Here is a 70,218-nt window from a genome sequence, read left to right as displayed (position 1 = left end):
GAAGCTTCCCTCACTGTCCAGCCTCTTCCAAGTGCTTGCACCTAATTCTGTATTTGTAATTTTGAGTTCCCTAAGAAGCCCCCATCACCCCACAAATTGCTAACGCCTCCGGTCCTCCTAAACCAATGTCCATTCTGGATGATTGCACAAAGTTCTTCATTTGCACTAGAGAAAGTCAACTCCACAAGCTTTACTGGAATTTTCCCACAAAACGGGTAGACCCGATGACTTCATATTGTGGGCCCCACGAATGCCTTTGCTCGGGTGTTATCCTTTTTATTATCCCCTTTCTCTTTCATATTCTAGGCCACTCTATTTGGAGACAGAGGTCTTCACCTACCCACATTAAAGATGAATAGGTCCCAGTGTAGTGGTGCAGGCTTATAATTTCAGCTAATTGAGAGGCTGAGACAGGAGGACTGGAAGTTAGAGGCCAGCCAGGGCAACTTAGGGCAACCCTGTCTCAAAATAAGATTTAAAAAGAGTGGGGAGAGCTGAGGATGTAGCTTAGTAGTAGAGCATGCTTGAGTGTGAGGCCCTGGGTTCAATCCCCAATACTGTAAACAAAACAAAACAAAAAATAGGGCTCTTGGGTTTTGCTTGCTTGTTTGCTTGCTTGCTTGCCTGACTCTTGGGATCCACGCTCAGTCAATACTCATTTGTGTCCATTTTTGACTGAAGGCAGTTGGTAGGAAAGGCTTTCTAAACCAGCCTAATTCACAGGTCTGCCCAGCATTCCAATGTTTAATTACTTAATGCATCTCAAGCACACATTCTGGAAACTCAAATGACCCTATTAAAGAATGGTACATCATCTTGGGGGAGGGGATAAATTGTAACTCCTAGAATTATTATTATTTAATAACACATGGGCTTGGGCATGCTCCCACACACACCTAATCACAGTGTCAGCCTAGAATGAGGTGAGTAAAGTGTTGGCCTGTACAAGGCCCTGGGCTGGGGTGGGGGCTGGCTTTGTTGGAGACTCTTGACAGTCTCAGCAAATTTTCACACTTTTCCCCCTTTGCCCTTGCAACTGGAATTCATCTTTATTCATAATGTGGTCCTTTTGAAACAGCACATCTCAGCTGTGTGTGTCTCCCCGGCCAGGGTTGAGCAGATAAAATTCAGGTCTTTCCTGAATAGGGCGTTGCCATGCAGGGCGACAGGCCCAGAACGTTCTCAGCAGGATCCCCCAGCCCCTCTAACCCAAGCACCCAAGCTCTCTTCGTATGGGAAGGCAGCGTGGGTGGGAGCATTTGGGTGGCATACCCCAAAAACCACAGTAATTGGAAGGGAAAGGAGGCAAATATCAATTAGGGATTCCTCAGCCAGCTACCAATCTTGGTTTCCAAGCGACTCCACCTTAGTCTCTTCAGAAGTAGCGACTTCCCGGGGACGTCCGACAGTAATGACACGAATCCACATACATCTTGTCCTAGTGAACATATCCCCGGGAAACCTCTGGTTCTGTGCCCGGCTTCCCCGGCTCCCTGTGGGCCTGTCAACTAGAAGGCTCCCAGCTTCTCCGCGCTTCCGTGGGAATGCGCGCAGGCAAGGGCTTTGCGAATGGAGCCCATGAAGGCTGGTGTTCTCCTGCAGTCCTCTGGGCGCCCCCCACTTCCCGGCCTGCTGGGGTTGCTGAGCTGAGCTTCCACGCTCCCCCAGCACCTCCTCCCCGCCGGGGTCCCGGCGAGACAATCGAATGTTAGCAAATAATGTGGCGGCGAGGGGCGCAAGGTGGGGAAGGCGAGGGAGACCCCCAGCCCACGGGCCCCCGCAGGCCCGGCCGCGAGGGGCGGGAGGGGGCGGCCGGGGCTCGCCGGAGCTCGCGGGCCGGGCGCCTCCCAGGAAGGCGGGGAGGGGAGCGCCTGTTTACCCAGGAGGGCTGTGCTGATAGCACGTTCCTCGAGTTTACTTTGCTTTCCTTGAGTTTATTGTAAAGGGGTAAAGTTTTCGGATCCGTCACGTGACCCTGACAGGTCCTGCCTATGGCGCGGCAGACCACCCACGCCGAGGGCCATGGAACTGCTTAATAGAAACAGGCTTGTAATTGTGAGTCCGCGCTGCACTCCGCCGAGAGCCTCCGGCGGCCCAGCGCGCCGGGGATTTTACACTTTCCGTTCCTTTTGTAAAGACGGAGGAGGAGGAGGAGGAGAAGACGAAGACCACGAAGAAGAAACCGACGACGACAGGGGAGACAAAGAGACCCGCGGCGACAAGGCCAGGGGGAAACGGAGGAAGACGGGGAGAAGACGGAGACGCGGAGGACGAGGAAAGCGGGGCCCGGAAAAAAGGAATTGATGTGAAATCCAAGCCCAGGTCCGCGCCACCGGCACCCGCGCTCCGGGCAGGGTTGACGGCCGGCTATGGTGAGTGCAGCCGGCGCGGCGACCGCCGCCGCCACCCCGCCCGCGCCCTCGCGCGTCCTGTGCCCCGGGCGGCGCGGGGACGCGGCGACGCGATGCGGGGCGTCCCGCGCAGCGGACAGCGGAGCGAGCCCCGAGCGCCGGGCGGGAGGGGCGGGCCGCTCGCGGCGCCGCGGATGTGGGGCTGGGTGGGCTGCGCCGCCGGGGCGCGGGAGCGCCTGTCCCGCGTCCACGCTCGCTCGCGCTCCGGGCGCCCGCCCCCGAGGCCGGCCCTGCGGGGCGGGAGGGGGCTGGCTGCCGAGGGCCCGGCCGGGGAACGGCTCCGGGGGGAATTCCCACGGAGGGGGTCGCCCGGGATCCCATTTTCACGCTTGAAAGGGTCGCCACCTTGGCTTCCGCTCATCAGTCTGGTGGTGGCTACTGACTCGCAAGTGGAGGCAGAGCTGGTGATGGAAGGGCCGGTGCGGAGAGTGACAGCGCCGGGGGGAGGGCCGGGGCGCAGAGGGAGCGCGCGCGGAAGCCACTTCTCTCCGCTCGGTGGAGCTTTGCCGAGAGCAGCTGGAGGGACGGCGCACGCTCTCGCACCCACACCCGGGGCTTTCGGCGCCCCGCACGGACCCCTGGTTAAGTGGCACACTTAACCAAGGCTGGACAGAAGCACCCTACCTAAATTCTGGGGTTCCAACACCCACCTCCCTGCCGCCGTCGGTGGGAAAAGGGTCCAAAAAGGCGCTTTGAGTTCACAAGGGGCCACGGGTGGAGAAGAGGTAGTGTTGACTCCTGCGCCCACGGATTCGGGCTATCCGGTGCTTGCCACCCATTAAAGAGGTGGGCGGGTATCCCAGAACTGAGTGCGGCCTCAGGGGAGCCCAAGTCCTCCCAGACCTGGTCCGAACACCAGGACCACCAGAGCCCCAGAGGCTGTGCCTCTGGGTGACATGTGCCATATCTCAACGCGTTTAAGTTCACGTTTAAAATGACGTGTAGTGTGTGGATGAACGTTAAGTCCAAAGTTTTCTGATTTCATTTTCTGTCACCCAAGAAGAACCATATGGAAGATGATATGGAACAGAGACCTCTGTTTTTCTGGACCTGGAAGAGACGACCATCTTCCTCTTTTTCTCCTTCCTTCCTCCCTGGGGAGGAGAAATACAAAAGAACTAGCCATAAATAATAAAGTCCCACAATGGGCAGCTCTAAACATTTAATAATTGGATCGTTGAGGTCTTGAACTACTACAATAGTCTTTTTTCAGCATTCTGTGTGTTCGGATGTTTTTTTTTCTTTACTAGTTCAACATGCAATTAATTGCCTCCACAAAGAAAGACAATGCTTTTTGGTGTCATCTTTTGTTACTATAACTTATTATTTCTGGGTGGTACCTCAGGATAAATTGTTGCCTCAGGTGATCCTGTCCCTATGTTGGAAAACCAGGGGCTTTCAATTGTGTTTGTGTCTTCCAGTTGTCACCCATTGTCCTTGCACCAGGCTATAAAATATCTTTGAGTCCATGACTTTTAAAATTAAAATGTTGAATTAAGGTGGACACCCAACAGGCCCCACCATCTCAATCTGCCCATTTTCAGTTTGGGCTATTAGCTTCATTTCAAACTCACTGTGAGAGGTGTATTTAATTTCTGGTTATAATCTAGTCATAATCTGACAAGCTATTTGAACAGGGGTTAGCATTATTTGAAATTATTTTTATGAAAAAGACTGTTTTACAAATTATCTTCAATTTTCTATAGATAGAAAAATTGAAGAGGTAAATATGGATTAAAACATCTTCCCTGTTTTTATGTTCATATCTCTCTCTTACACACACACACACACACACACACACACACCTTTTATTTTCTCCAGCCTCTGCCACAGTGTATAATGCCCTATTGAGACATGTAGGCGTGATGTGTAAACCGGATTAGCAGTATGAAAGAAAGACACACAATAAGCTGGAATTGTTTTACTTCCCTTTCATTTCTCATGCCTATATCTCTAATAAATTTGTTGCTCCAGAAGTGGGTCAAAGGGATCATGTTGCTCAGCTTCTTTTTCATGCAAGACCCAATGGTAGAGATCACTGAAATGAATGGTGTGCCTTCTGCCAAACGCAAAGCTTGATACAGATATAGAGAAAAACAGAGATGAGGCGGGGGATGGGGAAAATGTTCATAGTCTGGTCCTTTCAAGACTACATCTTTATCCATTAGAGTAAGGCTACGTAGCTAAGAAGATATTTGGGGGGCGGGAATCAATAGGAGCATCAATGTTATGTTTTCTTTCAAGTTTATTGAAAGCTTTGAATATTCTCTGTGCAATTGGTGACATTCTTAGCAAGAGAATACCAGTCGCTTCTGGCATTGAGTAAAGTCTAATTCCCTTTTCAGGCTAGTATTTAAACCGGGAGTAATGAGCATAGATATTTCTGAGACCTTCTCAGGATATCTTCCCTCTGCTGCCCTCCCTACCCCCCAGCTCACTGTAAGCTCAAAAAATGCCAGTGCTCCTGGTTTGTGTTGTAGACCTCTCATTTACTCCTTTGTGGAGTTGGGAGCAGCTTCCCATTAAAGGAGATCAGGGGTAATTAGCAGCATTATTTTGACAAGTTGGCTAGGGCTGCTCCCCTTCCTCCAGCCTGGGGAGGGGAGAGGAATAAGAGCAGGAAGCTGGAGGTGGAAGGGAGGAGGGAGGGGAGGCCAGCCAGTAGTTTTACATTTTGTGGCCGCTGGATTTCTTTCCTCCTCCTCCCTGAAATCTTTTAGACTCATTTTTTTAACCAGCCCCTTTTAAGTAAATACAAAAGCTGCCAGTGAAAACATAACAAGGCATTCTTAGGGAGCCAAGAAAGTGTGGTGGATGGTGGCATATTGGCTTGAATTGAGTCAAGACTCAACTCTTACCCCAGGTACCTGCTTTAAACTGCTCAGGCCCTGGCCCATCACTCACATCCCATATCCTGGGCTCCCCATGCATAGATAGAATAGTACATCAAGTCCCTAATTCCTCTCTCCATCCTACCCTCTCAAGAATACTGTAGAGTGTAATGTCATGTTGTGATTCTTTAGATTTCTGGAATAGAGTTTTCAACTCAGTGGACAAAATTATAAATGGCCTTTGAGTATAAAGAGATGAATATAAATTACTGGAATAATTTACCTCTTCATTCATTTATATTCTGTAGAAATTAGCTAAATTACATTGGATTTTAAAGACTCATTTGGTTTGATCTGAGAAACCAGTGGGAAGTTAAATCTCACTGTGGCTTCTCAACTCCACCAAGTCTGGCTCTCATGATGCTTATCGTCGGAACATCCCCATACAAAGGGCAGATGTTTTATTTCATCTTCTCATTTGGATGATCTGATATCATTTTTGAGATGTGTGTGGCATGGCCATGGCTATTGGAAGCATTGGAAGAGAGAAGGGTGGGGACTTGAGAATTCAGAGAGTTGAAGGAATCTGTTTTGAAATCTACAGACACCAATGAGAAATCGTGGGCCCTGATGGGGAGAAAAAAAATGTCAGTTTATTCATTGACATGAACTTTACTTGAAAAGGGAGCTGAAACACTTGGCTCTTGCTTCTCAGAGGCTGGCAACCCTGCTGCTTGATAAGGCCCTAAGCTCTCACTTATTTGGTAACTCTCACAAGGGGAGCCTCCAGGCAGAAGGGCCATTAAAGGGACTGTACTCCCAGCAGACACCTTAGCAGGCCTGGCTCCTCCAATCAGCCTCATCTCAGGTCTGTGGAATCCTTGTGGTTAGTTGGAAGTTAACAAACCCGGTGTGGCGCAGCAGTCCCCTGCACAGGGCATGCATATTAAAGCCGACAATGCTTACAAATGTAAATAAGGGCAGATTGATTAGGAACAACATTATCGCTGGGAATGTGGCACTCGCATGCATCAGCAATGAGGCAAATTGGGGGCAGCCTCAGCCCTGACCACCCAAGTCGAGCAGGCTTTTACACTGGCTCCTCTTCCCTTTCTTAAAACGTTACAGAAACAAGGCCAATTAGATCCTCAAAGTAATTCATCTCTGTGTATGAAAAAAGCAGACCACAGGGGAAGCGGCGGGTGGGGGGTGGGGAGATTAAGATAGCGCTTGTTAGAGCGAGGCTGGGGATTGCGTCCTGGAACCAATGGGTAGAGTTTACAGGCCGAGACCATTGTCTGAGATGCTGAAAAGTTAACCTATCAAACAGCAGGCGAGGGGCTCAGGGCGCTGAAAACCTCGGGGATCAATGTTCAAAACATTTAGGAATTAAGTCAAACTGAGGGAAATGAGCCCGAGTGGAAGAGCCTTTGCCATTGAAATGGTGCACAGGCGGTCAGATCCAGAGGCTCTGCAGCTGCGTGCACAGTGATACGGAGCCATTACGTGTACATAGCCTATAATTTTACTCCAGAATTCCATAATCCAAGCAGTTATCGTGAAACTCCTGTAAGTAAATGATTGAGTGGAGAGGAGCTAATACTGAAACTTAAAAAAGAACCAGAACAACGTGTTTATGGTCAGCAAGCCTCAAAAAATAAAAACAGGCTGACAAGTAAAACTAGGGATAACCGCTCCCCCCCCAGTCTAAACAACTTCCAGCAGCAAGCACGAAATGGTTTGACTTGAAATGTCTGCTCAGCAAAAGCTAACAAACCACTTTTCCTGTTTTATGCTATTTAGCAAACATAATAAAGACCAGGGTTTTACTCCAAGATTAAACTAGCTATGTCTCGAGCCCAGTTTTCCTGCGCTATTATTTATTAAAGTAGTGCCATTTTCCTTGCACCGTGCTTGTCTTTTCTTATGGATTTTTTAGCAGCTCTTACCAGAGCCGCTCACAAAAATCACGTGCTGCTTGGGAGTTGTGAGTTTTGAATTTCCGCGCTGGCCGGGTACTAGGGTCCTCCTCCTGATCCCGTAAACACCCCCAAATGCTTCTGCCCTCTTTGTCCCTCTTCTCCCGGTACCACACACGTTTTGCCGGCTCAGAATTCGGGGAGCAGGGCCTCCCAATAAAACCAGAAAGAGGGAAAAGCCAAAGGGAAAGTGGCGAGGCTAGGCAGGGAGGGAAGAGGTGGAGGAGGAAGAGAAAGCAGTGGAAAGCGAGCAGCAGGAGCGAGGGGAAGGAAGCAGGGATCCGGGAACCGCCGGGGAGGAAGGAGGCCGCGGGGAGGGCTGGCGGACCGGCCCCCTGCGGCAGCCGCGTGCACCGCCCCGGTGGCCGGCGCGCCCAGCCTCAGCCCCTAGCGGGCCGCAGCGGCGACGCGGGCCGGCTGAATGGGAAGGCCCCGTGCGCGCAGTCATTGGCCGGCGGCGGGAGGCCGCGCGGGCATTGGGCAACGTAAGGGGGCCGGTCCGCCTTCAGGAATGTACTACGGCGCGTCCGGCACGTCCGTCCGCGCCGGCAGGGCGCGCGCCTCGCTGGGGCTCCCGGAGGCCACGCAGAAAGCTAGGAGCCCTCCCGCGGCGGGCCCAGCGCACCGACCTTCCTACCTGCTTGGCCCGGGCCGCGCGGGCGCAGCGAGTCCCCGAACCCGGCGCGCGCATGCGGACGCACCCGAACACGCGCGCGCGCACGGGCAGCTTGGCCCGAGGTCACGTGGCCGCCTGGGCTCCGCCTTCTCCCCGCTCCTCCCCCTTTCCCTCCATCTGGGTTTCTTTCTTTCCTTTCTTTCTTCTTTTTTTTTCAATGAACACAGACCGTGTGCATCTTAAAGCCACACTGCCCCATTTCACGGCTTCAGGCGGCTTCTCGCTACCGCGATTCCCTCTACAGTTCAACTCCGTGAAGGAAAAAAAAAAAAAAAGAAAGAAAGAAAAATACTAAAATGAGACAGAATCCTGGGCTTGTGAATCTGGTGCCTACTTCAGGGAGGAACTTAATTTGGAAACGTAAGAAAACACGTTCCACTATAATTTTTTTCCCCTAAAATAAAGAGCGTAGCTGTGTAGACAGTTTAATTTGTCTTTGACCCCAGGACCCAATCCAAGAGGCCGCGCGAGTTTTTTTCCTCAACGGAAAACGAGTCCCCGGGATATCTTGGTGACAGTAGACGCGGTTTCTGGACAAATTCTTGCTATCTGCGCACAGTTTGTTTCGAATGAATCTGACATCAAAGCCTTTATTCTCTCCTACGTCACGCTACTATTAAATGTAACAGGATGCATACCGATTTTTTTTAAAAAAGCTTAAAACTGACTTTTTGTAAGGACGCAGTTAGTATAATGGGCTCAGATTTATCCAAAATAATCAGGACTTTTTGTTGTTGTTGTTGTTTGTCAAGGAAACATTCCATTTATCAGGGTTGTTAAAAAAAGTTTCTGTTGTTTCTTTTACTAATATCACATTAAAGATTCAAATTAAAACTCTTCTGCTTCCCTAAGACTTCCAGTGTCTGGATTCCACGTTTATAGAACACTGACTTCTTCAAACCAGCACTGTGTTGTCGTGGGGGTTTTTCTGGGGGGCTGGGGGGGGGGCGGTGAAACGGATTTTTTTTTAAAGGGTGGCTTTTCTCAAAGTTCTTACTTTCCTCTTTAACTTTCCATTTTGTTTATCTTAATGCGAGGCGTTGTTCCCTGCGAGAGCCTAAGTCTTGTCTTTAGTTATAAAAGAGAGGAGAGAGGGAAAAAAAAAAAATCTGGCACACACTGGCGCACTATCCACCACCCTGTCATTATTGGTGCAGGCCTGGGAATTCAAGCCGGACCTCCCAGTATTTTCTACAGCTTGAGGCCAAGGTGCCTCTGAAAGGGTTTTCTTTGAGGAATTTCAGAAATTGTTTAAGCGCTTAAAAAAATATTACATATCCCCCCGTGTCTATCGCGAGGCAAATGCTCGTGTGTGTGCGCGCGCGCGTGTGTGTGCGCGCAAAAGGCGACTCACAAAAAGAAGACACTGTTGAAAAGAAAAGGAATAAGAAAGAAAGGAGGGGGGAGCATTCCTTAATGGAAGTATTGCATGCGAGAAGGTTGGCGCTCTCGGAGGCTCCCCCCGAAGCCGGGGATGCACACACTGGGGTTGCCTACCTGGGTGGTCTCTCTACTTTGGTGAGCTGTTGCTAAGCAGCTAATAATAGTCATGTTTGCTGAGTAATTTCTGCCCTCCGCTAGCCAATCGCGTCGCAGAAACCCAAGCCATCTGACAGCCCCGGGGGCGGGAGCTCCAGCCTTTTTCTCTTTCGCTCGCTCTCTCCCCCTCCACCCCCTCCCCTCCTCCTCCTCTTTCTCCAAATGGAGAGAGTTCTTTTTTTTCTTCTTCCATCTCATCTATTGAATCAAGGAGCTGCTGCGGCCGCTGCCCGCTGCACACACACAGAGCGGAGTCCCCAGGTCCCGGGAGTGAGAGAGGCGCGCTGCGCGGGGGCAGAATGGTCCAGCGGGTCGGCGTGGAGCACAAGAAAGCAAAGTCCGGGACCGAGCAGCCACCGCGAACCCAGCAGCCAGAGCCCGAGCAGCAGCTTCAGGAGCCGCCACCGCCAGCAGCAGCAGCCGCGGGAGCAGCGGCAACGGCGGCTGCCCGGGCCCGGCAGCGCTGAGACCCGCCGGGCACCCTCCGACCCCGCGGCGGCGGCGGCTCTGCGCTTGCCCTCCGCGGCCGCTCGGGCGACTCGCGAGGCGCCGAGGGAGCCAGCGCAGCCGGCGGGAGCTGCAGGGATTTGCTGGCGCTTTCTGCAGTGAAGGGGTCGCGGCGCGGGGCGGGGGGCGGGTAAGGGGAGTTGGGGACCGCGAAGAGCGCGGTGGAGGCGTCCGAAGGACAGGCTCGCTCCGCGCGCCGGCTCTCGCCCTCCCGCGAACTGGATGTGGGCAGCAGCGGCCGCAGAGACCTCGGGACCCCCGCGCAATGTGGCAATGGAAGGCGCAGGGTCTGACTCCCCGGCAGCGGCCGCGGCCGCAGCGCCTGCAGCGCCCGCCGTGTGAGCAGGAGCAGCGGCAGCAGCAGCAGCAGGTCTGTCAACCGGAGCCCGAGCCCGAGCAGCCGGCGGCCAGCAGCGTCCTCGCGAGCCGAGCGCCCAGGCGCGCCGGGAGTTCGCAGCGGCGGCAGCAGCAGCGTGCCGGCCCGCCCGGGAAGCCTCGGTCCCCGTGGCGGCGGCGGCGGCAACGGCAACATGGCCTCGGCTGGTAACACCGCCGAGCCCCAGGACGGCGGCGGCGGCTGCAGCGGGGCCCTGGGCCGGACGGCCGGCGGCGGGAGGCGCAGACGGACCGGGGGGCTGCGCCGCGCGGCCGCGCCGGACCGGGACTATCTGCACCGGCCCAGCTACTGCGACGCCGCCTTCGCTCTGGAGCAGATTTCCAAGGTGCATTTCAGACTCTTTCCTCTCTTCTCCTCCCACTCTTTCCTCCCTCCTCTTCCTCTTTGGGATAGCCCCACCACACACACACACACATACACACACCCACACACCCCTCCAGGAAAAGAGGCAGACAAGTGGGGATTGAAAAATTCAAACCCTCCCTCCGGTCCTGGGAGGAAAGGGCTGTCTGAGGTCCGCAGGGGGTGGAGGTGTGTGTGTGTGTGTGTGTGTGTGTGTGTGCACGCCCTCCCTGGCGTGCCTTTTCCGGAGCATTGGAAAGCTGTCCACAGTGGACCACCTCGAGGGCGGCCGCAGCACTGCCCTGCCCCGTGCCCCTTGCTAGGAGCTCCCTCCTTCTGCGCCCCTGCCCCTATTTGCAGCTAAACCCCTGTAACGCTGCCACATTTCTTAACATCTTGGAGGGGGAGGCGGAGTGGAGAGAGGCGGAGAGAGGAAGGGGGGAGGGAGCCGAAATAAAGGTGGTTTCCTTTTTTGGCAGCCGGTTTTACTTTTGTTGAGCATGAAATCTCTGCTCCCTTAAAAATTATCCTCGGAAGAGGACATCCCCCCTCTTCTTTCACATTTTTTGAGCCGCTTCTTCTCAGAACCTGATGGGGAGAGGGAAAGTTGTAAACAAATTGCCACCTTAAATCCGCGGTGCGGGTCTGCCGAGCGGTCGGGTTCATTGTGTTTACGAGGCTTGCTGAAATGTGTGGAATCCGGGGAAGGCGAGCACCCAGACGGGGGCCCACCGGGGCCGCGGCCAGCACCGGGGCAGCGCCGCCGCCGGGAGCAGCCTGTGCCCAGCCAGGACCCCCGCCTGCGCCGGCCTGGGCCCTTCCCCCGTGCAGTCGGCTGTTTTGTTACGTTTAACCCGAAGGGAAGGGAGAGGAGGGAAAGATCCATGTGGCTGCCCTCTTCCGATCACAAATATTGTCGTAAGTTGCAGATGGCTGCCCCACTTCCTAATTCGGCTCACACGGCGTCTTCCAAAGCTATGGAAGCGTTGGGAGTGAGCACCCGCGGCCGCGCTCACCACGTGGATGCCCACTAAATGCCACTCCAGACGGGGAAACTCGAAATATATTGTTCCAAAAGAGCGTTCGGCCCCTGCACCGGTCCTCTCCGGAGCACCCTGAGAAGGGTGATGGGTGGTGCAGGATTTATGGGAAAGCGGGACGTGGTTTGCTGCTTAAGTGCTGGGCTCGGTCGCTGGGATTACGCAGCCCCTCCCTTCCCGGGTCCGGGGTGAAAATCGCCGGTGCAGAGTGGTCGTCTCTCTGCTTTGGCTTGCCCTTCTGTGTCGCCCGCCCTATCCCCAGCTCCCCAAGTCACACTCAAGGATGCTGTGCAGGCCACGCGTGGGGGCGCCCCTGCAGTCCCCAAGGTGCATCTCCCACGCTGCAGCCTGACTTTGATTTATGACCCGCCCCCCCCCCCAACACACACACACACACACACGCCTCTCGCGTTCCCTCTAGCCTGGGTTCCAGCCCGTAGGGCGAGTCCCTGCGCCCCATCTGCGCGGGGCCCCCCACGGCTGTCGGGGGATTCTCAGGCGGGTACGCGCGAGCGGGCGTGGGCGCGCGGACCGTGACTACCCGGCCTTCACTCCTCCCTTCTGCTTCATTCCCAGGGGAAGGCTACTGGCCGGAAAGCGCCGCTGTGGCTGAGAGCGAAGTTTCAGAGACTCTTATTTAAACTGGGTTGTTACATTCAAAAAAACTGCGGCAAGTTCTTGGTTGTGGGCCTCCTCATATTTGGGGCCTTCGCTGTGGGATTAAAGGCAGCTAATCTCGAGACCAACGTGGAGGAGCTGTGGGTGGAAGGTAAGAGAGCAGCGCGCGCCGCGGCGCCCGTCGCGCCCTCCCCGGGCCCCGTCCCTTCCTTTCCCTTCCCTCCAACTGATGAAGATATTTGCCAGCACACACCTAGAGCCTGGCTGTGGCCAGCGAAAACCCCCTGCCCGCACCAGGGGGAATTGTTTATTGTTTGGGCGCCTGGCCAGGAGCCAGGCCCGCCGACAAAGGCCGCGCTGTAATCTACTCGGGGCGCTGCGCTCTGCTAGGTGTTGTGGGAGACAGTGGCGAGGGCGGGCCGGCGGGGGCGCGGGCCCCTCCGCGGGGCGGACCACTCGGCACGGCCGGGGGTCCGGGGCTGGCCACCGCGGCCGCCCGCCGCCGCCTCGCCCCGAGACGCGGCCAGGGGCAGGCCTCCGCGGTCTCGGCTCCCCCGCTCGGCTTCCTTCCCTCCCCCACCCCCACCCACCGCGTCCAAAGAGAAAGGAGCGGGGGGTGGAGAGAGAGGCCACCCCTCCGGCTGCTGGGAGTGTGCGCGGCCCCGGCGGCCGCGGCCGCCGCGCTGGGGAGGGCGGGGGGCGGGCGCAGCGCGGGCCTGCGGAGGCGGCGGCGTGTGTGGTCCTGTTTTTGGACAGCTTTCAACTCTGGGGGAAAAAAACATTTGTCTCAAGGTACAAAAAAAAGGGGGGGGTGGGGGGGGAAGGAGTTGAAAAAAATAGTAAAGCACAGACTGGAACGCATGTTTGCAAAGTAGATTAATGTTTCCTCGCGGGTGGGGGCTTTTTAAATGGAATTATTCTGCGCGAAAGCTGTTTTTGCAGGCAGGAAAAAGAAATGTGATTTAAGAACGCTGGCTGGAAGGGAGGGGCCCCGGGAGCTCTCCAAGGGGTTCTGCCAGGCTTTTATGCATGTTCCTCAATTTGGGGGTTCTTGAAGCCAGCCTTAGAAAATGAATTGTAAATTTAAAATAGACACCACCACCACCACCACCCACCACGGAAACCGTGTATATTCTTTTGGTGGTAAGAGTTTCTTTAAAAATTTTTTTTTCCTTATCCCCTCTCCCCCCTTTTCTTGTTGGTTGCTTCTCAATGATCAAGAATCACACTGTTTGGAAACATTTTAACCCCTTATATATTGCTCTGGGTATCTCTATCAAGGGAGTAGGTGTGGAGGATTGAAGTAGTTATTCAGATATTTCAGACCAGAAATATCTGGGGCACTCGTAGAAACTCAAGACTTGCAAGAGAGGAGTTATTATGCATAAATTGCTTCAGTGATCCCTTTCTGGGTGGTGTTGGAGACTAACCTCGAAGAGTATTTTAATCTTGCAGCGTTTTTGCAAGGATATGGTAGAGTATTTAGTTGAGAACTGACAATTAAAATAATAATCCAATAATTAAGATCAGAAAACATTCCTTCCTTAAGTAGCTTGGTAATTAATACAAGTGTACTTTGGATTGAATCCATTGGGCCATTTCCCTCAGTTTGGTGCTTGTCGTTGGTAGATGAAAGAAGGGTTTCACTGAGCACTTATTATGTCCCTAGCAAGGAGTTTACTGAGGGCACTTGCACTGAATTTGGGTGGATAGTTGAAATGGGCCATAGAAGTTAAATGGAGATTAAAAAAAGCTTCCATGGAGGTGGTGAGGAAGACCTGGGGATACCTAGAGAGAGAGGAGAGTGTTCTAGAAGGCAGCACACCACCCTCAGCAGGGCCTGCAAGAAGGGCCTAGCGATGGCCCCATCTGAGTGGGGCTCTCTGATACCAACCCTGAGTGTAAAGGGGCATCCAGCGCAGTAACTCCTGAGGCGGGGCTATAGTGTGGAAGGTCTGTGATTGGCTGAACTAAGAGGGACTAACCTATGTGTTGCCAGTTGATGATGATAATGACCAAAAAATGGTTTTGTGGTGTTTGAGCAATTATTTTTCAGCAGACCTTTAATAATTAAAGAGATTCTGTGAGTTTCTTAACATAGTGTTATTTCCAGGAGGAAGTGTTTCTGGGTTGTCCAGCTCATTTCAAGGGCAGGGGCTCCAACTTCTGTAGTAAGTGGGCACTAGAGGTGCCGTCTTCTTTTGGGTTTTGTTGTTTTTTGCAGTGCTGGGGATGGAGCCTGGGCCTTGGGCATGCTGGGCAGTTGCTCTACCATTGAGCTATGGTCCCCATCCTCTGAGCTCTTATTCCCTTTCTGCACAGGCAGTTTCAGTGTGGTTCTGTGGTTCTTGGGACAAATATTCAATACCTACTGAGCAGCTTCCATTTTCAAGGTGTTTACTATATGTTTTCATCACATGCTGTACAACTGAATAAAGTAGCTCTTATTATTTTTATTTTGATAACATGACAGTTTCTGAGTTTTGTTTTTAACAGTTATTGCCCCATCTTATAGATGAGAAGCTATGGGTCACTCCCTGTCTCTGTCCACTTTGCCTACTAGTGACTGAAGTCACTTAACCCCCTATGGCCTCGGCCTTCATCTGTCATCTGTGCGTCCATTCATGCATGTGTGCATCTCATGCTCGCTTCTTCCCCTCTAGAAGAAGCAAGTTTCATAAATGCAGGTGAACTCAGCCAGAGAGATTGCCACACTAGTCAACATCTTTACTTGCTATATAAAGTGGAGGTAACTGTGGAAGACCTTGTTTGTGATCAAGTGAGCTGGGGGTCGCGTCAGCACTCAGTGGAATAGTTTGAGCATTTTCTCTCAGGAGTGAGAATTTCCTACTGCCCTGTATATATGTCAGCAGAGATCAGTGAATTAAATTTAGTACCACTGCCAAATTTAGGTTCCTTTTAGGTATCAGTCTCTTGGATAAACTTTATCACTATGAGCAAAGAAGTCTGTTACAGGATGCTTTCTTAATCAAAACAGGAAAGTTTCCAGGCATGAAATCTTACATGAACTAGATATTTGCTCCACATATAAGCCAAATGAATAGAGGTTGCATATTCCCCTAGTTAAAAAGCAACCCAAGATAGGAAAGGGTCAGATTTAAAGGGAAGAGGGATGCTAAGACAGTTTGGAAAAGATGATTACTCTTCCTGCAATTAAAGAAATGGAACATATATGACATCCAGTTGTCTTTGTGTTTCTGTGTGTGTATGTGCACATGGGCTCCCTGCTGCATTCTCAAATCTGCCCAAGGATATGTTTTAAAGCAGCCAGCAAGTTGAGCAACCCACTTGATAGCCATGTCTTTAATTTGACTTTTTGTACTTGAATGTGCTGGGGAAGATAAAGACAGTCTGAATGCATTATGCACAATGTGCAGACCAGTATATACCACACCTGCACACCCACATGTGCACAGGTAGAAGAACTTTCTGGTTCTGTTAAGATGATCGCCTTTTAAGAAACTGTCAGTTATGTCAGGTGCCAGCTTAGGTCTTGGGGTTATATTATTTGCAAATCATTAATGTCAAATCCAGCTCACCTACGAGTGGAGTAATGGTAAATAGAATTGGTGGAACGTGTTGTGGACCCCTGCCCTGAAAGAGTCACCTGACGATGGCAGCAAGGTGGGACGAGGTGGACTGTCACTTAAAACTAGAAAGAAACACTCTTTCTGCAATGTTCCCTGTGCCTGCTCTGCACTAGCCCCTGCCAGTCCAGAGGAGGCTTGGTGAAAAGCCACAGACCCTGCCCTCAGGGGGACCTCTGCCCAGCAGGCCCACAGACACATTGTGGGCAGTTGACATGCAGGGCGGTGGTGCCAAGATGGCACAGAAACCAGGGATGCCTTCTAGAATGGCCCTGGGGAGGAGGCCGGGGGCTGGAGGGTGGGGTGGGGTGGGGTGTGTGGGGATGTCCTTTAGAAGGAACAGCGTGAACAAAGGCTGAGAAAAAGGGTGTGGCCTCGTGCCCTTTGCAGGGTCTTTGAGGTGGAGGTGGGAGCCTGGAGGCTTGGAAGGTCTGCGGGGCCTCCTGTGTGAGGTGTGTGCTGGGAGCTCTTCCTTGGGCCACTTTGTGCCATTGTATGTGGCCTCTGGTGTCCTCCCCTGGTACCACTGGATCTCAGGACACAGATGGCAATGGATATATTTCACTCTTGCTCTTTTCTGTGTTGGCGTTTCCTTTTAGTTTAGCGGTTTTGTCCTCCTGGCCCCCTTAATATCTATTTCCCTTCATGTCAGCCTCCCGCGCCAGCCCCCTCTCGGTCACAAGTTTGTAGTGAAAATCTCTGGTGACAGAGTGAAGGTTCATTCATCTCTTCAAGCTTCCTGTTTTTCTGAAAGCTCGCCCAGCCCCTGGCCTCCTTTCTGCAGAGGGTGACAGCCTGGCCGGAATCCACCTTGCCTTGGTGTTTGGCTGTTCAGGGCTCTGAGGCCAGCATCAAGGAGAGGGTGAGAGGTGTTCATTTTTTTTAAAAAAGAGAAATAGGAATCTTTTTATGAAAAAAAAAATACATGTGGATGTCTGTAGGGGCTCCCCCAGTTTGCACTTGATGGCACCGTGCCCTGGTGTTCTTGAAATGAAGTTGGGTGCTTGGTTATAGGAGACCATTGAGACCTGCCCCGCCCTTCTCCCCTGACCCTCTGCTGTGAGTGGCTGTCCTTGAACCTCCAGCAGCATCCTTGGCCTCTACTCACTGGAGGCCAGGAATACCTCCTGCTAGATCAACTAAAATGTTTCCATTGGTTGCCTGATATCCAGGGGCGACGTTGGGGCATGGTTCACAAAATGACCCCAATTGAGAACCAGTAGTTTAGATGATAAATAACTCCAAGTAGAAGATCCATATTGTGCGGACGGAAAACATGGTAGCCTTAGGGCTGTAACTGTGCTGCTGTGGATGCGGAAGGGTTTTGGTCTTGAAGGTAAACCTGCCATGCTATCCCTACGCTTACCCTGGTCATTCCTTCCATGTCATACTACTAACTTAAGTATAAAAATTTTAACTGCCATGAGGAGAGAGGAAATAAGCCATGGAAAAAAGAAAACTTTATCTTTGAGTGCTTGGTGGGGGTGGTGTGTGTGTGACTAATTTTGCATCAAGACCTTGTTGCACTTGGTCTCGGTGGGCTGAAGGCTTTGAGTATGAAGGGGACTTCCTAGAAAGCCTTCATGGAACACAGCACCCTGCAATCACAGCTCCTTCTCCAAGCTGGAGCCATGGGTTAGCTCTGGCACCCTGCTTTTGCCAGGGTGCCTTCTGGAGCAGGACCAAGGCAGGCGAGGGACTGATAGCAAAGAGGGACTCTACCAGAAGGGCAGAATGGGCCCTGTCACTACTGCCCTCCTAAAGTTACCCCCGTTTCTGCTGAGTGGGCTGTTCCTTTGAGGACATTTCACAGGGACAGAAAGACAATGAAATGCAACTTTCTTGTGTTCCCTGGACCCCTGCACTTTTTTTTTTTTTTTTTTTTTTTTGATGAAGACCATGTAGATAGGGATTTATTAGGTTCAAGTAGCAGATGCACACCACAGGTAGAAGCAATTGTGGCATTCCTTTCATACTTAAGAGTCAAAACTTGAAAACCCAATAGTAATTAACTTTAAAAAATATCAAATGGCAAATGCATAAATAAATACATCAATAACAAGTAGCCTCAGGTGCACAAGGCCGTTGATTGGCCCTGGGAAGCCACCCTGTCTCCCTGCTACCTGTTGTTGACCCTCCCGGAAGTTGGGTGGTGGGGTGTCTCCGATGCATACAAATGCTGCTTGGAAGTTCCAAAAGATGACAACTTCCAGATGTACCAGCCGACGGGGCGCTTGTTTGGATTATGCGCCGCAGCTGATGCTGGATTAATGCTGGCTGGATGGCGGAGAGTTGTCTGGTCTGCACGGGGCAGTGTTTATGTTTCGTTTGGATTTCTCCCTCAAAGCTGACCTGCCCGTGACCCCCAGCGCCCTGTCCACTCAGGGCGAGCTGGAACATGTCTGTCCTTGCTGTGCTTCTCATATTGGGGGGGGGGGGGGAGGCAGGGGGCCACAGTGCTGCAGGGAAAGGGGCTTCTCATGGGGCTGCCCCCCACGTGGTCCATGCCAGCCCTCTGCCCAGGTTGAACCCTGAAGAGTATGCCCACGGGCTTAGGGCGTGTGTTCAGCTCGAAAAGTTCTGTTGCCTTTTAAAACAAATACAGGGAGATTTTAAAGGGGATCCGATTTAATAGAAGCAGTTTTGCAGGATAGTATTTTGGCACTATTTGGATGCTCTTGGTGGGGAGCAAAAGTGGAGGGAGTTAGGACATCCCCAATAACTGGCCCACCTGGGTGGGTTTGCTCCTGTAGTACTGTTATTCCTTGTGCCCCTGGGGGCTCCCCAAACCTCTCCTGGTCCCTTCCTTCCTTCTCTTCATCCCACCCTTCCTTCCACTTTCCCAGCCACACCTAAGCTGCCCCAACCTTTCCCTCCTGTGAGGAATCCTGGAGTTCCCCGTGTGGAATCTGCAATGGCCCTACGTCTGGTTAGTCATAGATGGACAGGAGGGAGTTTGAAACTGGCTGTGGGAGACACTAGATGGAGAGCTGCCCTTGCATCCTTGAGTTTCTCGTGTTGGTTTCAAGATCAGCCCAGAGAGTTGGTTCTTGGGAGGGTTCTTTTCAGCAGATGTGTGTCTCCCTGCTGAAGATGCCTGACATCTTTGTGGACTTTGGAGGTCACTTTAGAACCCATTGTGTTCACTCAGTGTATACCAAACCACCAGAGGGCACGAGAAGTGTGTCTCGGTCCCCTGTCCTTCCTGTGGCCCATGAAACAGGGAACAGGAGGGTCCTGTAGCGTTCTTGAACTGCTGAGTAAAATAAACCGGGACATTGGCACCCAGGTGCCCTCCTTCAGGCCTTCCCTGGGTAGAACCCCTGTCCAAGCCAGTGGGAATATGGAGTTGGGTAGAGATCAAAGAAGATGGATGTTCTTATCCAAATTTTGGCTGACTCTGAAGCCTTGGCTCTTTAGTCCCCGTGCAAGGTCTTGGTTGACATCAAAGAGAGCAAAGGCTTTGCTAGTGGATGCACCTTGCCTGCTCTGGAGGAGGAAGCTCTTTGGAGTCTTCTCCATGGGAACATTCTTTAAAGATACAGAATCAAAATATAAACTCTCCTGTTGTTCTTTGCAGTCAATCCCTCATTTGGGGTGCTTTATGATAATACTTCATAGTTTTTGGGGTTTTTTAAAATATTTTTTTCCTCTCTTTAGTTGGATTTAGGATGTTCCCAACCCTTTACACTGCATTGCCTAATTTTGTCTACATATGTACTCTTTAACTAGGTTTGACAGAGATAATTAGCTTTCCAAAACAGTAGAAGGCTATCATTGAGGAACTGCTTGACTATTGGGGAAGTGTTCAGGAATTTTGCATGTAAAATGATGCATCCTCAGCCCTTTCAGCAGAGACAGGACTATTGTGGTTTTGGGGGGCTTAGAGCATAGTTGGAAAAACAGTTCAGGAAACTGTATCCGTGGTGGACAGTCATGTACCTGCTAATGAATAACAAGTTTGTTGTTGGAGAGATTTACAATGTGGAGGCAGGACCTTATTTCTGATCCAGAAACCCAGGTGTGAGTTGGCCCAAATAGTGCACACTGTATGTGGGTCCCATAACACCACTGGCTATGAAAGCGGGGAGGCCAGAGAGAAGCAAGTCCCCATATCACAGCACAGAGTTTGTTTATTATTATTAGGATCGATGAAAAGAAGAAGCAGATTTACTCAGTTTAACAACCAAGATAGTTTGCAGTTACTGATGTAACCTGTAGAGAAGGGAGCAGAAGAAACTGGAAGTAGGCTTTGTTAAGTCAGTGTGCATGATTTTTTTTTTTTCCTCCTTAAATCATTGCTTAAGGGCTTCTGGCCCCTAGCTCAGGAATCTTGCCCAAAAATGCCAGATGTATTACACAGCCGAGTATTGCAATGTAAACACTGCTGTGTGCCACGAGGCAGGGTGGTCCATCTCCTATTTAAGAAGAGTGAGGGATTGAGAGGGGGGGAGCAGGGTGGGCCCTTGGCTTTGTGGGGAGCCAGCGCAGTAGTGGTCCCTGTGTTTTGGGCTGCAGGGTCAAGATCTAGAACTCCAGAACCCAGATAAATGAACCCTTTGGAATGAATGGCAAAGAATAGCATGTGGGATTGGGGTGCCAGACAGCAAGATGTGGCTTGGATAATGTTGCCTCATTAGGTCAGATCAATTTATAAAATGCTGGATTGGGGCTGGGGATGTAGTACAGTGGTAGAGCGCTTGCCTCGTGTCGTGAGGCCCTAAGTTCAAGCCCCAGCACCACACACACACACACACACACACACACACACACTAGAATGAGGCTGGCAGTCCTCCTAACTGCATCCTCAAGTTACTCTGAGCTTCATCCTTGGGGTGGGGAGGGGCAGGAAGAAAGTTGTAGTCTTCCTGGCAGCATCCTCAAGTTTCTGTGAGCCTCATCTCTGTCATCTGCTCCTGGTTAAATTGAAAGGTGAGGGAAGCCAAGCCAGGAGAGGCTCTGCTTCCTTCAGGACCCCCTACAGCGTGAGGGAAGGCCTGCTGGGCGGGTTCACCTGTGCATAAAGCTAAGATTTATCCCCAGGCTGCTCGGGTGTTATATCACACTGGGGGGTGGCCCAAGATATGGTGCAAAATAAAGGGTCTTCCGGTTTGTTCCTGCTTTCTGGATTTAAGTAAGGATTCTGTTAATGGAGATCACTGAAGGTGAGAACGGAACGGGGCACTTGGGGCCACCCTTGGGTCAGATGTGTTTCACGTGCAGCTGGCAGTGAAAGGGGGTGGGTTTGCCTGGGCATCACCCCTGCAGCCTGCACAGCCTTGCAGGGGCCCAACTCCGGGGTTTTTAAATTAATAGGTACATATTTTGTGAGTTAGGAGGAAATCGGATTTCATTTTGAATTTAGGGCATTATTAAAATAGCTGCATGAATATCGCCCGCATTTAAGAAATCCATCCTATACAGTGATGCGAGAAAACTGCTTTACAAATCAGCAGTGGTGAAAACAGGAGTTTTGAGACCACTCCTCCCTCTCCCTCCCCCACCACTTTTTTTTCTTGTTTGAATTCTCCCATCTCCCCCACCCCTGCTCCCTGATTTCCTTTGCTCCTTTAGTGGGAAACCAGAAACTTTCACAAAATAAGACTTAAACATCACACACAGCCCCTTTTTAAATAGAGGCTTTCTAAGCAAGAAAATAACAAAAGAATTTTCCCTAGCTGCCTAAGAAATTATTTCTTTACTTTTAGCTGATTGTCTCCCCCCATGAGTTCACACACTGCTGTAATGAGTAAAACTGATAAATATGATACCGTTGTTTTAGTCTGTGCATGATGGGGTGGGGAATTGTACATGTTTAACAGTTTGCTTAATTGCAAACAAAGCTTGCAATTTAAGAGAATTGGGATTAGGGCTAAATATCTATTAACTGCTCTTTCTAGAGATTTGAGGAATAGGATGACCCCTTTTTTTTCTTTCTCTCTTTTTTTCTTTTTCTTTCTTTCTTTTTCTTCTTCTTCTTCTTCTTCTTCTTCTTCTTCTTCTTCTTCTTCTTCTTCTTTTTTTTAAATAGGCTACAGTTTCACATGGCTCCCAAAAGAAATCCCTCTCCCTTTTTGTTTCCCACACCAATTGATTTATCATTTTGCTTGCAAGCAGATCCAGAATGTTAGGGCAAGAACACACTCACTTTTTTCTCGTAACTTTTTTGTTGCGGACCGAAACCAGTTGACTTGAATAAATTTTTCTGAGGCCTGAATGTAGCCAGCAACGTGGAAAAATCTTGCCATTCAGGGCCGTCTGAATGTACATTTCAGCCACACAGTAAGCTGCATTGGTACGCACTGGACTGCTAAATACAACCATTTTTCGCAGCAGCGAGTTAGACAGGTGATTAGCATAATTAGCACCGAGTAGCTATACATATGGTAATGCTGAGTGTGTAAATGCCAGCTGCGGTGTAAAATTTATGTCAGGGGTCGGCAGGGCTGTGCGAAAGTATTGTGTTCCAGCTGCAGGTCAGGGCCGCGAGAGCTTACCTCCTTTTCTCTTGTGGGTGAATACTCCAAACAGAAGAGTAGGACAGAAATATAACAGATACTGCTTTGATGGGACAGCCGGTTCTGTGCACGAGGGACTGCTCTGTCACACACACACTTGCACACACTTGCAGAAATCCCATGACTTTCTCTGCAAATTGTGTTTACTTCGCATAGGGTCCAGACCGAGTGGGGCCCATGGGCATTTGGGTCAATAAATGGGCCAAATGATCCCCTCAGAGGAAAAATGGCAGTCACTGGAGTTTTATAGGAGTTAAAAGATCTGTTTTAGTTTTCCTCCTGTGCTCTTACCCCCCACACCGTTCTCTCTGCTCCTGTCCTATGAATGGGTGTTGCTGTCCTTCATATGGGTAGGGGGGCTGCTGGATGGGCAGTGATGAAAATTTTGTTTTAGAAAAAAAGGAACCATCTTATCTTGATGGCAAGAACCTTGGAACAAAATATAAGCTCTCCTTGGTGGGACTGTTCCCAAACTGCTTGACTGGTTTTGAAAAAGAGCTAGTTTTTTTGTAGGCCTCCCCCTCCCCCACGGGCAGCTGTACTTCCTCCCCTTGCCCGGTACCACCACTGTCAGACCCAGGACGACGTTCTTAATAGATTTTTTTTTTTTAATCACTGATGTTTCTTGTCTGAAAGGACAGTCCTGAATGGCTCACACGCTTTGAAATGCCCAGTGGGGGGATTTATTGCTATGATGAGTTGATACATTTTACACTTCCCCCCCCCCCCTTTTTTTTTTTTTTGTTTTTTTTTTTTGTTTTTTTGGTTGGTGGCTGTAAGAAGTGGTGGTGTTGACAGAATATAGTTCACACCATGCTGACCCCGTGATGAAACTTCCTCACGGCACCAGGGGGTCCTTATGTACTGGCCCCTAATCCAGCTAATCCTGATGGCAACAAAATCATGAAAGTGGCCCCCAGTGACTGGACTCCCCGCACAGATGCAGAGGGAAGGAACAGCACTGGAGATAAGTCAGGCCAGCGTGGGCTTCAGGCCAGGCCAGGAGGCCAGCCTGCAAAGGTGGGATCGCACTGCCTCCTCCCCACGTAGGAGGCCAGGGAAGAGACCCAGGCTGGAACGGGCAGAGGCCCAGGGCTGAGCGGTGATGTTAGCCCACAGAAGCGGGAGAAGGAGCCGGGTTAACACACTGCAGCAGCCCGAGTGCTGCGGTGCCGAGCCTGCGGATCGACTCTTATTATGGTTGGGTTGCTTTCTGCTTTTATTATTATTATTATTTTTAAATGAAGTCACCAGGCCTTAGCTGAGAACTTAGAACTTGCTAAAAAGATGCTGGCCCGGGTCCTGAGTTCCTGGACCTGGTGGAGCGCGCGCCGTCAGGGGGAACCCAGGACAGCTCACAGCTTGGAACCGGTGCTGTTTGGGAATAGAGGGCACTTCCGGCTGCGTCCTGCAGTGGGTGACCTACGGAGAAGAGGGCCTCCCAACAGATGCAGGGTCTGCTCTGGAGTTGGTGGCCCTGGGTGCCGCGACAGGCAGCAGGTCTAGCGTTGGCAGAGGGTTGTACTGACCTGATTGCGTCCGACAGGGCGAGCGGGTTGGTCTTAGGGAAAGCCATTCAGAGGGAGCAGCCCGGGCGAGGCTGGTGACAGATGGCACCGCAAGCTGCTGGCCTGTGTGTTGGGGGCAGTGCTTACCATGGCGCGCACGCGCACATGCGCGCGTCCGGAACCCTACACACGGCTGCGCGCCACCTAGGCTCAGCGCTGTGCGCTGTCCGGAGAGGTCGCTGGGCGCAAGAGTGGCTGTGTCCTGGTCTGGACTCTTCTTAAGGCAAATGCTCTTTGGGCCGTGTGTTTCCAACATTTTCCCATGGCAACACCCAAGGGCATACTCTGACCGCCCAGAACCTTCAGGAGCAGTTGGCTCCTCCTCCAGAATAAGAAAAGAGGAGGGGGAAGAGGGACTGAAATTTAACAGCCATGGGTGTTCAGCCAGTAGCCCAGATTACGGCATCTTCATTTATTTCAGTTTAGAAAATGAGCCAGTACTAATAATTTTGCAGTTACAGCCCTTTAGAATTTTATACCATTCCATTCTCACAATAACCGCACCATTGAAAGAACGGACCTGGGGGTGGGGGTGGGGGGGTCTCTAGAGGCAGTTAGATAACTCTCAGGATTAATCAAATGCAAATGCTGCACTTGACTACACACAGGCCTATTTTCCTAATTGGACTCTGAGTGGACACTTTTCAGGCTGAAAGGGCCATTTGTTTTGACTGATTGACTTTTTGAGGCTTTGGGGGGAATTAATATCTTGTACAGATGACTGCCTGTTCCCAGGATGGAGACCATTCATTCGTCTATTCATGCAATACTTTGTGTGCTGTGCCCTGGTATGCTTCTGTGTCCTCTGCACATACCGAGGTGAGGGGACAGGAGAAGCACCTCCCTTAAGGGGCTTGGAATTTCATAGGGTTAAAAAAAAAAAATGTCTGCTGGTCTGTCTCTGGTCATCTTAACCTAGATCACCACAATAAGAGTTTGTTAAAAGAGTTTTTGTGTGAATGTGACACACATGGCTTCAGTTCTGTGTGAAAGGCCGTGACACAGCAGGGAACACCTGCAGTGCAGTGGAATAGGACTGTCTGGAGGTGGGGACCTTTTTGCAGAATGGTTTCTTACCTGTGCTGCAAAGCAAAGAATAGTACATTTGCACTTGCTTTGCTTTGCAAAACCCAGCTTGGGTTGGTTTGGGGAGGAGAGAATAAGCAGAGCTTTATCAAAGGAGCTCTTTGCAGAAGTGATGCCCTGTACCTGCCTCTTTCAAATAATTGATCTAAGCCTTGAGTTTTTGGAGTATACCATGCAGAATTCACAGCGGAAGATGGCTTGTATGTGCCTTCATGACTCAAAAATCTGGAGGCAGCATCATTATCCTTTATATAAAAAATGCCTTTTTTTTTTAATGCTTTCCGAAAGTTCTAGGTGTGAGCTTCACATAGTCTGGCATGGGAATCTTGGTTCTTCTAGACCAGCTCCTCTGTTGCACTCAGGTTCTCAGATGGTGCTCAAAAGCATTATGGCTGGCAGGGCAGTTTGCCTTGGGATTAGTGTCTTCAGTTCTGCCCCTTACTAGTCAGGGGACCTTGGGCAAGTCACCTGACTCCTCCAAGTAAGGGCAATGACAAATGCTCTTCATAAAAGAGGAAAAGGATGACTGTCTGCCCAGTCCCCAGGTGAGGACTTGGGCAGCTTTACAACCAGTGTCGGTGAATCTTCACATCATCCTGTGTCGTGGGTTTTAGCATTTTTGTCCCTATGTTGCAGAGAATCTTACTGGAGCTCATCTATTTAGGGACTTATCCCAAATCTCCCTGCCTCAAAAGGTAGCACTGGAAACCAGGGTGCTCTGATCCCCATCCTTACTACCTGTCCAAGGCAGCTCCCCCCACCTTGATTTCTAAGTCAACAAGTGATTTAAAGGGCTTGGCAAATGGAAAGCCCACACCAGCATAAAATGTTATTGTGTGTCTTATTCAAAGAAGCTGCTTGTTACTTTGTTTAAGTAGTTGCTTGCAGGATGAAGAGAGAAAGATAGAGAGAAAGGTTGAGGTAGAGATGCATTTTATTTTTGCACTGAGCTTGTTTTAAACTCAGATCTTGTTTTGAATACACTTTTCTTCTTTTTCCTTGTCTTTTTTCACATAGAAGCCTTTAACTATACATGTTTCTTGAAGAAAACCTTAAAATTAGAGAGAACCCCTCCCCCCAAAAGGAAAGCAGGTAAAAATTACTCATAGAACCCCACCCAGCCATCATATCATGGCTATTAACCTGGTTCTCTATGCCTTCGTTTGCCTAATAAATACTGGATTTGGCAGTTTGTTCTGTTCTCTATGGTTATTTTCCTCTGCAGTATTTCATGAACATTAGATTATTTTTCAGAATATATAAAGACTTTGACCTTGGAAATGGAAAAGAGAAAGGAGAACACCATTTTCTCTCAGGCCCTGACTGTAATTTGTGTCACCTGGAATGGTTCTGGGCCATGTCCTGAGCTCAAGACTTTGCGCTGCGGGTGATAAGGAGGACATCTCTGGGCTGTCATGCAGCCAGGGTTTGGGATGGACTTTTGCTAGGACAGCTTGCAGATGTCGGGCAGGTCTGTCAAGTGGCTGTCTAGAGGAGTTTGGATTTTGTAGCTTGTACCATGGGGCCTTGGGTGAACACTGATGTAAGACCATCTGAGTGTCATGCTGTTGATGACAGGTGTACTGGAGAAGGAGCTAAGTCTACCCACATAAGCAGTGAGTGACATCCTCATGGCTCACCAAGCTCCAGGCACGTGTATTCCTTTCTCTCCTCGCAGTGAGCCAAACCTGAGGCTCTGCTGTTCCTCTCCTAGAACATTTCCACCCAGCTCTTCAGTCACCTTGAACGTCACTTCCCTTTGGGTCTTCCCAGCTGTCCTACTTGAAGTAGCCTTCCCCCTTCTCCACCACCCAAGCTGGCACTGCCATCTTTACTTCTTCCTGGCACTTGTCATGCTATAAAAATGTCCTTACTGACTTGTTGGTGTATCGCCTGTTCCTGTCACTGGCCAGCGAGTCTCTTGGAACGTAGCAGCAGAGTACACAGATCTCATCCCCTAAACTATTCCTACCCCTTGGCACACGGGATGCGCCTTCACAAATGCTTGCCAACTGAGGACTTGCTCTGACCACGGCTGACCATAAAACGAATGGTAGCTCACAAGAATGTTCATATTTGAAATGTTAGGCAAGGAATGAGCCATGTAATATGTAAAAATTAACTTAACAGTACTTGTAAGTAGGATCAAGCACAGGGGGCTGAGCAGACGTTAGAATTCAGGTCTGACCTCTACTTGCTTGGTCATCTGTGGTGTTAGTCTTGTCTTGGCTGAAGTTGCTCGTCACCTTGCCAAGATATTTGTAATGATCACTTGAGCAAAGAGGTAGAAGAGCAAAAGGATTTCTAATTCCAGAGTCATGGCAAATGTACATCTTTATTAAAATGTTTGTTTTAATAAACATTGTGAAAATATAATGGAGACCATGAAGTTGTTTCGTTTTTTTTTGTTTTATTTTTTGGGGTAATGGGGGTTGAACCCAGGGATGCTCTGTCACTGAGTGACATCTCCGACCCTTTTTATTTTTCACTTTGAGACAGGGTCAGGCTAAGTAACCCCAGCTGGCCTAGAAATAGCTACCCTCCTGCCTCATTCTCCTGAGTAGTCAGGACTACAAATGTGGCCCCCTGACCTGGCTGGTCTCCATTTGATATTATGGAAACAGCAATCTTTCTGAAAATCCCTGTGATTAAAATCATGGACCCATCGTGCAGCTGGTCTGGAAGAGTGTAGTAAGAGGCCACTCTCAGCGCAGGCCCCTCCCACTTGATTTTGTTATTTTGTGTGCACTTATCTCCTGGGTTGTGGCCCCTTTGTGGGTTACATAGTTGCAGTCAGCTGCTTTGATAAGGCCAGAGGGAGTCTTGCCAAGTCCAGGCCATCTCCACGGGCACCTCCTCCCTGGGCATCACTTAACCGCCTACCATCAAGATGTGGATTGAGTCCTCCTGGTAGAATATATTGTGATTCCTGCTGGATGAACGGCTGCCTTCAGGCAGCTGTATGTAGCAGGGTTTCAGGGAAGATACCATCAGCAACATTATGCAAATGAGCCTGTGTGGCAAGTAGTTTCCCAGAACCCCCTCCACCCTGGAACCCAGGGCCTTGGGCATGCCAGGCCAGCGCTACTTTACAGTGTGCTGTACCTCCAGCCCCGGGGGTGTTTTTAATTGAAAATTGATTGCAAGGTCCTCAGCCACTCCCCACGGCTGTTGGCCAGCACACAGGAGTCTTGATACTTTGGAGGAACCAACTGCTGCATACACACTCCTGCCCAAGCCTCACCCTGGAGCTCCAGGCGGCCTTGGCGTCTGCGTGAACCTGCACAGAGGGTCCTGCCAGCCCGAAATTCTGCGCTAGTTTTCCTAATGAGGGCATTATTTGCTTTTTAGCCTGCCCCCTTGTTTATAAAATATGCCAAAAGAACTAAACGCCCCGCTGTTCCCAGTACTTATTTACTTGCCCAAACCAAATGTTTATGTCCTTGAATACTAAACTTGAAGAAAAAAGATTCCTCCTCGTGGGAAAGCTAAAATCACTGAGTTTTTTTTTTTTTTTCCTAAACTCTAGCAGGAGGCCTGCTTTTCAGCAAAAATTCAACTTATCAGCGACTTTAGGAACTCCTCAGACCCGCCCCCTTCACCCTCAAGTGCATGGCCTGGGGAGACACTCTAGGGTCCTCTCTCTGTACCATCCTCCCAAGACGCTTTCCAGGGCAGGTGCTACTTTCCAAAGTTTCCCTGGTTCAAAACTAGGATAGAATATAAAGCCTGGGCCTCAGGGTGTGAAATGGAGAGGATGAGAAAAAAGGCATTAGCAGAATCGGTGCCAATGGTTTGGCCACCTGTGCCCAGCTCTGACCAACCTACCCAAGGGCTGGGTTGGTGCAGGATCACCTGGGAAGCTTCCTGAACGCAGGCCACCCACCCCTAGGTGACTCAGAACCTGCACCTGTGTTTTCTGGATGATTCGGATAGAACCGTGTTCCAGGGACTGCCTGTGATGGCCCAGCTGATAGAGCCTGCTGCCCCTCCATGGGGTTTCCCCGGGTGCATCTGATTTGAATCACATTATTTATCTTCTCCTGGCAAGTTGGGGTGCCCAACACACACTTGCCACCTTTCCTTGTTTCTTTTTCCACGAGGAGAAACATTTCCTTGTTACCTTTGCCAGATTACTTAGGAGAAGAGTGTAAATTGAAGCCATTTATCTTGAAATGTGCTGCAGGGGCACATTGTTTATACAAGTGAAAGAAATTGTAACAGGGTTATTTGGTCTAGTCTACAAGGAAAAGGTGTCTGAGTTTTCCTGCCCCCCTCCCCCTTCAGACACATGGCAAATTAGTTAGAATGTGCACAAAGCACACATCCAGTAGGTCTGCGGAAGTGACATGCAGGTCAGAGAGTATTTTTTAACATATTTATCGTGTGCAAGGTTAACCTTACCATTAATGAAATGAGTGTTGCTCCTCAAACAGACCACTGCATGGCCAGAGTGTGTTCATTGTGTAGGAACTTGCCTCCGTTGTGAGGTAACGACAGGAATCTGTGGTGATGTGGGTTTTTTTGTTTGTTTTGTTGGTTTTTTTTTTTTTTTTTCTTGTTCTCACTGAAACCTGTCCATGTCTGTCAGTTGGTGGGCGAGTAAGTCGTGAATTAAATTATACTCGCCAGAAGATTGGAGAAGAGGCCATGTTTAATCCTCAGCTCATGATACAGACCCCAAAAGAAGAAGGTGCTAATGTCCTGACCACAGAAGCGCTCCTGCAACACCTGGACTCTGCGCTCCAGGCCAGCCGGGTCCACGTGTACATGTACAACAGGTAAGGCCAGCTGGGAAGGCGGCGGGAAGGCGCTGCTGGCATAGGTCCCTGCTTAGCAAAGTTGCCTGGAAAATGTACCTTGAGTGTCAGTTCAACTGGTGTGTTGTTCTAGTAAAACTTTTTTGCCATCCTGGGGATTGAACCTCTGTCACTGAGTCTTCTCCACGCCGCCCCCCCCTCAACTTGTTTGGTTTTCAGAGTTTGGTAACAAAGCAAGGACATTGTAAGGTTGAGTATTCCTTATGCAAAATACTTGGGACCAGAAGTGTTTCTTTTTTGTTTTATTTTTATTATTTATTTTTATTTTAGGTTTTGGAGTAAAATTTGCATAGACCTAATAAGATAATCTGTTCTGGGGATAGGACCAAATTCTGAACACAGAATTCATTTGTGTTTCAAATACAGTTTATAAGCATAGCCTACAGATAATTTATATAATATTTTTAGCAATTCATGCATGAAACAGAGTTTCATGGTGTGGAATTTCCCACTTGGTGACATCACATTGACACTCAAAAAGTTTTGGATTTTGAAGCATTTCAGATTTTCATATTAGAAATGTTCAACCAATGCTTGATAATGTGTTTTTGGTAAGTATCTTGGTTCCACCCCCAGAGAGAATGATTCTGATCCATTTGGGTGATTGTATATCTGGGCTATTAAATGTTTCATTGCCTAAGGGTATTCTTTTTTTTCCAAAATTGATTGTATTGGTAACATAGTAAATTGTCTTTATTGCTTAAGCTATTTTCAGAGCAGCTATATTTTAAATTGCCTTTCTTTACCTTATAAATAATGCTAAGAAGGACTAGGAAATAGTTACTTCTTTTTAATCCATAGTTGGCACATCACAAAGCAAATGGGTGGGGTGGAGCCTCCTTGGGAATCCTTCCTACCTCAAGTAGATTCACACCTTTTTTAAAAAAGGCATCTTTTAGTTTCATGGCTGACTTTAACAATGCTGTGAGTCAAGTAAAAGTTTAGGAAGAGTTCTGGAACAGAACAATCCTTGTTCTAATGTATGTAAACTGTTGGACACTGCAGGACAGGAACCACACATGTGGTCCATTGTGCAGGCCAGGCGGTCCGTTTTTGATTGACTGACAGCCTGTTCAGATGGCCATCACTAAACTCCATTTCTAGAGGACCCTGAGTGGGCTTCATCCAACTTCACCCCCTCTCGTAGGCTTTCCAGCACTGTTGAACTCTAAGGGGGTGACAGATAACTATTTTTTTCACAGTAGAAGTGAAGAAATTGCAACATAGACATTCAGTAACCAGGGAGACCTAGAGAAGAGAACCTGATTAGGACGTGTGCTTGTCCCTGCTCTGACTTTATTCCTATGGATACACCTGGATTGGCTGCGGGACCCATTCCAGCTGTAGATAGGACCCCAGGGACCACCACATCTGGGAAAGTCATCTGTCAGCTATCTGTCTCATCCTCAGGTGGTTCCCAGATCAGGTGTGTGTGTGTGAAAGGACCTTAGGAAACAAGAGGAGGTATTTTAGCACTGGGTTGGACCAGCTCACCTCTAAGTCTGTATTTAAAAAACAACCCCCCCCAAAAAAAAAAAAAAAAAACTGTAGATAGCAGATGCCCAGAGCAGATTTGCAAGGGAAGCCTAGCAAACACTCTGAAAGTGGATGGTCAGGACCACTGTGTGTGTGCCCAGGATGTTGTTAAGATAAGAGCCCCTGCCCTGAGAGGGTTTGTCGTGTATGTCCCTCAGGAGAAGATTTGAGGGTCTGTAAACTGAAATTACACCTTTAAGCTAAGATGGAGCCCGAACAATTTTATGCATTGGAATGGACTTTACGAATGCACATGTAGTTGAGCTCTCCTTCTTTTTGGTGAAAAAACTGGGACTTATGAGAGCCTTCATCTAAGCTCATAGGACCATTAAATGGTGGAGCCAGGTTCTAACCCCTTGTCTTCGGGTTCTAAGGTCAGTGAATGCACAGCCACGTCTTCTAAAACAAGCACAAGTAATCAGGTGATACTGAGAACCTACTAGTGTTGGCGGTTCTGTGTTGATGTTATACAGAGTTAAAATGTGTGTATTTATGTGTGTGTTTTACATGTATGTATATTTATACATGTGTGTTACGCATGCATGTGTGTGTGTGAGAGTACATACATTTATAGACACATACATACTTGAAAGAGTTGGACGGGTGGGTAAAGGGGTAGATGGATGGATGGACGGATGGATGGGTGGGTGACATCAGTCCTACTCTTGGGGAGAGGAGAGACATCCATACAGATAGGCAGGGACAAAGCCATGCTTGGGCAGTGCCCACTACAGTTGTCCAGTGCGGGCTGATGCTCTAGAGAAGGGGGCTGTTTCCATCAGCACTGGTCAAAGGTTATCGGCAGAAAGGTGCCATTTAAGAAGGTCCAGCAGGAGGCGCAGGGAAGAGGCTAAAGTCTAGAGAGCTCCATTAGATGAAAACAGGCCTCCCTTTGGAGACCGATACGAGCAGTTTAAGGGGAGGTTTATTTTGTTTTTTTTGTTTTTGCTTCTCTTGGATTCTTCTTCCATATTTCCTGTTTTTCATCAACACATTTAGAAAGCACGGTTTATAGAAAACTTCGAGTTAATTCTTGATCTGTGTATGTGGTGTGATTTCCACGAGAGTGTGGTCAGCCCCGCAAATGTTGTTTATTACGTTCTTGGATAAGAACAAGAAAGTTTGTTTCAAACACTGCTTATGAATAAAAAAGTCAGCATACAGTATCTATGATGTGTTGTAATGCATACTGTATTCTGCATGGGTACATCACAAGCCTCACTGATTTAGCCCTCGCTTGTTTTGAATTTGTGATGAGTCAGCTGGGCTGCCTCAAGTTGATTAATGTATGTGGAAAAGCAGATTAATGGTGTAAATAAGATTATTGGGAAAACACTTAAGAAAACAAGACTTTTCAAGTACTTTGGTAGCATTCATTTACATAAACACCCCACATGTTAATTACAATCGAGTATTATCTATTCATTAGAGCAAGCTTTCTGGTCTCCACTTGGCAAAAGCTCTGCTGGTTTTGACAGATGCTTAAAAGTGGTAGAAATTGCAATTCTTTTTATATGTTCTATTGTTCTGATTTTGCACTAATTTTCTTCATCACTATGAGAAATTTTTGTCTCTGCTTTTCATTCCAATAGGCAGTGGAAATTGGAACATTTGTGTTACAAATCAGGAGAACTTATCACAGAAACCGGTTACATGGATCAGGTATATTTTCTTGTCTTGCAAAAAAAAAAAAAAAAAAAGTCTCAAAAACACCCCAGTGGTATGTGTTCACCTAATGCATGGCCTGTTCTTTTTCACCTTGACAGATCATAGAATATCTTTACCCTTGTTTAATCATTACACCTTTGGACTGCTTCTGGGAAGGGGCGAAGTTACAGTCGGGGACGGCGTACCTCCTGTAAGTGTCCTCCCGTCTTCTGATATCTGACTTCTGAACTCTTCAGATGCAGGGTTCGGACGTTGCTCATCCTTGTTGATTCTATTTCAGTTTTGAACAAGAAATAAAAACATTGAAATTCCATGTGCATTTTTTGAGTGAATAGTGGGGGAAGAGGGGATTCCAGCAGAATGGCTTTCCCCTTTTCAAAAAAAAGTTCTGTAGGCATCATTAAATTTCATTCACTTTTACCAACCTATTTATATGCAAATAAAATGCAAATTATTGCAGAGTATGTGCGATTTTGTTTTAACTCTTTATAAAATGTGGTTTTGCAGACCAGGCACTTAGACCTTTAACTTATTTTTTTTAAGAAGAAGGTTTTTTTTTTAGTGGGTGTGGATCAGAACAAAATCCTTCAACTGAAAGTTCAAGATCTTCCTGTGGAGTAAAATACGAACCTTTCTTTGGATCATATTAATGACATTTAAGGAGGAAGTGCCCTGTCTTTGAAGGCCCGGGTGGGGGACGCGTCACAGTCTAGCAGTTGGATATTATATATACCGCGTCTTTTAAAGAATGATTGTTAATCAGTGTAGACATTTTCGGTTAATTATGCAAGAGTTGATGCTTGGGTTATTGTTTCTGTGCTGGCTTGCACATATCTGCAAAAGCAATTTGCAGTGGCCATCCCCTGACCTTCAGTGTACAGTTTTAGATGGGAAATAAGGGGTTTTGTGTTTTCTGGTTGGGAGATTCTGAATAATGACTTCAGCCTGGTTAAGCAGCTACAGTGGTTTGAACCACATAACAGGCAGCCAAAAGCCTTTCTGGTCTGTCAACAGCACAAATTCAAAAGTGAGTGTGGGGGGAAGTGGCTGTGATGGTGGTGATGGCAGAGGCCACAGGGGGCTCCCCCGCCTGATCGCCAGGCTGTCAGAGAGAGCTCACGAGTATGGAATTGTTAAAAGGAACAGAGATCAAATATTTTGATCGATGACATTTACAAAGTATTTAGTAGACCAGCAAGTGCTAATTTGACAATGTGATCCCCCTCCTTCCCCCTCCCCTTAAGTTTTGGATCCTACTCCTCTGCTTAGAGAAGTGTCCATTGGCTAATTTTTTTTTTTTTTAGATATAAAATACAATATACTGTCAATGAAGTTTTTTTGGGGGGCGGTGCATTCTTTAACTCATAAGCCCTGTGCTTGCCATTTTCAATCATGAATTATTTCCCTAACTTAAGTTTGCATACAGACCTACAGGAAAGGACCATGCATATTTTTATGCCCCAGTCCCAGCATTACCAAAAAGCCTCTTGCAATATGGATACAAGACATGCAGACTTTTTTCCTGAGTTTGAGAGTTGTTTCTCATGGTCTCCCCTCCTGATTTCTTTCACAGAGGTAAACCTCCTTTGCGGTGGACCAACTTTGACCCTTTGGAATTCCTAGAAGAGTTAAAGAAAATAAATTATCAAGTAGACAGCTGGGAGGAGATGCTGAATAAGGCTGAAGTGGGGCATGGGTACATGGACCGCCCCTGCCTCAACCCCGCTGATCCCGACTGCCCTGCAACAGCCCCCAACAAGAACTCAACCCGAGTGAGTGCAGCCGTGAGCCTTCTTAGAAGGGCCAGAGAGAAAAGCTGCTCTTATTTCCATTTATTCTTCTCTTTATTATTTTCATATTTAATACTTCATTCTCCATGATCTCTTTTTTCTTTTTTTTTCCACCTACAGAACTAAGTTTGTTTATAGAGCTAAATTTTGCTGTAAGATTTGCCATACGCCTCTCATTAGCCTAGTTATTAATGTTCTCTCTGAAACAAACAAGCCCTTAATGTACTGGATTTTAACAAGGCATGTGACCTGCCTACTAATTCCTGTAATTATGTGGCTGTCTTTTTATTTTAGCCTCTTGATATGGCCCTTGTTTTGAATGGTGGATGCCATGGATTATCCCGAAAATACATGCACTGGCAGGAAGAACTGATTGTGGGTGGTACAGTCAAGAACAGCACTGGGAAGCTCCTCAGGTAACCCGGCACACAGAGTAAAATGCGAGCCATCTCTTCTCTCCTCTTTTCCTTGAAAACCACCCCCCCACACACACATCTGCAAGTGTATTTGTATTCATACCTCACTGTTACCCTGGCTTGCCATACTGTGGCCTCAAGTATTAGGAAATATTAGCAGACCGTACCAGTGTGAAAAAGCAACTTGCGGGAATCTCTCTAGAAGGGATTTGTAGTGTGCATCAACTGTGGTTGTTGACTGGAGGGTTTTAGAAGATCTGCCTATTATGTAGAGATCGGGCATGCGTAAAACAGGCCAGGAACACCAGTCCTAGCGGGCAGTGTTGGCAGATGTGAGCCGGGCAGGGGCGCACACTGTTAAACAAAAGACCAAGAGCTAAAAGCTAAGCAAGAGCTGCCCCCGGTCCCTCTTGGCTCTGGGCAGTGGAGTGTCAGGTGTGGCGCTGAGATTTCTCCCTCGGGAAAGCCGCCATCTGGGGGGACTTCGCGGTGGAATGTGTGCGTTGCAGGACCCAGCGGGTCTGGTCAAGCTATCTACTCCTCTCCCCTTCCTGTTGCATGGAATAGAAACTGAGAAAGGAAATTGCCTATTAATTTAATTTTGGGGTCTATCTGTAAAAGGTTTGTAAGGTTACACCTTTAGTTTGGTACATCCATCTATTAAACAAAATCACCAGCCAAGTCCTGTTTGAATGGAAACATGTGCTCCTGTGGGAGGGAAGAGCTGCTGGGGGCCAGTGGGGGTGCTGTGGCCGGGGGTCACTCCGGGAGACTGCTCCCTGGGGATGCTGATGTGCCTTCCTACCGACTTCCCCTGCTCAGCGCCCACGCCCTGCAGACCATGTTCCAGCTGATGACTCCCAAGCAGATGTACGAACACTTCAAGGGCTACGAGTACGTGTCACACATCAACTGGAACGAGGACAAAGCGGCAGCCATCCTGGAGGCTTGGCAGAGGACTTATGTGGAGGTAAACCCATCTCTGAGTTGGGGGCACACTCGTGGGTCGCCTTCCATCTTTCCTTTTCACCGACATTTAAAACATTATTTCTGTGACATTCATTTCCAACGCGGATTAAAATTCTGGGAACTTGATGGGGTGCAAGCTTTCCTTTTCCCTCATAGCAAAAGTCTTAGGGCGATATCCAAGAGATGCTAATTCTAATCGGGGTACCCCAAAACGTGTTTGGTAACCAGTTGTGAGCCCCGGAGCTCAGCCATAAGTGTTTTTTTAAGTGAACAAGGAGAGGTGTGTGGAAAACATTAGAAGGCACAGGATCCTTCCACAGCTGCAGGCCCCTGGGTCGGGTCATGTGACAGGGGCTGGCCTTTGTTTCCCAAGCAGTGACCTCTACTGAGCTGCCTGTGACCTTTTAAAAGTGGCCAGCAAATGAAGGGGTGGGGGAGTGCCTGTGAGAATGAGTTGTTCTGGATTAGGGGGAAACGGATAGGGCCATGAGGGACAGAGTAGGGGGCTTCGCCCTGGCGTAAATACAGTGCCCCGAGCGAGTCCAGGGACACCGGCTCACTGTGGCCCCCGTTTTTCCCTTGATCGTTAGCCGTGGCATGGGTTGTCCACCTGAATCACAGAACTTTGTGATGTTAAGGTACCGGAAAGAAGTGTAGGGCTAGGGCGATGCGACCCCCGAGACCTGTGCTGTGGACGCTTGTGGAAGCTTTAATTCCATTTGGGAATTTAGCCTTGTGTTGTGACCACAGGTGGTTCATCAAAGCGTCGCCCAGAATTCCACCCAAAAGGTGCTCTCCTTCACCACCACCACCCTGGATGACATCCTGAAATCCTTTTCTGATGTCAGCGTCATCCGCGTGGCCAGTGGCTACTTACTGATGGTAACGATCAGTCGCGGGCTGCTGGGGGGGGGGTTTGGGTCAGGTTGTTTTTGGATTTGGTTTGGTTTTGGATTCTTTTGCATCTCCCCGTGACCCGCACCTGCTTCTTAACTGCTCTTAACAAACACGTGCCCCGGGACAGAGAGAGCTCCGCTTCGTCACGGTGTGGACAGTGGTTGTGTAAAGCGTCCCCCCCCCGTCCCCCCATTTGCAGTGTTCCTGTCTGGGAGTCCCCCCTCATTTCATGTGGCATCTATAAAATCACGTTCTTGTTGGGTTTGATGAGTTCTACCTCTGGGTCCGGGTGAGGGGTGGGAAAGCATTAGAATCGCAACACATTCTAACGTTTGGCCCTTGTTCTGTGTCCCCTGCCCCGTCCTTCTGCTTGCAGCTTGCCTATGCCTGCTTGACCATGCTGCGCTGGGACTGCTCCAAGTCCCAGGGTGCCGTGGGGCTGGCAGGCGTCCTCCTGGTCGCCCTGTCGGTGGCAGCAGGATTGGGCCTGTGCTCCTTGATCGGGATTTCCTTTAACGCTGCAACAACTCAGGTACTCAAGGAGCCACCTGTCCACTGTCCCCTGATGAGCCCCTCCCCAGGCCTGCCCCACACATTCGTGTCACCTAGAGGGTCTTCTGGGCTTTCCGCTGGGATGCCACTCAAACCAGGGGAGGGCCGTCTGGGAACGGACCACCTGCCACTCAGGGCAGTGGGCAGAGCTGGGCCGGGCTAGTCATTAGCAGAGACGCTGTACTGAGGACAGTTTATGTCACTCACTAGAATCCCAGAGATTCTCCAACCCAGGTGGGCGTTAGAGTCCCCCAGGCTTGTGAAAGCCCAAGGTGCAGGGCCCACCCCCAGGGCCTCCGGCTGAGCGTTTGCCTGTCTCCTCAGCTCCCAAGGTGCTGTCCAGGGGTCTGGAACCCAGGGCTCCAGAGTTAGATTCCTCCTCATCTGTTAACTTTAAGAAATTATTATACCTGGGCCTTAGTATTCGAGAGGTAACAGGAGTTGAAACTGCTCAGCTTTGGGGGTGTAAGCTACCAAAGAAAGTAAACGCTCCGCAGTGAGTTCACCTAAGCTCCCTCTGGGTACCTTAGGGCACCGGGGACGGTGTTGTGAGCAGGGTCAGGGTTACTCGCATGGCCCACGTCTGATGCCACTGTGCTCTGCCTTCGCCACAGGTCTTGCCATTCCTCGCTCTTGGTGTTGGCGTGGACGATGTTTTCCTACTGGCACATGCGTTTAGTGAAACGGGACAGAATAAAAGGATCCCCTTTGAGGTAATCGCAAAACGAAGGAAGGAACTCGGGGGGACACCCCAGGTCTCTCCTGCTCTTGAGTATTTGTCCTTTAGTTTTTCTCCATGTGGCAGAGGGCAGAGGACATGTAACTAGCTCTAAATAATAAAATCCGCTGGAGGAATCACAAGGACAGATGTGTATTAGCCGTGAGAAGTCCCAAGAGATCCATTTGGGGTGCCTTTGGAAATACGGGTTTTGGCTTAGCTTTTCGTCACTGTGACAAAATACCTGACAAAAACAACTTCAAGGAGGAAAGCCTGGTTTGGGCTCATGGTTTCAGAGGTCGCAGTCTGTGGCTGGCTGGCTCCATGGCTCTGGGCCTGAGGGGAGGCAGAGCATCAAGGATGCCGTGGATCCAAGCTGCTCACCTGTGGCAGCTGGAAAACAGAGACAGAGGGAGGGAAGGAAGAGCGGCCAGAAACACCCTGCCAGGGCCTGCCCACTTCCTCCTCTGGGCTCCGGGCTCCGCCTCTTTGGTGCCATTTGGTGCCATCAGCTGCAAAAGCCCTCAGGGGAGGCAGCTGCCGATGAGGTCACGCCCTCTGGGGCCAGCCACTCCCAGAAGCCCCCCTTCTGAACACTGCTGCCTTGGGGACCAAGTCTTGACCTGAGCCTGGGGGACACATTCCAGAGCCAAACCCTAACAGGTGTCCTCGTGCGCCATTTCCTACCAATTGCCATCCCCTCTCCAAACCGCTTGTTTCTTCTCTGGGATTCTCTGTCCCTCTGCCTCTTCTGTTTTAAATCATATTTAAAATGAACACTTAAGTCACCATCATGCGGCTTCCGGCTTGGGTGGCGGTATTCGTGAATCACACCTGACCACACCACACCTGACCACCACGCCTGACTATCGGGTGCTCTTGAGCGGAGCTGGGTGGGGCATAAGGCAGCAGTACCCCTCCTGTCCCCAGGCCAGTGTGTCTGCATGGCCTACGGGGTCTGCGCGCCAGGAGGCAGGCAGTGCCCAGTGCAGCTCTGAGTTCTGCTTTGTCATCCTCAGGACAGGACCGGGGAGTGCCTCAAGCGGACGGGCGCCAGTGTGGCCCTCACCTCCATCAGCAACGTCACCGCCTTCTTCATGGCTGCACTCATCCCCATCCCTGCCCTGCGGGCATTCTCCCTCCAGGTGGGTTGCCAGGGCTGTGGGGCCTGGGGCTGCTCAGGGGTGCCCTGGCACTCAGCATGTCCACTGCTGTGAACGTAGCCCGCCAGCACGGGGGGCGGGGGGGGGGGGGGGCTCTGGTCGGTGGAATAGGTGCTGCTTCTACCTAAACCTTGACACCCTTCCTGCAAAAGTTGCAGGGCTTCTTCCTTCCCTTCTGCCTTATACCCGTTGCCTGTGGCCTCAGGGAGCTGCACTTGAAGTAGACCAGGACCCCAGGACCTCAGGCAGATTTTAGTGATGTTCAAAGACCAGGTTGCGAGACAGTAACTTAAAATCGAATATCAGAAAGCACAGGAGGAGGGTATGTTGGCCGTCCCCTGCCTTGGAGGAGTTCCTGCAGTGTGCGTCCCTCAGGGGCCCTTGCTCCCCATCTCCCTCTCCTGAGTCGGCCTCTACGTTCTCTCCTGTCCCCTTATTCTCTTTTCTTCTGGTCTCTTTTCAGCAAACTCAGGTGCCTCCCATTTTTCTACAGAGCACATCCGCTCTCAGTATTCTGCCCTCCTGTCTCCAGCCGAGTCCCCTCACTACCAAAGAGCTAGTGTAGGTGGATCACAGGAGGGGAGATCCCTGGATCACGCTGGATATCAGTCACAGGTGTTACTTGAAAGTCACAGGACTCCCCAAAGTGGTCCCGGCAGCAGGTGAAGCAGATGGTTGACCCAGGTAGCCTAGGACTTGGGTACCACATAATGTCATTGGAGGTTAATCTCAATTTTTAAGGCTCTAGCTGTTTTCGAGGAAAGGGTCAAGGAGCGTTGGCCCTCATGGTGGTGGGCAGTTCCCAAAGGAAGCCACGTTGGGTGTCTCCTGTTCATCTGTTCCTTCATGCAGCTCGCCCAGGCTGTGCGGCTCGCCAGAAGGTCCAGCATGGTGACCAGAGAGAGAAGCTGACAGATCATGAATTCGGTTCTTGCTGAAACTTGGGTCAACACGTTGAGCGCTTTCCTGGTCTTCACGTGTGTCACGTGAGAACCAGTCAGTACGTGCTTGAATGTCATTTCACTAATGGCTGATGGAGGCCCCAGCCGCGGGTCATCCTGCTGCGTTTGCAGTCCGAGGTTCCCCGACATTCAGCGTCAGATAGAGTGTGAGAGGAGATCATGTGCCAGTCACCGTGATGCCAGCCCCAAGAGAATATTGAAAAGGGGCATTTTATTTATTTATTTAGATTGTCTTAAGTCTATAGAAACAGAGTGTGTGAATAAAGGGCTGAAATCGCATCTGAAAGTGGGAGCCGCACACAGGAAGTGACCACATCTGGGTGCTCAGTAATAGGACAGAGAAGTGAAGGATGCCTGTAAAACCCAGAGTGTAGCTGGAGTTCCGGGGCCCTCTGCACAGGCGTGCGTCTGCCCCACCCCCACTGGCACCTCGTTCTTGTTCCGTGTGCTGCAGGTTCTGGCGTCGAAATTGTCCTGGAGCCTCTGAGCAGCGGGCCCTCTCTCCTCGCTCTCTCCTCCACCCCTCCTGCCTGCGGCCTTTCCCTCGCTGTCCTTGGGCCTCTCGGTTCTCAGCTGCTCACACGCCTTCTCCTCTTCTTTCCCCTCTCTCGTTCTCTCCTCTCCTCTCTTAGTACATACGATGGTTCATCAAGGCACACTCTGCTTTGGTGACATCCCGTGGTGTGGTGTTCTGAAAAGCTACCTGAGTCCCCTTGTGAGCAGTAGCCTTTCACAAACCAGTGCGCTGGGTTCTCCCAAGGTAAGCACCTCACGGAGACCAGATGAGTACTGTGGGTCCTGTGCCTCTGTTCTCAGTCACCATATTGGCCTTAGAAAATTGCATCTGCAGCTTCCGGAAGTCCTCTTTTAGACCAATGGCTTCCCGTGACTCTTCAGCTCATTCCCTTTCTCAAAACTAAAAATAAGAAATGGCAGGGAGGGCAATGTAAAAGACACACAAAAAAAAAAAAAGAAAGAAAGTAAAAATGTGGCAAGATTTTTGCATGGTCATCAGAAAGTTTACCCTTGTTCCCTTTCATATGCATTGACATTCAGAATTGACCCTGATGTGGCTTCTCTTTCCTTAAGATGCCTGTGGTAAGCTGTGACTCTGGGTATTTGTGTTTTGTGTCTGCAGCATGCTATAGGTTAACAGGAGACCCAAAGTGGGTCTGTCCAATAATAAATCCACATGACCTTTGGATTTTGTAGCATGAGCAAAACAGATTTTCCCCGCCTGGAGAAATTGTCATATGCTTCCTTGATCCCTCCGTCCAGATGCCACCACAGTGGCAGAAAGCTTTGGCCCCATCTGCAGTTCTTTGGGCCCAATGTCCTCCCCAGGTCTGTGCTGTCACCCAGTGGTTTGGGCTCTTCAGTGAATCCTTCCAGATGAGAAGCCCTGCTTGTTGCAGTGGTACAAGTATTTAGACAGGTCCCCCTACAGGTGACTCATGAGACGCTCTGGGATTAAGGACATTTTCTTTAAGCACAGTGGTTGGACAGTGCAAGATCATTGCCATCCATGGTTCTGATTCTCTTAGAATTTCTCAAAGGCCCTTCTGCCTCTGCAGTTAGCCTTCTCTTCCCAAGGAATCCTTGCTGTTCGCATCTGCTATTTTAGTACACTTCTGAGGACATTGAAGTTCTGCTGTTTTCTTTGCAGACTCTCTATCTCCCTACATGTGTAATCTTCCATTAAAAAAAAATGAGTCCGATGAGATTTGGCTTTGGGGTTCTTCTTTCACCCCTCCATTTCTACCTCAGGAGGCAGAGCAAGTGCCTGTAGGATTTCTGTGGCTGATGAGGATCGGCAGCTCCCCGGCCACCACGCACAGCCTCACTATTCTGCTCTGGTTTGTGCCCGGGCTGCATGGATTGGCTTGGGTGGCTCTGCCCACCAGAGGCTCTTTCCTCATCCTGGGGACTTTGGCCCAAAGTGAGGTGCACAGTTTATTCTCTACATCTCATTCATGAGTTGTAAATGACTGTAGTTTAAAAAGTGGAAAGTATCCGGTCCCCGGGACGTCTTCCTGGAAGTCATCCTCAGTGTCCCATCTGTTTGCCCAGCATTCCCTGTTTAATGGGTCAGGGGTCCAACCCGGTCCGAGTTCACCCTCTCGGCCACCAGATCTTACAAGAACTCCCCATCCTCAGCTGGGCCGAGGGCTTTGCGTCGAGGCTGCATGTGAATCCAGTCCACTGGGAAACGTCAGGCAGATGGGCTCTTCTGCAGTTTGGGTGATGGTTTCTGTCAGTAGCAATAAGAGTGTCCACCTCCTGGTTGCCGTGGGAATTGAATCATGTAGTAGCTGCCAGTCTCCCATTCCTTCTCCTTGTGGTCCTGAGTGCCTGGACCCAGGAGGACACTCCCAGTCCTATCTCCTCTACATGGAGCATGTAGGCCTTCCCTGCTCCTGCCTGAGCCCTGCAGAACCATATCCTAGGAGGCCTTCCTTGACAGACAGCTCTCCCCACCCCACCCCCACACTCTCCCTCTGAGCTCCTCTGGAACCTGGGTGGTATCTGCTTTTATCATTATGTATCATATAATGTACACATTATATGCATCCGCCCAGATTGTAATTTGTAGCTGCCTGTCTCTGAGCAGTCGTAGAGATCTTTGCATCTCCAGCACCCAGCACAGGACTAAAGTTTAAAAAGGAAAGTGTCTGTTTCTTAGCTGACCTCCCTGGTCATGATAGTGAGGTGCTGCTTCGTGTAGGCCTGCCTGTCAAGTCGATAACATGCCTTGCATACATTAGACTGGTAAGGTAACATGCTCTGTGATTTTTAATCGATGAGGAATTTTCAAGATAGAACCTCTTCAGTAATCTTCAGATGAGGTGCCTGGCTGCTTACGGTTTCCTAGACTTGATGGGGATTCGTTGCTGAAAGGCAGGGCTCAGGCCTCCTCCTTCACCTGGAGCCCACATTCACAATTCCTTTCAAAGTCCTCTTGTGAGGTCCCCCTTGATTTGTTAGGTACCAGTTATAGCCACACTTTCTTCCCTCTGTCTGAGCTGTTTACCTAGTTTGAAAAGGTCTCCTTTAGAGACCTACTAGTTTTTAAATTTTTAAGCAAATTTCTGATGATTTCCTGGCTACTTAGCATTCCAGGTCCATTTTTCTTTTCTGCCTCTTCCCCTGCTTTTCTGAAGGGGACTGTCCTCCATTGACTTTGCCTATTAACAGCCCAGATTTTGTAATTTTTACTAGGTCAGCAGGAGATTTGCCAAAGCTCTGCGGAGTCCAGCCCTGTGTTTATTCTAGGTGACGGCGTGACTTTTGAATCCGCACTTATTTATTCTGTGTAGTATAATCACACACAGGAATGTCCCTCTGCTTCACTCCCTGACCTCCTCGATCACACACCCCACAGGCCACTCCTGAGGCTACTTGGAATGTGCCTACTAAAAACCTCAGGGGACATGTGTGAAACTCTATGTTTTAAAGGTGACATTTTTATACACTCGACCCGCTTTATGTACAGATTCCTCAGTGTAAAATCGGGGCTGCGTGAACTCTTGGAAACGCCTGCAAGGGAAATAACGTCTCTCTGTTTTGCAATAAAGCGTCTCAAGGACGTTCTCGGTTCTACCTTTGGTGTGGTCGGGGTTCCAGAAAGACAGGAGCGGTGGTCTGTTTAGTCTCACGTTATACCTTCTGGGGTCGTGGAGTTATTGGAGGTAGAAAGGATCTGCAGGAGGGGACCTCTTGTAGCCACATGGTCTCTTGATGACGGAGAGGAGAAAAGTGGCAAGAAACTCCACCATCTCCCCGCACTTTCCATGGCAGCAGATGTTATTGAAGCATCTTATTTCAGAGGGATGCTCTGGCCGGCGGGGGCGGCGTGTGGGTGACCCAGGTCCCTCTCTTCTAGGCTGCGGTGGTGGTGGTATTCAACTTTGCCATGGTGCTGCTCATCTTCCCTGCCATCCTCAGCATGGACTTGTATCGGCGCGAGGACAGGAGATTGGATATTTTCTGCTGTTTTACAAGGTACATTTTCAGACTGCTGTGGCCCTTCTTGGCGGGGTCCAGAGGGGCGCTGTTGAGGGAACCCCTCCAGTCTCATAAGGGAACATGGTCGTTAGCAGGATTTGGACTGGCGGGGGCAGAGGTAGGGACAGATGGACCCTGGATGCTTGCCTGGGAGGGCATCCCAGACCCAAGGCTTCTCCCTCCCACAACAGAATGTTCTCATAACCCCTGGGGTTCTGGTGGCTGTGACCCACATTTGCTGAAGGGTGGGAGTGTCTCACAGCTCTCTGTGTTAGAACAGAGCCAGCTTGAAGCACACCCACCTAGAAAAACCATGGGGTGTAGGGGAGTGCTGGAAGGGGTGCATCCTCACATGAACCGTATTTAGGATCAGCCATTCATTTGGCCTCCATCAGGCCCACATCCAAGTCAGTCACGTGACGTTGCAGGAGTCCACAAACTCAGCTCTTTGAATGGGTGGCATCCGTCATCAGGGAAAACGAGCGCAGCCTTTCTCTGTCACCATGTCACCGCGTAACCTGCAACACATTTGCCCTTCCTTCAGCCCCTGTGTCAGCAGAGTGATTCAGGTCGAACCCCAGGCCTACACAGAGCCTCATGGGAACGCCCGCTACAGCCCCCCACCCCCCTACAGCAGCCACAGCTTCGCCCACGAGACGCACATCACCATGCAGTCCACCGTGCAGCTGCGCACGGAGTACGACCCCCACACGCACGCCTACTACACCACCGCTGAGCCGCGCTCCGAGATCTCTGTGCAACCTGTCACCGTCACCCAGGACACCCTCAGCTGCCAGAGCCCGGAGAGTGCCAGCTCCACCAGGGACCTTCTCTCCCAGTTCTCTGACTCCAGCCTCCACTGCCTCGAGCCCCCCTGTACCAAATGGACACTCTCGTCTTTTGCAGAGAAGCACTATGCGCCTTTCCTCCTGAAACCAAAAGCCAAGGTAATCTACTGCCACGTCACGTTCTCCCTTCCCTCAGCGTGGAAGGGAGGCAGCTCCTTGGGGGTTCATCAGAGTGCTTCTATTTTTCTTATCTGGCCATGTTGATGTCAGTGGAGTCGATTCCGCAGAGCTTGAGGCCCCGAGCGCACCTTCTGTAGAGTGAAGCCCTTTTAGCCAGTATTCCCGTGAGTTTAGATTGACTCCTTAACGCTGTAATCATTTTTATTCTTCATGAGGTTATTTAGGAATGTGCTGCCTAGGATTTTACGTTTCCCCCTCTGGGAGAATAAGTGCTCCATGCCCAGGCAGGGCCAGTAGGGCAGGACAGACCCTCCACGCTTGTCCTGCAGAGCCCGCAGGGTCCCTCCAGGCTGATTCCATGCCTCTTGTCTTACAGGTCGTGGTGATCTTCCTCTTCCTGGGCTTGCTGGGGGTCAGCCTTTACGGGACCACCCGAGTGAGAGACGGGCTGGACCTTACCGACATTGTCCCTCGGGAAACCAGGGAGTATGACTTCATCGCCGCGCAGTTCAAGTATTTTTCTTTCTACAACATGTATATCGTCACGCAGAAGGCCGACTACCCGCACATCCAGCACCTGCTGTATGACCTCCACAGGAGCTTCAGCGACGTCAAGTACGTCATGCTGGAGGAGGACAAGCAGCTCCCCAAGATGTGGCTGCACCACTTCAGAGACTGGCTGCAAGGTGAGCACACGGGGGCCGTGCTCCTCACCAGCTGCCTGCTCCCCTGGAAGGTTCTCCTCTGTCCCTTGGTTCAGGCCGTAGATTGCAACACAGCACTGACATTATGTTCCATCAACTTCAAAGCGTTCCTTCGAATGCATAGGTAGCCTGCTCCTGCACCTGCCTCCCCCAATGGGCTTTGACCTGTCAAACAAGGCAGATAACCCAAGCGGGTGGCGCAGGAACTTCTATAAGAATTAACGAGTCCACGTTTAGCAGAAGGGAAAGCACGTGGTACAATATGGAGCTCCGTGGCTTTTGTGGCTCTCTCTTGGGTTGGTGGCTAGTTTGGGTACCAAGTAAAATCAAGATTCCATATTTTGATCGTCTTTAAAAAACTATTTTTAATGGACTTAATTTTTAGAGCAGTTTTGAGTGTTCAGCAAACTCAGTGGAAGGCACAGTTTCTCACGTCCCTCCTTCCCCAACACACACTGCCTCCACCAGAGCAGTGCATCTGTTATAGTTGATGGGTCTGCGTGACAGCACCGTCACTCACAGTCTTTAGCTGGTATTCAGGTCCATTTTGACCGTCTTCTGATTTGGCAAATGAAGTCAATTTATTAATGCGTAATCACATTTCATACTATTTCATAAATAATCAAAATCTGCTTTAAAATGCCTTTCTTGGCTTCTTACCTTGCTCTCAGAAACATTTCTAGGAAATATTAGTCAACTAGAGGAAAAAAAAAATTGTCTAAATTTGTTCCTGCTAACTGACTGAATATAAATGTATTCAGTGATTCCAAGAACATCTGTTCATTTATTCTGTGTTGACACATTGCAATGTGAAGTAGAGAATCAGCATCATTATCCACACAATTCAAGCAAAAATGCTTTTACTGGAATACCCAAATAATTATAGCCCCAACATTTTTTGGCTTAGATTATCCAAATGATTGTCTTAATTTCCCACTTAATTAGGCTTGTTTAAACACAGATTTAAGTGTCCTTTTGGGTCTTAAGTCAGTACGCTTGTATGTAAAGATTAGACAGCAGTTTCCCTGTGAGTTGCACAAGATGGGAAACAGCTTGAATTTGATTGAATTTGAACTTGATGGAAATTGGTTCGGTACAGTTTCTGGCCTTAACTTGTGTTACTAAGAATTTCGTTCATACATCGATACCAGATTTGACTTTTGTTGTGGAGGAGGGTGAAGAGACCACCGTGACATGATGATCACTTCTTAGCATGCACATGGGATGAACTTGAATTTGTTCCAAGTCTTATTTTTTATTATTATTATTTTTTTAACATTGAGTCCTGAAAGCGATGGTTTTCGGGCAGTGAATTAAAAGAGAACCAGGCAGTTGAAATTCCCTGCTTTTCATTTTTTCCCCTCATCAACCAAAGGCATGCAAATACGTTGCCACAAATGACAAAAGACATCTGCTGTGTGCTGCCAGGCTCTGGACAGAGGAAGGTGTCCCAGGGTCCTCCACCATGGCTTTGGGGCTCACTGTGGTGTGCTAGGTCCTGCTGGTCACTGGGCAGCACAGAGGCTGGCCCTCCACCTCAGAACTGCAGGTGATCTCGTTATTTCCATCCTGTGAGAGACCTAATGCTTTCCAACTTGGAATCCTTTTTCGTGAAGGTACATGTGAATCACATTTTGGTTGCTGGGTGGACAGCTCCCAACTAGGCCTGGTGAGATCCATTCATGGTCACAGTTAGGGTCTCAGCCACCCTGGAACTCTGTCTGACCCTCCTGAGGCCCAGCCGCAAAATGACCAGAGCCTGAGTCCATTGGCTGCTGAGATGATTTGAGGACCTTTTGAGAGGCTGATTGGGGCTTTGAACATTCCCTTTCCAAAAGCCTTGAGTCAGTTTTCCTTATGAACGTTTTGTGTAGTTTATAAGTGATGGGAGGGCGCCGCCTTGGATTTTTTATGGAATTGCCAATCAAACCATACCACTCATTAGTCTTTATCAACATTCCAATAGTTCTTTGATTTTACTCCTAAAAATACAAAATGGTCCATGTGGAAATCATCTCTTGTGTCATGATGTACGTGTAAATGGTGTGGAATTGGAGATAAAAAACAAATTGCATTTGTTTTTATTCCACAAGTGAAGTTTAGGTTAATAATTTAAGGTCCCATATATTGAACTTTATACTAGAAAATATTTTTGAGCCGGGCGTGGTACCCCATGCCTGTAATCCCAGTGGCTCAGGAGGCTGAGTCAGGAGGATGGCGAGTTCAAAGCCAGCCTCAGCAAAAGCGAGGCGATAAGCAACTTAGTGAGACCTTGTCTCTAAATAAAATACAAAATAGGGCTGGGGATATGGCTCAGTGATCAAGTGCCCCTGAGTACAATCCCTGGTACCAAAAAAAAAAAAAAGAAAATATCAAACTAATCATGAAAGGACTTAACAGTGCTGTACAGTTGGTGACCTCTTGTACCTTAGAACCTCCAGTCTACTGATGAGCACAGTACCCCAGGGATCCGCACCGTGGAAACAAGTTAAGCTAACTGGCCAGCAGGGTTACCTCCCCAGATCTGTGTTTCTTCTTGGTTTTGCTCTAAGGGACCTCAAAAGACTGTGTAAATATATCTAACAAATGTGCTCCCAATTTTTGGGTCCCGCCTTTCCAAATTCCCCACCAGATGCCATTGGTACTGGAGTTGGCTCTGTCCGTCTCGGCCAGACACACCTTCACCAGACACTTCTGGGCACCACTGTGTGTTCAGGGTAGTTTCTGCCATGAGTGGATCAAGCTGACTCCCTCAGGGTCAAAGAATAGCTCTGGCACTTTCTCCCTATGGGCTCTTATGGGGTTTTCCACCTTTCCAAGCCTCAGTTTCCTTATCTGTAAAGTGGGGATGATGAAACCCAGGGGCCTGTCTCCAGGGAGGTCACCGGACTTGAACAGGGATGAGCGATGGTGTAGAATACCTGGGGTGGCCCAGGTTCCCAGGAGTCACAAGTCAACAGGGACCCGGTTAAATGCCACCCAAGTCAGGAAGGGATGAAAATCCTACTGTGGCCCAGCAAACAGACCCTGCCTATTTGGAGTGGGGTGTCAAGCGGTGGGGGAGAGGGGAGCAGTTGTTTTTCCTCTCCTGTTTATTTTTTCAAAAATAAAACCTCTAGGTCATAAAATGACATCTGTTCAGTACCACTTGCGAGCACACCTCCCTGTGAGAGACGGTCTGTCTGGAGGTGGGGAGCGTGGCCATCCCGGTGGTCTCGCCTGCGTCCTCTACGCTCACCCCATTATAACAGGGCCTCCTTTCCCTGCGCAGCCCCCCATCCTCATCCCCAAATTGTTCAAATAAAAACGGTGCATAGAGCAGGTCAGGAAGAGGGTTTGGTTTTTCAAAACAGAGGAAAAGGAATCTATAAACCACCCCCCAAACTTCAAACCCCAAGAGCACAACCATTCCAAGCACTCACATAACCAGATTTCTTTTTTTTTGGTCTTTGAAGCCACCCAAGGCGTGTCCTGAAATGAAGTAAACCCTCTGCCTGCTCCCCATCTCCGCCTAACCCATGCACTAGGGCTTGTTCAAAAGCCGAGGTTTCCTGAGCTGTGGGGCCTGGCTCTACTTGGGAGGTCACTGGGGAGGAGCTTGTATGCCAGCCAACGCTCAGACCCTAAGGCCGGGTCACCAGGGCCCTGTTTTCTCTTCCAACACGCTTATCTTTTTACAGCTGTAGCCAAACCGTCAGGTCTGCAATGATGGTTTTGATTATGGAGGCCAAGCCCAGCTGTGTGTGGTGGCTGGTGGGCTCACCCATCCCCCAAGCCCAGAGAGCTCTCTCCTTCCCCTCCCCTCGGGCTTGCGGTTTGTCATCTGTTCTCACAGAGCCTCCTTGTACTGGCCTGTGGCTTCCTGTTCTCAATCTGATCCAAATTTACCCTGTGAGGTATTTCCCTGTGCGCTGGAGACCCCTCCCTTCCCCGTCCCCCACACCCCTTCGGAAGGAAGGGTGGCAGAGAGGAAGAGCGTTGGGGAGGGAATAGGTGTTGGCTGTGATCTTTACACAACCTGGCAGCGGATCCCACAGCTTGTATTAGCTCCACGAGTCGAACAGATGGATCGAATTGACAGTCCTGTCCACTCACCCTGGGCTCCAGGAGCCGCTGAGTTGCTGTTTGAGGCGGGGACTTGCATGTGTTTTTACCCCTCTGCGTAGAATTTCTGGTTGCATTGAAGAACCCTGGCTCGCCTCCAGCTAATGAGCCCCGTGTCTTTCTCTCTTGCTTTCTCAGATAGTCATGGGGGAGAAGAAGCAGAGTTATGTTTTTCTAAAGGTACAACGTGTGTTTTCTCCCCCCCCTTCTGACCAATGAATGAGCTAAGCCACCTGCTGTCCATTCATGAACACCCAGTAGTCTGAGCGGAAGTAGAAGGCAGACTGTGGAGTCCCCCGTCCTGCTGGCTGTCCTTGGCCCACCCCCTTGGGACCAGGGGGCTTCTGGCTAAGAGTTGTAATGCATTCCACACATTTGCCTTTTCTAGGACTTCAGGATGCATTCGACAGTGACTGGGAAACTGGGAAAATCATGCCAAACAATTACAAAAACGGATCAGACGATGGGGTCCTGGCCTACAAGCTCCTCGTGCAGACCGGCAGCCGCGATAAGCCCGTGGACGTCAGTCAGGTACTCCGGCCCTCAGGTCCTCCCAGGGAGTCTCTGCAGGCATGGCTCAGCGGAGCTCTGGGGCAGCTACCATAGGGAAGATGGGTTGGTAGTCCATGGTCCCAGCCTGTGCCCTCTGGGGACCTGAGGCGTAAGGACCGGCAGGAAGCATCTCGAGTGGGCTCTGATTCTTACCTCATCCCACCAGCTCAATGTGTGACCCCCGGCAGGTCAGGGAATCTCATTTTCCTCCTCTGTCAGGTGGGAACAGGTGTTGACCCCCAGCACAGTTATAATTGGCAAAATAAAGAGCAGGAGACAGTGCAGGTTAGAAGTGCTGGGTCACGTGTCCTTCCCCCTTCTAGTACCTGTGACCACGGGGGTCTTGATGGTATTCAGACCTGGACACATGGGTTTGTTGGGTAGCAGTCATTGCAATGAGCAGAATTCGGGTTGGCTGGATGGCTTAGAGGATTGGAGAGGGTTGCTGGAAGGACTGGAGGATTTCTGATACCTAATTCATTCGGGTCACCCGCACCCACGCCCTGGACACTGAGCACAGACTGATGGCGGCCTCCAGAGGGCAGCTCCTCGGGATCCGCGTGGACTTGCCACTGTGGTTGCTGCCCTCCCCTCGTGTGAGCTGCTGCTCGTCCCAGTGCATTTGCATCCTCTTGGTGACTCTTGGGTCCCAGCACATCCCTTCTGACTCCTCAGGCGTGCACTGGAGTGTGTCCAGGTGGGTCAGGACCACTCCTGCCATCCGCAGAGCCTCTTCCCTCTGCTCTTTGGAGTTTGCTGGCTTCACCTTGAGGCAGAAAGCGTCATGCTAATGATCTTAGCAGCTCTGTTTATTGTCTCTCCTTTTCTACTGGCATGAAAGGTGACAGATTTACAAAGTACATTGTTCAGAGTTATTATGGAGTGTGAAAGTCGGCGCTCTAGAGCAGCGTGCAGCGAGCTGTCAGGCTTGACAAGGGTGTGGGCAGAGGAGCCTGCCCGAGGGACAATAGCAGGGACGTGCCCAGGGAGCTGGGGTGGAGCTAGGGACCAAGACACCGTGGGACAAATGTGGCGGGGCCAGGCCTCCAGATATCACTTCCTCTGCCTGGGAGGGAGGAAAGCATGCCTCGGGCAGGGCGGCCAGGAGCTGCGCTGTGTAATTCCAGAGACGGTTTGAAGACATGCAGTTGTTACGTATCCTGTGGATTAATTGAATCCAGATCCCCGAAGTCTAGTTCTCTCCCTCTCCTCCACACTCTCTCCCTTCCCTCTTTCTCTAGGAACTACTGTCACTGGGGTTTTTTCATTTTGTTAAAAAAGACCAAAAGTATTGGAACGAGGCCTGAAATCTAAAATAAACAGGAAAAAAAATTTTTTTTCACTGTTTCTAACACACACACACACACACACACGTCTTGCAGCACCTTGACCTGAGCAGAGCCGGCAAGATCCACTGTAGAGGGAGCGACTTGGCTGGGCCCAGGGATCTGGCTCACTTAGGTCTGACCACGTCTCAGAAATAAGATTAGCGAGAAGGCCGCAGCTCTATGTCAGGTCTTCCACTCCCTGGTGACGGGCATTTTTTTGCATACGTGGGTCATAGGAGGCTAGTGTTAGCAAAATTTATACAGATGTTGTTTTATTTTTATAGCTCTCCTCCATTTACTGGGTGGCATTTCCTTCAGTGTTAACAGCAGAGGTTAACTGCACACAGACGTGCTTGGGGATCCTTGCCAGGGTTCCCCCCCTTCCCCTCCTATAAATATGTTTCTCCAGATTGTTCATTCCCCGCCTTGGCTGCAGACAGCCTTTTAGCATTCAGATTTAATTGGTTCAGCCGGTTCCTGAGCCATCTGCAGGACCGTGTGTGTTATAAACAACCGAGGATTGCCTTCTCCAGTAAGTGGGTTTGGAGAGAAACCCACATGCTCCCGTGGGACCCGCACACCTTCTCTCCTTGGGTGCCATGTTCTTTGTTGGAAATGCACTGTGGCGCCCCGCGGGTTTCCGGGCAGGAGCGCGTCCACCCCGCACCCGTCTCTGAAGGCCTCTGTTCTTGTCTTGCAGTTGCCCACGCAGCGCCTGGTGGATGCGGACGGCATCATCAACCCCAGCGCTTTCTACATCTACCTGACCGCATGGGTCAGCAATGACCCCGTGGCCTACGCCGCCTCCCAGGCCAACATCCGGCCTCACCGACCTGAGTGGGTCCACGACAAAGCCGACTACATGCCAGAAACACGGTTGAGAAGTAAGTAGCACGCTGTCCGCGGGGCCTGGGAGCTCACGGAGGCGCCTCGCCCCGTTCCCCAAAGCTCGGCAGCAGCCCCCTCGGTTGACACTACCCAGGGTTCAAAAGTGTAAATAGAACAATATATTTCTTATAGTTTAAAACTCTGGGAGACGGATGAGGATGTGTAATGGGATACAACCCACGCTCGCTCACGCTGGGAAACGAGTCTCTAATCTCCTTTTGTAGCTTAACTCTCAGACACTCCTCAGGCTTTGGTCTTGAGTGCCAGCTGTTCCCGTGAACGTCAGGGACGCCTCCAGGTTGAGTGTTATTTTACTATTGCAGAGTTTTATCGCCGGGGATTATATGTTTATCTTAACTTTGTCAACTCTGGTGTTGAAGGGATTTTTGGCACGTTGGGTCATTCCTATAAGCCACCAAGCACCTGTGCTCTGTCAAAGCTGTTTAAACCAGAGCGGAGAAGTGTATACAACAGTGTCCTCTTCCTTTCACCTCTCAGCCCAGAGTTTGAAAGGTGGTTCTGGTGGATTCAATTTGCATTTACGTTAGAGATATTAGTAGCAGTGTGCGCTTCGGATATCGGGCCAAGAGAGGACGTGAGAAAGAAGACGAGTCCTCTGCTCGCAGGGCCGGGAAGCCAGCGGGTTGTGCTTCCCTGTATCTAAACCCCAGAGTCTTGTGGCAAGCAGCCAAGGCTTGTCTTAATGAAAATTTATAGTTGAGATTATAATAGGGCAAATCATGTTCAGCAAGTCAGCTGAATGACCCCAGAGGGTCTGCAGTGCACAGCGGCAGGAACCAAAGGCTTGTTGCAAGAGGGTTTCTTCCCGGTCGCCCAAGGCTTAGCATTGCATTAGCAAAGATGCAAGGGAGGTGTAAGTTGGTGGGATTGCTAAAGGGTAAGAAAGCAGAGCATTTTTCTCAGCAAAGCATGACCCTGGAATCATTTTGTGCTCATAGCAATCGAGGAAACCAGTCTGTACTTGGTGACTTCACGAGTGTCAGTATGACAAAAAGCATTCCCAAAATTGAAGTCCTGAGGTGTTGGGCCCTTCACAAACAGTGATCGAGTGCTTCCGGAAGATTGGAATGGAGGGCTGAAAAATGCTCATATCATGGGCTGCTTGCCCATCCTACCCGCCAAAAAAAACAAAGAAGGTTAATTATTGGTTAAAAAGCATCTCCATGATGGAGCATTTGCCTAGCATGCAAGAGGCGTTGGGTATAGTCCCCAGCACTGCAAAAAAGGAAAAAAATTTAAAAAAAAATTTTTTAAACCAAATATGAGCATTATAAAGAGCCCAAGATAAATGTTGTTTCTCCTTTATGTTAAAAAGAGGGGCTGTGAGCATGGTTTTCTGCAAAGCTCCTCTCTCCTTGTGTCACGTCTATGCAGTGGCACGGCAGGCACTTCACCACGGCCCTTTCTCACCAGCGCCCTCTCTCTCCAGTCCCCGCTGCAGAGCCCATCGAATACGCCCAGTTTCCTTTCTACCTCAACGGCTTGCGAGACACCTCAGACTTTGTGGAAGCCATTGAAAAAGTGAGAACCATCTGCAACAACTTCACGAGCCTGGGGCTCGCCAGCTACCCCAACGGCTACCCCTTCCTCTTCTGGGAGCAGTACATCAGCCTGCGTCACTGGCTGCTGCTGGCCATCAGCGTGGTACTGGCCTGCACGTTCTTCGTGTGCGCGGTCTTCCTGCTGAACCCCTGGACAGCTGGGATCATTGTGAGTTCATTACAAGGGTCTTTGTGGCTGTCAAATTCCTTTCCTCATAGCTCGTTCTGCAGCCGGGAAGTTGTGTTTATGTCTAGCCCTTTGGAGGTGGGGTATCGATTGCATCATCCAGAATATATTTATTCTACTCTAGGTGGCGAGGCTCATGGTAGAGGTACAGCCTCTAATGGCCGTAATCTTGTGTCCCCTGCATTGCAGCCTGAAAACGTGGCCATACGAGATGGGGGACTTTGTAAGCACCTTTGGTTTCAGCTCTGAGCATTTGTGAAGTAGAAATTTTTCTTTCTTCTTAATTCTACCAGTGTCATTTTGTGACCCCCAACTTAAAGGTGCACAGAAGTTCCTCCTCTGTGTTTGACATGAAAGGGAGACATAACGAGGTCAGGGCCACGGTTCGAGCAAGGGAAGAAGCCTTTTGAATGTTTTAGCTCCCAGGGAAGTGATCATCACCACTGCTACCCTGTTTTTAGGACAGCCATTCTCCAAAGTACTTTCTGATTTGAAGTGAGTTTCATGTAGAGTCCAATAAAATCATGGCAGCCTTTAAATTCCATGGAGTGTAGTAGAACCTTTAAAATGCCAAAATTATGGAAACAGAGACCAGGTTTTGTTTCTGCACAAGTTTGGGCAGCAGCAGGTACATTAAAAGGTAAATGTTTAGTCTGCAGATGTTTTCACAGTACTCAGGCCATGGACGTTGTCCATCTTCCATTATTCTTCCCCGACCTTCCCCTCTGCCCGCCACCCCACCCGCAAGAAGAATGAGCCTGCCTTCCCCCCTCTGCCCTCTGTATACAGGGAGAGTTTTACTTGTATTTTCTTCCCCTTGGCCCAAGAAACTCCAGCACCTGCCTCGCGGCTCTTTCCATTCCCCCCCACACACACATTTTTACAAGAGAGATAAAAGGCTGCTAGAAGCCGCTCCTTTGGACTCCAGGGTCTGCTTGTCCGCCCCAGTTGCTCCTCATCTCTTCAAAGTGCAGCGACCCCGCGACATGACCCACACCCGCCGCTGCCGGCTTCCCCCTGACCTAGGCCAAGGCATCTTCACTTAGCCTGTGCACCCTCCAACCAAGCCAGACTGCTTTGACCCTCCAGGATTTTTTATTCCTTCATCCCATGAGCTCCCTTTAGGATGGAGGGAGAGGCATCTCAAAACTCACTGTTTCAACTCAGTCACTCAGAAGTGTCACCTGTGACATTCCAGACCTAACAACACATAGAAGGTTCTTGTCTCTTTCACACAGGGGGATGATAGAAAGAGAAGCCATGGCTGTAGGATATGGGGGGAGTGGCCGAAAGATGACGACGGATGGCTTCCATGCTTAAGATCAAAGCAGAAAGCTGGGCGCAGTGGCCTGCAATCCCAGCAGCTTGGGAGGCTGAGGCAGGAGCATCCCAAGTTCAAAGCCAACCTCAGCAACTCAGTGAGGCCCTAAACAACTTGGCAAGACCCTGTCTCTAAATAAATCTTTTTTAAAAGGTGGGGGGGGGTGTCTGGGATATGGCTCAGTTTTTAAGTGCCCCTGGATTCTATCCCTGGTACTAAAAAACAAATCAAATCAGAAGAAAAGACCTTGTTGTAAACTACAGTCATTACCTGGGGATGATTCCAGAACCCCGCCCCCAGACACCCAAATCCATTGATACCTATATGTCTTATAAAATGGCATATTACTTACACAGAACCTTTATGCACTTTCTGTAAGCCTTAGATCACGTTTAGATGACATCTAGTACCTAATACAAGGTAAATGCTGACTGTAGTTATTACAGTGTCTTACTTAGGGTGTAAGGACAAGGAGAAACCTCTGTGCCTGCTCAGTACAGGTGCAGGGTTTTCCCCACAGAGTATTTTCAATCCATGATCATTCAAATCCACAGATGAGGAAGACCAGAAACAGAGGGCCAATATATGTAAAAGGTGCAGCTATAATTCTTCACAGATGGCTCTAGTGGAGTCGTTTTGATGGTTTTTTGCCTTACACGACAGTACGACAGCTATATTGGAAAAGCAACTTGCATGACCATACTGAACGGGGCCGATTATGCTCCTCCTTACAAAGGGACTGTTCCAGGATTTCCCTTCCCAGGAGAGCAGAGTGATAGGGAGGACCTTGTCCAAGGTCACAGCAAGTCAGTCCTTTGATGGCATGTGGCCACAGGCGTCTTCCTGCTCTTGCAGAGAAGTGAGGTCACCTCAGTTCTGCGCCCTCCCTGTTGGACACCTGTGTGTGCTGTGCCCCACCCTAATCACTCGCTGTTTGCCTTCTCCAAGGTGATGGTCCTGGCTTTGATGACGGTGGAGCTCTTCGGCATGATGGGCCTCATCGGAATCAAGCTGAGCGCTGTGCCCGTGGTCATCTTGATCGCCTCCGTCGGCATCGGGGTGGAGTTCACCGTTCACGTGGCTTTGGTAAGGGAGAAAGTTTAAGCAACAATTTGATGAAAGGGATTGTTTCCTCCAGCCCCTTTACTGGCCAAGTGGGGTCCTTTATGTTTCCCCCTGCATCTCATGACAGGCTCAGGGCTGAAACGTTGGAGCCCTTTCCCTCTGGGGGAGTCTGAGGACAAGGGCACCGCAAGGGACTTGAGCCCTGAGCTGAGGGATGTGTCTACACTGGCATCAGAGCCAGCCCCACGGAGTCTGCTCTTTTGATGTGGTCGACTGTCATAGGTATCACCTTGGGTCTAGGAGCTGCCAGTTTTGTTCCCAGGACGGAGTATGTGTGCAAGTGTGTGCGTGGGCATGCCGGCACCCAATTTTAAAACAGTCATAAAGTGGAGATGAAACAAGACCACACCAGCCGCTTGGTGGGGACCGCCTGATGGAAGGCGAGATGAGCTGGCGCCCAGGGAGCCACCCTCGACCTGTGAGCAGAGGCCCCGGTGCCCCACACTCGGGCGCTGGCTCTTCTACCCATGTCCACCCCGCTCCCCGACCCTTAGCCTTTAAATCCATGACGGCAGGAAGTAAGAGAACCAGCCTTGATGTCAACAGGAAATCCCGCCCCCATGCGTCCGATGCTTGTGAATGTTTTGTTGGAGGAAATCAAATTTTAGAGAGGTCTTCGGTTTGGTTCAAGAGACAAGCCCATGGTGTAGACAGGTCAGAGAACCGTTCAGAAGGCTCTTAGCAGCATGCAGACGTGATGAGAGCCTGGGCCTCTGGTGCTGTTGGTGGGCATTCACTGAGTGAGGACGTAGGCTTGGAACGTCCCAGCCAGGAAGCCTAGCGCTGGACTTGGACCACGTCACTTCTCGCTTTGCTTTTGCAGTTCTGTGGCAGGCGTCCCGTGGCACCGTGGCCACAGCCTATGCATGTCCACACAAAGTCTCCCACCTGTGCCATCTCTGGTCTTTCAAGGCATTTATTATGCAGCCCAGAGATTATAAACTTTGATATTTAAAAGGAATGTTTGGTTGAAATTATTGATTAAAAGCTCTTAATATAAAAATGATATTCTCTGAATTTGGAGCCTACTTAAATTCCATTTTTTCATGGAGCTTGGAGGAAAGAGAGTTTTTTTTTGGGGGGGGAGGGTACCGGGGATTGAACTCGGGGGCACTCGACCACTGAGCCACATCCCCAGCCCTATTTTGTGTTTTCTTTAGAGATAGGGTCTCACTGAGTTGCTTAGCGCCTCGCTTTTTGCTGCGGCTGGCTTTGAACTTGCCATCCTCCTGCCTCAGCCTCCAGAGCCACTGGGATTACAGGCCTGTGCCACAGTGCCCAGCTTTTTTCTTTTTTTTTAAATGATAGTCTGCCAGCCCAGAATTTAGAAAACACGTAATTCTAATCCCTTTTCTTTCAAAAAGGAGAAACATTTGCACACGAGTTACAGATCGACATGTAATTCGTTTATTCTGCTGGGAATGAAAGACCCGGCCTTTGAGCTAGCATTGCAAACAGGAGTGCTAGAAAAATCAGAACTGATTTTTATCCTGGAAATGCAAACTGCAGGCTTCAAACTGTTTTGCTCCTCCTCAAAAGCCTATCCAAGAGCACTGTCTACAGGCAGGACACGGTGTTCTTATACGTGAAACTGTTTAGACAGTTACTGTTCTTACAAGGTTTATAACATGACAGAATAGACTTAACAAAGATGCTTCTTCCCCGAGAGTCCTGAAAGAAGTAGGCGGTTCCTGTCACTTTGCTGCATTTCACTATAAGCCATGGGAGACACATGGCAATGGTGTCATGGTCCAGATATGGCACAGAGCAAAAGGACTCCAACCCCCTTTCCTCCCAAGAGCAGAAGGCAGCTGTGTTGACCCCACTGTCTTTCCCAACTCTGGAAAGAGTAGAACCCATTTTAGGGAAAATAAGACTCATAGAATGAGTGTGTATACTTGTGTTTCTTCATCTGTAAGAAAAATGACTCTCCTTGTCCTTGCACAGGGCATTTGAGTGATGGGGATGCCCCACAGGGTTCCCGGCCCTCTCTGAGCTCTCTTTTGGAACATCCCAGAGCAGCCCAAACCATTGAGCAGAGAGAAAACTTGTCCCAGGCACAGGGCTCCCTGCTGGGGTCCCGCTGTGGGAGCAGGCAGGGAAGAATAATCCCTGAGTCACATTCAGAGGGTCCTAGGTCATGTTCCCCAACCACCTGATTAACATCACACCTCCTCTACCCAGTCCCACTTGGTACAGGTCAAGCAGTCCTGACCTGAAGAAGGCGGCAGGGACGTGTCCCTGTACACAGGGGCAGGCTCGGGCCAACTGGAGGTCTGGTCCCTCTTTGTCATGCCTTTGTGGTGCTCATTTTGAAACAGTGACAGTTCTTCTCTTGGCATGATCACGAGAGGACATGTATTCAGCACCCAGTTGCCTGTGACACTGAGCTGAGCCCTTGGGGAAGCAAGATCTTGACCATCTAGAACATCCTCCAGAACACTGGTGCTTTCAAACTGGAGGCCTCCGTGTGAGCTGTGAGCTTCTTCAGGGGGACAAACACTTACAGACGAGGGGCAGTGAAAGAAAACGTTCCCACACATTTTGGTGTAGTTTTGGTTTGGTTTGGTTCAAGATTTACATGGACGCGAACGTGCCCTGGGCCGGAACCAGGACATTGTAGTGTGAGCGTAGATCAAGGCTAGGCTTGAGCCACCCTGGTTAAACATTCCTGGAGCTAAACAGTAAACTCTGAGGAGTGAGTGTCAGGGATGGCCAAAGGCAGCTCACAGCATTTCAGACAAAGCAAAGCATTTGCCACCTGTGGACTGGGGACCTGACCCTCTGAACGCTTCTCATCCCACAGGCCTTTCTGACAGCGATTGGCGATAAGAACCGCAGGGCCGTGCTTGCCCTGGAGCACATGTTCGCGCCCGTTCTGGATGGTGCCGTGTCCACTCTGCTCGGAGTCCTGATGCTTGCAGGGTCTGAGTTTGATTTCATCGTCAGGTAAGGGAGAGTGTGAGTGGAGCCTCACCTTGAAAACCACCAGGCTTAGCTCTGTGCTGTTCGTTGCCCTGTCTTCCTGCACCTGGGGGCTGCAGCATCTGCGCCGGGGCCCAGCCGCCTTGATGGTGAAGGGTGTAAAGACAAGCTCTCTTCTGGAGCCCGTGGGAGGGGAGGGGCCTAGCAGCAGGGGCAGCTCCAGGTTGAGGCTGTTTGCACAGGTGACCAAGGTTCCCATTAATTAACCACATTTAACTTACTTCATCTCCTTCAAAACTGTTGAAAGGAAAACCAACAGATACTTAGAATGGTCATCCAGACTTTGTTCTTTTAAGAGGTGAAGATAATGTGCCCAGATCTCATATACACATCTCCACTGAGCTTTAGGAAGCAGTGAGCATGTGACTTTGGTGTCACCCTGTGGACATCCAAGCCTGGTTTGAGTGCTTCTCTTGGGGTCTGGAGGCAGGCTTTTTCTTTCTGGTTGACTGAAGTATGAATGTGACATGAAAGTAGAGCGAGTTTTCCCTCTGAGAGGAACTAGACATCTGCAGGGAAAGAGGCTCTGTTCTCGAGATAGCGAGAGCGCCATTGCAGCTTGGTGAGGTGGCTTCTCTTGGGTCTAACACAACCACAGTGTCAGGTAGCAAAGCCAGGAGAACAGAGGTGCAGAACAAGGACCGTGACATAAACCCAATATGAGAACCGACTGGCTCGGGTGCCTCAGTCTGCAGAGGGAAGCAGATCTGGCCTCCGTGTGCTCACGTGTGTGTGTGGTGGGGGGGGGGGGTAACAAGGAGTTTCAGCTAAAGCCCACCTGGAATGAGCCACTGTTTGCTCACTCTGGTTTCACACTGGAGTGAGCAGAGTGGCAAGAGCTGTTTCCGTGTAGACCAGCACTTTTCTGGAACCATAAGTACACTTCTAAGTCATCTGAGGTTCTTGAAATGCCAACGAGATCTTTGGGGGCAGGGAAGGGTGGAATCTGCATTCCCGGCCAGCTCCCAGGCAAGGCCCATGCGCGCCGGCCTTCTCAACACAGCCTCGGCAAGCCAATTAGCAAATGTGTGTTTGCCAATACCAACTAGATAGTTGCCTAACTTAGATAAAGGTTTGGGCCTGTTTTGTTTTAAGCAGTTAATTTGACTTTGACTTTCATTTCTTCAGTATACATTTACTCAGACATTAGCATTGTCTCTTTAAGGTCTAAAAGCCCCGTGCCAAATAGTTTCTTTTGCATAATTACTTTCTCATTGAGCACAAATGCAATGAAAACCCCCAAGTGCCATTTTGCCTAAGTGAGCGCACCACGGGCCCCACCCACAGCCTTCTGTGTGGCTTAGGCCTTGGAGGAGAGAGAGAACAATTCCCAGGTGGTTCAAGACACGGAGGAGCAGGGAGATGTGCAGAGTACAGTGGGGTCCTGTGAGCATCACAGTCAGCCAGGGTGCTAAGTGAGCCCCAGGAAGGAACCAACCCTGAAACAGAGCACCCGGGAGTGGGGTTGGGGGGGACCTAAAGGGTGGAATCCCAGGGGCTGCTTGTTCCCCGTCCAGAGACCTCCGGATTCCTGTTTCAAACACTTAAGAGGGCTTCCCATTTCCCATCACAGGATGGATTAGCCTGATAGAGCCCTCTCTGAGGTCGAATAAGTGAGCAGACATTGTATACATGAAGCCGTCAGGAATCTAATTGGTCCGTTTATGCTACAGCTAAATGGATGGGATGTAAATGTCTTAATGCCCGCTGCTGATATCTGCCTCCGCCTAACGTCCCGCAGTTTACATTAGAGCGAGGCATGGGCGGCTCGGCCTCTTACTAATGCAGCTCAGAGGTTTCTCGTGTTTACAATAGCTGTGAGGTATTTGTATTTTTATAGGGATCCTCTCCCCTTTCATCTAGTTTTGAAACACGCATCGGCATGGCAGAGTTGGGGGTCCTGTCCCGTTTTATGATCCAGCGGACCATTAACAGCTCCATACCTTGCCCTCCCTCTGCCCAGAACATCCTGACCCACTCTCCCCCACCCCCAGCCCACTTCCATCAAAGCCCTAGAAATCATTAGTTCCAGAAACGCATCCTTGCTGGAGTGGGCGCCCTCGGGCTGTGCCCAGCGCCCGTCCTGCCTCAGAGCCTTTCCTGCTGGCGGGTCCACCTGGGTGCGGCGGAGGACCCCAGACCTTAGCCCTCAACGGTGGGAAAGCAGAACTGCTTGTGCGTGCTCCTCTTCAGCCATGGTGCTGTGGCCTTTATGTTTGCATTGGCTGACGCAAAACAAGAGTATTCAGAGATGCTAAATTGTCCAACAAAAGGTTGGCCGGCAGCGCAGCCCCGCCATTGTGGAGCGCCCTCACCCAGCACAATGCCCGCTCCCACAGAATGGGCGGCGTTTTCTTTGCGGAGAGCTGGTTCCTGTGTTCTAAAGAGGGTGCCGTTGGAGCCGTTTGGTTAAAAACTGGAACTCGCAGAATCCTAGGCAGAAAGTTCTGATTAATGAAAGCCCAGGCAAAGCCTCACCTGATCCACTGGAGACTTAATTAGAGATTCTGCCGTAAGAGGCAGAAGCATTTCACAGTGGATTAGCCGCCTGCAGCAGCGGCTGCCTCTCCTCCCGGGCCAAATTGTTTAAATTCTACACCCTTCGCTTCATTTGTTTGCTTCTGCTGGGTTTTCGCGCACAGGGCCCCTCGGCATTGTTTGTGCTTTCAGTTTGCTCAGCCATTCAGCTCACACGCCATATTTTTGTGTTTGTGTAACACATTCATAAATAACATTACATGCCTGAGATTTCAGCAAATTAACAAACTAATTTTTTTTTCCTTCCCTTCACGAACTAACACTTTGGGTTGTGGAATGTAGTCCTCAAAGTCATAAGGTAAAAAGAAAGAAAAGAAAAGAAACAAAAAACGAATCTCCTGTTGCATGTGAACTCTGGTTTTTGTAGCCGCATTTCAGCGGGGTGGGTTTGTTAATTTGGGGTGTTGGCGTGCTGCAGTGTTTGGGGACAGGAGGGGTAGCCTGACTTACCTCTGTCCTGCTGAAGGTTGCTGTTTCTCTCTGTCTTCCAGGTATTTCTTTGCAGTTCTGGCGATCCTGACCATCCTGGGTGTTCTCAATGGACTGGTTTTGCTTCCAGTTCTTTTGTCTTTCTTTGGACCATATCCCGAGGTCAGTAATTATGCCGGGCGCAGTGTCCAACCCACAGGTCACCTGAGCACGGGTCCTCTACTGTTAATTTAGATGTTTAGATACAACTGCATTTGCAGATTGTCTACCTTTTCAGTAAACATCTGATAGCAATGGCCTTTCCCCTCTTCCATTGTGATAGCTTGGGGCGGGGGTGTAGGACTGGCCTTGTTTTAAGCCAGCTGATCAGTCACACCGGCAGCTTAGGACCCTGTATAAATGAAGACCATCCACAAGGTGGATGTTGGGGCATAATGGCGGTAAAGGGTGCACATGTCACCTTTCCAGTATCAAAAACCAGAGGGCAGTTATTCCCTTGCTGCAGTTGTGGGACCTGAATGTCCTCCATGTGGCAGAGAGGTGGGTGGGTCACGGGGCAGGGGACAGACACCCGCACGATGCTTTGAGCTCTGAGACCACACAGCAGTAGACAGACAGTCACACGTTTCATGTGGAATCCCCATAAACAGGTGTCTCCTGCCCACGGCCTAGACCGGCTACCCACCCCCTCCCCTGAGCCACCCCCGAGTGTGGTCCGGTTTGCGGTGCCTCCCAGTCACACGAACAACGGGTCTGATTCCTCCGACTCGGAGTACAGCTCTCAGACCACGGTGTCCGGCCTCAGTGAGGAGCTGCGGCAGTACGAGGCCCAGCAGGGCACTGGGGGTCGTCCCCACCGAGTGATCGTGGAAGCCACAGAAAACCCAGTCTTCGCCCGTTCCACCGTAAGTTGCTGCGGGAACCCTGTCTCCGAGGCCCCAAGCTCGCTCAAGCTGCGTTCCTCGGCCCACCCTGTGCTCCCAAGGATGGCCTTGCCCCCGCCCCAGGCCCAGAGCTCAGCTTCCAGAAGCCCAGGAAGGTTCCAAGACTCGTGTTGCTCCACCAAGGCCCCCTGCCATCCTGCCAGGAAATGGGTATTCCAGTCCCAGGCCAGAGCAGCCCTTCCATGAAAGAGAGAGGGGCCAACCCAATAACCTCGATTGTCCTGCCCTCGCCCCCCGTGACGATGCCTGCTGAGCTGCAGTGTGAATCTGGTTTTGTTCAGCAGGAGCCTAAAAATAGGTACAAGCTGAAGGACTTTGAAGTTGGTCACGGTCCTTTTGATTGATGTGGCCACTGTGTTGCTCCGTGCTTTGTATAGAGACCCAGAAACCAGACTCCTAACAAGCGGACAGAGCCGCCCTGCCCGAGAGAACTTTCTGCGATGGTGGACGTGCTCTCTCCCTGCTCTCCAGCATCGTAGCCGCTGGCCACACGTGACTGAGGGACACTTGAAATGTGGCTCGTGTAACCGAGGAAATGCACTTTGCATTTCTGTTCGTTTAAACTTAAATAACCACGTGTCTCTGATGGCTACCACACCCAGCAGTGCGGGGTGGACAGTCCTGCCCACGGCCCGTGCTGTGGCCGGCAGGGCTGGACGATACTTTGCAGTTTTTAGAAGAGAGGAGCCCAGGGCCTGGCTGGACTGAGCAGGGCGGGGTGGCGGGTAGGCTGGAGGAAGCAGCTGGGACGGCCTCCTGCCGGAGCCCTGCATTTATGAGCAGCCTGCACTTGTGTCCAGCCGGCTGTGTCAGGGCAAGCCTGGAAACAGGATCCCAGAGCGCGTCCCCTGCCACATCCCAGGGGGGTGTGAAGAGTTTCCCTCCCTCATAGGCAGAAGGTCCCCATTGGCTCCCTGGGGCTGACGGTTGGGGGTCTGGAGGGAGCAGTGGCCCAACCTGGGGTTGGCACCTGCCGCCTGTGTTGACCTGTCCTCTCCCTCTGCAGGTGGTCCATCCCGAATCAAGGCATCACCCACCCTCGAACCCTCGACAGCAGCCTCACCTGGACTCGGGCTCCCTGCCCCCCGGACAGCAAAGCCAGCAGACCCGCAGGGACCCTGCCAGAGAAGGCTTGCGGCCACCCCCCTACAGACCGCGCAGAGACGCTTTTGAAATTCCTACTGAAGGGCATTCTGGCCCTAGCAATAGGGACCGCTCCGGCCCCCGGGGGGCCCGTTCTCACAACCCTCGGAACCCAGCGTCCACGGCCTTGGGCAGCTCCGTGCCCGGCTACTGCCAGCCCATCACCACTGTGACGGCTTCTGCTTCCGTGACTGTTGCTGTGCATCCCCCGCCCGTACCTGGGCCCGGGCCTGGGCGGAACCCCCGAGGGGGTCTCTGCCCAGGCTACGAGGGCTACCCCGAGACTGACCCTGGGCTGTTCGAGGACCCCCACGTGCCTTTTCACGTCCGGTGCGAGAGGAGGGACTCGAAGGTGGAAGTCATTGAGCTGCAGGACGTGGAATGTGAGGAGAGGCCCTGGGGAGGCAGCTCCAACTGAGGTGCGTGCTGCCAACACAGGTGGCTGGGCCTTGCACACTGGCCATGGGCCTGGGGTGCAGAGAAGCACCTAGAGTCTCAGGCTGTCTCTTCTGGGGGTCTCTGGCCATTGGCATATCCCGAGCTGGACCCCAGGGACCTGTCGACCCCAAGGCAAGGCACAAGTTTGTCGTCTCTGGGGAGAGAGTCCAGTTCCACCCTGGGTCCTTCCCCAAACCTGTTAAGGATGAGCACAGCTCGACAAGGGCCCTGAAGCCGCCTTCTCCCTGTTTGCCAGTGGGTATTACGGTGCCCTAGCAGGTGCTCAGTGGCCCGAGCTTAGATGGGGTCCCATCACAATGCCAAATTTTCATGGGAGGTGTGTTTAATGTCCTGATACACCCATCCTTAATCATCTGGGCAGACCGTCCTCTGTGTGCCGTGGATACCCAGCTCCATGAGCGGTCACAGAGCAAACGTCCCTGTGTTCTGCCACTGGATGAAGGAAGGATGGGGACCAGCCCCGGCCCCCTGTGCCCCTTCCCCAGCCGCTCGCTGTCCCATAACCCTCTATATGCAGCCACCTGTTACCCACCTTGACAGCCCTTTTTGGTTTTCTTTTAAAGGGTGATTAAAATCTGAAGCAAAGAGGCCAAAGATTGGACCCCCGCCCCCGCCCCTTTCCAGAACTGCCTGAAGAGAGCTGCTTGGAGTCATGGAGACGCGCCCCACCGGGAGAGCAGCTCGCCATTACTGTAACCCACTGTATTATTTTGTTAAATATTTCTATAAATATTTAAGAGGTGTACACATGTGTAATATAGAGGGAATGGTGTAAAGTAATGTGGCCTGGGGCTTCCCCGCTCCTGCCCCGCGGTGGGGGGCTTCGGGGCCCCTCCCTTTCTGTACATTGGTCTCCGTGCCACAACCAAGCTTAATTTAGTCTTAAATGTTCAGCATATGTTGCTGCTGCTTAAATATTGTATAATTTACCTGTATAATTCTATGCAAATATTGCTTATGTAATAGGATTATTTTGTAAAGGTTCCTGTTTTTAAATATTTTAAATTTGCATATCACGACCCTGTGGTAGTATGGAATGTTACTGTTAACTTTCAAACACGCTATGCGTGATAATTTTTGTTGTTGTTTAATGAGCAGATATGAAGAAAGCACGTTAATCTTGGTGGCTTCTCTAGGGGTAGTTGTATGCGGTTCTCTGTTTGGTCATGTGTGTGAACACGTGTGTGATTTCCCAATGTACTGTACTGTGATTTGGGGTTTTTTTGTCTGTTTCTAACGCTGTCTGTAATGCTTAGTGGGCTCTGCCCAGTCAGGCTGGAGGGGTCATGCTGTCGTTGTGGCTCTGTGTTGGTGGAGGGCTGGCCTTGAGCTTCGCCTCACTCTCCAGGGATGGTCCAGGAGAAGCCGGGCTCTCTTACCATCACGTTGCCCTCCAGATGCCCCACCTTGTGCTTCAGAGGGAGTAAGTGCCTTCACCTTGATCCTGGTGATGGACGCTGGCCTCAGGGTGTAGACCCAATGCTCTCCCTTGGTCAGGAGTGAGGAAGCAGGCCTCATGGTGGGTCCTTGCCGAGCCTCCATGAACTCTAGAAAAGCATGTAGCACTGTGCCCTCTCGTGATCAGCACACACCGCACATGTACACACACACACAGTCCCCCCATGGCCCTGGTACAGGTTGAAAACCTGTTGGGTTTCTTCTGCCCACAGTAAACCCAGAGGTGACACTTTGAGTCCCTATGATTTAAATTAACATTGTGATTAAGTTTACAGTCCCCCACTTTCTAAAATGGAACAGCTGGCTGGGGCTTCCTTGGTCTTCTGTAAAACTAAACAGTGAGCGTCCCATCTGGTGACAAGAGCCGGAAGTCCTGTGGGGTGGGGGCTCTCAGAGGTCCTTCTCTCCATGTCCACGTTGGGGGCAGGCTTCCTAAACCAGTCAGAACGTGGTCTCCCTCTGCTTCATGGTCACTGTCTTTTCGGTGTGACGTTTACTGAAGAGCAGGAAGGTGTGATCGCACACCTGGTAACATGGGACTGAGGGGACCTGCAGGTGTGGACGGAGGCAGGTTACCCCCTGGACGCTATTCTTGAAAGGTCTGCGTCTGTGTGAACTCCATTCTCAGGCTCAGAGGTCTGGGCTTCCTTTTGCCCCTGTAGCCAGAGACCAGCATGAGTCGGGGAAAGGGCTCCCTGCAAACCAGCACAGTCACTTGTCTCTAAGGAGAGGACCAAGTGCCCGCATGGCTGAAGCCTTAGTTACTGTGGGGGTAACTCAGTGACAGCTCCCATTATCCCCCGTTTCACATGGAAAACCTTCAGAGAAAGGCAACAGGCCCCGGGGCACAGCATCACAGTGACCTCAGACCCTGGAACTTGCCACAGAACTGTAAGGTACTAATAGGAAGCCACCAGGGCCCAGCCACCCCCTGCACTTGTGGGTGCCTGTTCGTCAGCCATGCTGTCTGACCTCCTGGCACCGGCTCTGCCAGAAAATTCCACCCCTACGCTCTGGTGCGCTTCTCCCTCCTCTCCCGATCCCGGCTTGTGTGGAGCAGGTGAACCGAGTAGCACTGGGTTTCTGTACAACATAGGACTTTCTCCAGGGGTCACACTGGCCACAGCAGGACTCAGGGCTGGCAGGAAGCGAATTTCTCTCTCTCTTTCTCTCTCTTTCTCTCTCTCCTTCTTGTCTGTCTTGTTTGTTCATTTGGATGTTTTAATTTTTTTTTAAAGAAAATCTTTGCTGATATTTATAATTTTGTATCATAAGAATGTTTTCCTACAGTGTTTGTCATGCCAGTTTATAACAAAAAAAAATGCAGGGATTTTATTTCTATTGGAAACACTATTACAGCTATGTTTTACTTTTGAACAGAATTTTTATTTGTATAGAGTGCTTACTAATGTTAAATAGTTCAGAGTATATAACATTTACATTAAGGACTCATGGTAGGTTTTAGTGTAAGGAGTTTAAAGGAAATTAATATTCAAACTGGGTCTCGTTGTCTGCCGATTTGGGGCGGAAATGAGTTTGTGTCATTTCAATTACAAAGATAAAAGTATGCCATATAATTTATTTATATGAAAATTTATTTTTGTAGTGTACATAGTAGTCATCGAGTCTTTTGACAGAAGTATATTTTTAAAGAATTTATATGTGATGAATCCAAGATGTCTGGAATTTTGCTGAGACATGAGTGGGGACACTTTTCATTGTAAATTACGGCCAGGCAAAAGAAAATGTTTTAACAGTGTTAAGAGAGTGAGGGTGAGTGGATTTTCCCGCAATCGTGACACACGTGTTAGTTATCCTTGTGACCTAGGTGGTTCTCACCTCGGAAGGTGAAAATGTACAAACTCTCTAAATATTAATGTTCAAACACTGATAGAAATTCTAACATGAATAAAAAATAATATAACTCGTTGGTTATGTCTTTGTTTAGAGAATGTTTTCTTTCCCTGAAACACTTCACCAAGCAGTCGGTGTCTGGGGCCCTCCTGGATTATGGTGGCTCCGTCTTGCTAGCCTCCTCAGATACTCATTTTTTGTTCCACGTCGTGGGGACAGTGCTGCTTTTATCCTCTGACACCAACAAAGTTGCTAAATGACCCTTCCGAAGAATCATCCCTTCTGTGTCATACCTCAGAGCAGTCCAGCTGGTAACGTGGGACTGGGGGGACCTGGTGCCGAGTATCTTCTCTGAGTGCTTATTGACAGGTTTGCATCAGAGGCAAGGTGGGGGGGATAGGGCCAGAAGTGCCTCCCACTGCCCAGCTGGACCCAGGGAATGGCCGGGAAGAACACAAGGCCCAAACTGCTCTGGCCTGTACTGAGGCTGGAGGGAGGGGCCAGCCTATAGCCCCCAGAGCTGCCTGTCATTTGTGCACAGATTGTCAGCAGATAGCCATGTCCAGTTAGGTCCCCGTGGCCATGGCTGCTCTCACGCCACGACGGCAGGACCCGGCTGCCTGGCCTCCAGACCCTCAAGTATGCACTCTGAGGCCCTGAAGAAGCAGCTTGCCAGTCCATCTTAGGGCAAGGTGGCGTAGGCCAGGCTGCTCCAGTGTGGTCCATGAATCAGCACGCCTTGGAAGCTTGCAGAAAAGCCAAAATCTCCAAGCCACCCCAGACCTACTAAATTCAGAGTCTCTGGGAGTGAGGCCCAGTCTGCGATTTAACAAGCAGTCCCAGTGGTTCTGATGCTCCAGCAGAGGCCATCCCTAAATTCCTTCCAGCCTCGCGAGGCCACGGGTCTCTAATTTGACTCAGGCTCCACGGCCAAGGCAGACCAGATTCTGGAAACAACAGAGATCCTGACTCCTCTGTGTGGTCTCTCCACAAAAACACATGTTCCTCTGTGGGAAAGAGTCGGGACCTGTGAACTCTGCGTTTGTGGCTGGG

General features: G+C 50.2%; 1 protein-coding gene across 4 annotated transcripts; it reads left to right on the top strand.

Annotated features, from left to right (window-relative positions):
* Positions 1-10,473: 10,473 nt before the first annotated feature.
* Ptch1 (patched 1) lies at positions 10,474-69,246 on the top strand. Of its 4 annotated transcripts, none has more exons than XM_027955826.2 (24): positions 10,474-10,665; positions 12,299-12,491; positions 29,712-29,901; positions 33,069-33,138; positions 33,243-33,334; positions 34,718-34,916; positions 35,229-35,350; positions 36,173-36,320; positions 37,070-37,201; positions 37,593-37,748; positions 38,383-38,481; positions 39,506-39,631; positions 44,495-44,613; positions 45,161-45,563; positions 45,961-46,270; positions 50,781-50,923; positions 52,973-53,156; positions 54,611-54,891; positions 57,179-57,316; positions 60,162-60,304; positions 63,370-63,469; positions 63,958-64,212; positions 65,258-65,813; positions 66,417-69,246. In XM_027955826.2, the coding sequence occupies exons 1-23, from the start codon at positions 10,474-10,476 to the stop codon at positions 65,810-65,812; spliced, it is 4,350 nt and encodes a 1,449-aa protein (XP_027811627.1). In that variant the 3' UTR covers position 65,813; positions 66,417-69,246. The 4 variants fall into 4 exon arrangements, with proteins under 4 accessions (XP_027811627.1, XP_071458615.1, XP_071458613.1 ...); XM_071602514.1 differs by lacking the exon at positions 10,474-10,665 and adding an exon at positions 11,397-11,600; XM_071602512.1 differs by lacking the exons at positions 10,474-10,665; positions 12,299-12,491 and adding an exon at positions 13,065-13,132.
* The last annotated feature ends 972 nt before the right edge of the window (positions 69,247-70,218 follow it).

Source organism: Marmota flaviventris, chromosome 16, assembly GCF_047511675.1.
Source record: "Marmota flaviventris isolate mMarFla1 chromosome 16, mMarFla1.hap1, whole genome shotgun sequence".
Classification (NCBI taxonomy): Eukaryota; Metazoa; Chordata; class Mammalia; order Rodentia; family Sciuridae; genus Marmota; species Marmota flaviventris.
The sequence above is the reverse complement of the archived record's forward strand: the minus strand, read 5'-3'. Positions and strand labels throughout refer to the sequence as shown.

Excerpts from the sequence above, each read along its gene's own strand:
- Ptch1 (XM_027955826.2), top strand. The coding sequence starts at position 10,474 with ATGGCCTCGGCTGGTAACACCGCCGAGCCCCAGGACGGCGGCGGCGGC. Across the intron at positions 10,666-12,298 it reads CTCTGGAGCAGATTTCCAAG|GGGAAGGCTACTGGCCGGAA; the intron begins GTGCATTTCAGA and ends CTTCATTCCCAG. Across the intron at positions 37,749-38,382 it reads TTAACGCTGCAACAACTCAG|GTCTTGCCATTCCTCGCTCT; the intron begins GTACTCAAGGAG and ends CCTTCGCCACAG.